At 33.6% G+C, this 72,089-nt stretch overlaps 1 protein-coding gene across 2 annotated transcripts; it reads left to right on the plus strand.

Moving 5' to 3' along the window:
• Window positions 1-21,241: 21,241 nt before the first annotated feature.
• Window positions 21,242-28,800, plus strand: LOC149259527 (uncharacterized). Of its 2 annotated transcripts, none has more exons than XM_089418656.1 (3): window positions 21,242-22,694; window positions 22,832-22,950; window positions 28,050-28,800. In XM_089418656.1, exons 1-3 carry the CDS (start codon window positions 21,811-21,813, stop codon window positions 28,613-28,615), a joined length of 1,569 nt encoding a protein of 522 aa, XP_089274782.1. In that variant the 5' UTR covers window positions 21,242-21,810; the 3' UTR covers window positions 28,616-28,800. The 2 variants fall into 2 exon arrangements, with proteins under 2 accessions (XP_089274782.1, XP_089274775.1); XM_089418649.1 differs by having other exon boundaries at window positions 21,247-22,694; window positions 28,047-28,800.
• Window positions 28,801-72,089: the final 43,289 nt, after the last annotated feature.

Raw genomic sequence — 72,089 nt, forward strand, 5'->3', positions numbered from 1 at the left:
AGCTACAACTCTCAGAATGAGAGAATTTTGGCTTCTAGATCCAGAGGAGTGGAACTGCTCTGATACCACTGATATGGAACCAAATCCAAGTTTGAGTGTTGTTCTAAATTACTACTTCTTTTCCTTTGCAATGTTGTTTCAAACTGGATTCAATTGATCTTTACTTTCTATTATTTTCTCTTGAATTTCCTTTAGTGAGAACAAAGGGATTCTTTTGTTTACTACCTCTGTGAGTAGACAAAGCGTTGGTTTCTATTGCACTTCTCAAGCACATGTTCCTGGGCCATTAAACTCGATGTCATCAATTGTAGCCTGCATGTCTTGCTTTGTCCAGCCTCTGATGGCACTGCTTTTCTTTGTTGAACTTGCACCTTGCATTGTGGTTGATGGTGGGGTAGCATGATCTGCAACAACAGCGTCCATTTCAACTACATTACTGGGTGCATTGTGAGCATTCACATCATCCCCCCTATCCTCATCTGATGAAGTGGACCGCATTTGGTCCCCCCTCGCCCCTCGCCTCCTCCTGTTCCTTGTACAATCTGCAATAGAAACTCTTGGCATGGCTGCAACAACCTGCAAAGTGACCACCAAATTCTGATTTTAAAAAATTGTATTAGAAAACAAGGAAATTCATTGGCCTTTGCAATCAATGAGCAACAACAATCAGTGCTTTATCTATATATTGTAGTTGAATACATCTTGGATCTAAAAATAATTATTGGAAGGGTTTAAAGTTCTTTATTTGATTCTTAGATGATTTTTATGAGTTATCAGGAAGAGCTATTCCTTTTTAATTTTATAACAGGTTTGACATAACACAATTTCTTTAACCCAACTATTTTGTTGTGTCCTCAAATGATTGTTTCTGGGAACTGGCATGTCTTTCAATGAAACTAAGAACAAGTTTAAGAATGTCTATTGTTTAACATGATTCTGTCTTGAGAAAACGGTCAAGTGATATCTTTTAAGGGATTAATTTAGTGGTCTAAAGCTAACATATTTAACTCTAAAGAGTCAGTAAAGAAACACTTAAGTAAGGGAGATGTGAGGAACGAAGTGATCTGGTCCTGCTTATGCTGATAAGAAGTCCTAATAGTGGTATCTACTCTACCAAGCGCTTAATTCAGTAAGTAGCTACTCTAGCTCTGACATTTCATGGTTTTGGAGTTTATTATTGGAGAAAATGCTAGGCTTGGGCCAAAAAGGAGGGAGACACTAACCAAACTATCTTCTCTTGCACCATTTCACGGTCAAAATTCAAGCCTTTATGTTGCTCAATAATTGATGTTGTAAGTGTCTAGTAATAATTGGCTATCCCAAATAAGAAAATACAATGTAATTGAGTGCAACAAAGACAAACTAGTACTAACTCGAAAATGAATCACACAACCAACTACAAAATTGGGTGCAAAGTGATTTCTAATTTGCAAGAAACCAGAGCCCTATTTTCCAATGCAAAAGAAGCTTCTATTAACTGAATGAGAGGCACTATTATGTTGATTTGGCTATCTTTTGACATGACTTGACTTGGTTTGGACCTTTGTATGTGAGCTCCCGAAGTCATGTGTGCATCCATAGCTCAATGATGGTTTTCTTAGCACATTCACACTTTGTGTGGAGAGAGAGCACTACACCTTTGGACCAGTTGATGATGATGTAGCCTTCAAAGGGGTTACATACAAAATTGAAGTTGGCTTGATCATGATCTATCAACACAATTTTAGTGATTCATTTACCACATCTAAAGGTCATTGTTGAGCATTTAAAATATATCCATTGCTCAGGTGTTTTACCTTGTACCATGTTGGGTTCTTGAGTTTTCCAAGTCTCTTTTATGTTTTATTGCTAATAGAAATCGTAATGGAGACCCACACATGAAGGTAAACTTTGTGTGAGACAATAATTGTATTTTTGGCAGTATTTCAGATATTACAGAGAATTACATGCGCGTTAGATTTGAAAGATCATTCCTTCATTCGATGCTTTGTTAACTCGTTGACATTTTACAAAGTGAAAGAAAACACATCTCCTTTTCAAACACCTAGACCTATATTTGAAAAATGGCTTATTCATAGGAAAATTGGACAATTCAATTTTTTTATCAAACCTGGTGCATATATTGTTGTACCATAGATCCGCCAAATTTAATTTAGAATGTCATAATATCATATTCTGAAATGTTATTTCTGTAGAATGTCATAATATCATATTCTGAAATGTTAAGTCTATAGAAATAACAATAGCACAAAATTAGATGGAGGGATGCTAACGACTAGGCACAATAACTCTATTTGCTATTATAGTAGTCTGATATTGAGTTGCAGGGTCAGATTTGAGGTACATTGTAATGGCTTTAGTAAATCAGTAATGAAATTGGTTGTAATGGCTTTAGTACCTGAGGCTATTTGTCTTTGCTCTTTGAAAGGATATTCTTTGCTATTATAGTAGTCTGATATTGAGTTACAGGGTCAGATTTGAGGTTATAGTGGCAATGAAATTGGTTTCTAAATCAATAAATCAGTAATGAAATTGGTTGTAATAGCTTTAAATTACCTTTGTTTCTCAACAGAAATAACATTGTTCATTATTCAACAAAAATGGTAACATTATTCAACAAAAATGGTAACATTTTTCAACAAAAGCATATATGTATGTCTCCAGCAACTGATTAATAGAATGAATGTAACACTGTGCACACACTCAATTTGTATGCTTCCAACAACTTCTGAAACTTCTAAATAGAATGAACGTAACAATGTCTAAACACTTTGATTGCATATCTCCAATAGCTGATGAGTAGAATGAATGTTTGAAATGAAAATGAGTAAGAGTTGATGTTTTATAGTTTTTTCATATAGAATTTAATTGGTAGGGAAGTTTGGCATAGATTGCCATATTCCAAATTCAAATGTGTAGCCTGGATTGATTTGTACATGATCAAATGGTTGATAATCTTTGAAGGCTAATCCATGTGCTTTCATGTTTTTAATTCATGAATTGACAAGTCTAGTGTGTCGGTGACATTTATTGAGAATGTTGAGAATTGAATGTTGTCATTTATTGTCTTTAATCCTGAATGGAATGTTGTCATTTATTGTCTTTAATAGGTTGAATGGTTAAATACACATGTGCATATGGTTGACACACATTTCACCTATTCTTGTACATGTATTACTGAGCAATGTTGCTCCAATGGAAATCTATAGGTGACTATTTGATGGGATAGGTGTACTCCTCAATAGAATTCAATGGAATGTTTTGTAGTGCATTTTGTCTTATTTCGTAATTCAGAGATATTTGGGACATTATGTCTTGTCAATATGTGATGTTAAGGTTTGGTATTTGACAATTGTTGGCCCAATCAATATGTGGGCCCATTTTCGACTAAATTATATAACATATATAACTTAATATAAAGTATTTATGTACAAATTTTTGATGATTTATGAATATTTTTTGATGGATGTGTGGGACCAATAATATAACTAGTATTTGTCCCTGCACAACAATAGAAGGCTTTCCCCTACTACCCATCAAAATTTTTGCAAGTCCTTGCACTTGAGTAGGCCATTATTATCCAATTAATTTCTCCACTTCAGATATCAATTTATGAATCCGCGTTAACGTAAAATTATTTTTCTTTGTTAATTACTATTAGTTTAACATTGACCACTATAAATTTTAATGTTTAACTTTAAAAAATAAATAATTACTTTTCAAAATTAAATATAAAATGTTAATTCTTAAATCGTAATTTCTTGTTGTATGAAATAAATAATAAATTTAAAATTTTCTTTATGTTTAAAATAATTATACATCAAATACAATTAATTAATGTAATTCAAATTATATATATAGATATACATTATAAAAATATTAATTAATAAATTAATAAAAAAAAATTATCTAATTAACCATAAAAATATATTAATAATACTAAATTTTACAAATCTGTAGCTATATTCTATGTTGTTTTGGAGGTCTTATTGTGATATTTTTACTTAAGAGATAATGTTTCTATCTTGAGTTTAGAATTAGTTTGATGAACTTCTGGAGAGTTTCACACAATTTCTGAGTTCAAATAAGTTAGATATAAATCCAATTATATTTATGTTTAGATATAAATCCAATTATATTTATGTATAGATATAAATCCAGTTATATTTATGTATCATATTTGTAAATAAAAAATAAAAAATAAAATAATTTTATTTGTGAAAATTAATTTCCTATTTGATATCAGAGGTTAGCCTCTGAGTATATATCTGAAAGTATAATAGAATTTTTTTTGCAGTGTATGTTTGTCCATCCATAGAATAAATTTTCTACTGTGTGTTTGTCCAACCTTCTAATGAGCATCTAAAGGAGCCCTTATAGATGACAAAGACACTGTCCAATCCAACAAACTATCGCAGTAGCGATTCTGCTGCAATACCCAGAAGTTTGTTCGTCCTCTTCCAGCAATTCTTCTGCGCAGAAATTCTAGTGGAAAGCCGAGGAGATCCTTTCCTCTCGCCAACTTTGTTGCCGACTCCATTCTTTGCCAAAGTTGATACTTGACACGAAATTAATCTTGATCGTGTTTGGCAGACCCTTATACCATCCTTATTGGTCTCGTGACGTGGTTGGACGTGACAGGAAGGTGAACAGATATTGTTGCTCTTATTGTGAAATTCTTCTTGAGAATGGCAGGATGTGACAGGATGGCGACCTCCAACTCATACGATACAGAGGGTTCAGTGATGTAGGACATTATCTCCTGAGAAAGGAGCTGCGGGAGGAGATTGTTTCGAGGAAAAGCAAAGGGATCCGGCGCGGCAGCAACAGTAACAACAACGCCTGGTGCACACAACGATTTTCGACAGCTCTCATTGACATCCAGGATACTCTGAAATCACCTCCAGCAGAGAATATAACCACGAAGAGGGCGTCTCTATTTGGTATCCCCATAACAACTTTCTTCTATGTCTTGTTCGCCTGCTTTAGCTATGCAGCTTTTGGCAACGATTCCAGTGTCACGTATGATGTTAAGCAGTATGGTGAATATCAGTGCAAGGATATGGCTATGGTTAGGCCGTGGACTCCTCCAAACTTGTGAAATTTGATCGGTATGGGGAACACAACATAGTAGATCAACACCGCCTAGGATTTGCTCAACGTCGCAGATTAGATGGGAATGAATTTTAGTTCTTTGGTTTTTCAGTCATTTATTTTTGCGTAAGCTTGTAGTGCATTGTTAGTTGTATGTCATGTCAACTCATGTAATGGTAATTTTGGTTGACATTGAGGTGACACTAGTCTCATCAACTATTGTCACGAGTTTGAGGTTTTGTTGGAACTGGTAATTTCAACCGTAGACAGACTTATTTGCAGGAAGTATTGATTAGCAAAGTATGATGAAGCCGTGAGAGAATTAGAGGATAGTGGTTGGAGTTGCATTATAAATTAAGGATGATGTGCAATTGAGTAGAGTTTGTGAGCATGCTGTATTTATGTCATTATGTAAGTTTATGATGTTTTGTAATAGTTGTTGGTAAAAATTTATTATGAGGAACTTGTTAATGAACAAAGTAATATAATTAAGTTAGTGATTCTCAAAGTGTTAAGAGAACATATCGTTAATTTGATTATGTGAGTTTGTTATATGTTGATGGGTCTTGTTGTTCTTCTGTGTTTCAAGAGCATCAGTTATAAGTTATCTGTGTGTCTATAAGTGTTTGTGTGAAGAAAGGTCAATTGTATAATTGATTGTTGAATACACTCAGCCCAGACAATGTACCTATATAATTGTCAAAATTGTAGTTCGCGACATTTTGATAGATGGAAGTTAGTCCATAGAATGGTTGAGTATCGAGATTGTCCTTTGGGAGGTCGAGATTGTCCTTTGTCCTTTGGGAGGTCGAGATTGTCCTTTGGGAGGTCAGGAAGCGTCAATTTTGCAAGTTTGTCAATGATGATCAGAGGTAGTTATGTTTTAAATGGAGGTCAAGTGGTAGGTTGAATTTGTGTGGTGAAGAAAAAGTTGTGCCTACGAGATTCAAGAGTGAGTCTAAGTGTTGGTGAAGGCCATACTAGACAAATGTGACTTGAATGTGGATTATATGTGTTTCATGTATTGTAACCTAACATGTACACATAAAGGAGGGACTTGGAGATAATGCTTTCATGTTGAGTTTAGAATTGGTTTGAGATTTGTAAGAGAGTGTTGAAGAGATTTTTTCAACTCTTATCTCTAATATTAGAATTAGCTGGATTTCAATACAACTATATATATGTATCATATTTGTGAATAAAAAATGGTAAAAAAAATTGTGTAAATTAATTTCTTATTATTTTCTAGTTTATTTTGCCCATAATTTTATAGAGATTTATAAGAATCACAAGTTTGAATTATTCTCCATTATCCAAATATCTCAAAAAAAAATTATGATGTTACATCTATATATAAAAAATAAAAAACACATTTTAAATAACAAAAATTATGAATTAACCAAATTTATTTATCTTTTTTCAAAAAAAAAAAAATTATGAATTAACCAAAATTTATTTATCTTATACCTTCTCACATTATTATTACAAAATATCTCAATAAAATAAATAAATAAATTATTCCATAACCTAACAACATTATCACATCTCTTATTATTTTTTATTATTTTGTATGGAATAAAATAAAAAAATGTCATTTCATTAAAAAGATGTGTTCCTCGTGACGAAATAGTTGTAATTACCTTAAAATATTATAAAAATATGACCAAACTTACACTCTCTTTTTCTTACTTTATTAGCCCATGCCAAGGACGGAGCATGGAAATGGATCAAAAGTCGGAGTTAGTTTTGAGTTTTCATATATATATTATATAAAAATAATAATAATAATAAAATAAAAATTTTAATTATTATATTTTTGAATGGTTAAAAAATTATGAAATAACTATTATAATTAATATATATATATATATATATTATATAAAAAATGGGTACATATATATATATCACATAGAAAAATTTGGACAAATCAATCTTGAAAGGAATCAAATCTAGTTGACTAGACTATATATATCACATGGGAAAATTTGGGCAGATCAACCCCAAAGGGAATCAAATCCGGTGGACCAGACTATATATATATATATATTTCACATAGGAAAATTTGGGTAGATCAACCCCAAGGGAAAATCAAATCTCGCCTCCCATACTAATATATATATATATTTCACATAGGAAAATCTGGGTAGATCAAACCCGAAAAGAAAATCAAATCCCGCCGGCCTAGAGTATATATATATATATATATATATGTAACATAGGAAAATCTGGGTAGATCAACCTCCTCGAAGGGAAAATCAAAACCCGTCGTCTAGACTATATATATATTTTACATAGGAAAATCTGGGTAAATACTCGGAAGGGAATCAAATCCCTCCTAGACTATAAAGACCTAATCCCAAGGACGTTGAGGAGAATTGATCATATAACTCCTAATTAAAAAAACACTTGACAAAAAAAACTCAACCCCGCTTAGAAAAACACTTGAGAACACAGAGTCGATAGATTAAACTTATCATATATAAATTTCATTTGCACCTAAGATAAATCGTATGAGATATCGCTCATTCATATTTCTCTTAAAGGAATCCTGCAACCATTTAAAATTTAAACTCATTGGCTAGCTTCGATAGATCGTATGAGATTACTCGTTCCTATACCTCTTAAATTAACCCTACAGCCATTTAATATGTTAACTCATTTGCTATTTTGGATGATCATTCCTATACCTCTTAAATCAACCCTGCAACCATAAAATGCCACATGGCTGGCCAAGCCAAACTATCTGTCCATTGCATTAACTATGGTGATTGGTGAACTTCGACCAAACTATAGTCGTTGAATGATGGCAGAGAGATTAGATGATAGAGATTGGCAACCACGCCATCATATCAAAACTATTTAGCAGAAACAAATATTCGCATGTTAAAATTTGGGGGCACCATGAAACCCTCTATTCTTCACCCAAAAAAAAGAAAAAGAAATCTTAATATTGGAGTTATTTCGAGATGGAAATCCTAATAATGGAGCTTGTCTCATTGAAATATTGAAAACAAAAGAGAAATATTCTTGTTGAAATCTTGGCATTAGATGCTTAATGTTGTGAGCTTCACGCGTTGGCCTATTCGGTGAGCCTTGAGATTCCTCCATAAAAGGAATGGTACAAAAGGTCTCCTATGCCAGAAATAATAAACATGGGATTTTCTTAACACGCTGACTTAGGTGCCAAAGTTGTCGGCCATGTTTCAAGGAAGTCCACAAGTAAGTAGATCTTTCATTATTTTATTTTTATTTGTAAAATATTGTTGATTTTGTCTAATTTTATAGAATTTTTTATTATTTTTTTGGGTTATATTTCGGTTAGTTTAGTCAAGCTCCAACAAGAATTGGGATTTTTCTTCGATATGAAGTATATTTAAGACAAGGTTTTTGGGAAGAGTAGGAAGAGGTGGAGAGAGATTTTTTTTTTGGGTTAAAGTGGATGCCAATCAATATTTAATAAAAAGATTGTAAAAATATTTGACAAGTTAAGCCATCATATTTAATTGGATTATTTTTATGTTTTAATATTTGTATTTTATTTTCTTATACGAAAAATTGAAAATTGAATGGTGTTCACTGTATTTTACAAGTATAGATTCTTACTATAAAGAATATTGTTATCAATTTTCTAGGGTTTATGTTAGTTGTTGTATGTCCTTTTTAAGTAACATTTTTCTATTCCTTTAAATCACTAGTTTACATCAAAATTTATTGAAATGTGTCTTTGGCTTCCAATAAAGAGGCTAAATTATGCATAGAATTTTAATTCATCATGATTTAAAGAAATAGTTTACTAAGAGTGTACCAAAAGCCTAGCAAGCTTATTTGAGAAACATGGCCTTTAAGGCTATACATAAATATAAAAATAAAATAACCATAGAACAAGCAGTTAAAAACTAGATGGCATATTTAACTTTGAAGAATTTTCGAAATTTGAGGCTTCAATAGAGATAGGAACCCCATTACATCCTCAAGAGCAACCTAGATTAGGGGACAGGTCAAGGTGAGCTTCAATTTTCCTGATTTTGTTCTCCATGCAGCAAATGTGTATCTACAAATCATCCAATTTGAGGAGAATCTCTTCTCTGGAAGTGTTCATGTTCACTAGCATGTATCCTAACAAATTTTTTAGATGTCAATACAAATCTATTTTATGCATATAAAGATTGTGATGACCCTAGGAACGACTTATGTCCAGGACCCACCCAACGGCTTCTGCAAGCACCTCAAAAGCAGTTATGCAACACTACTCATCCATTGTGTTGTGCTTTGCTTGTGTTATTTTGTTGAGGATGCTTCATGGTGTGAATTCGCTATAATGATTAATCAATCTCTTTGCTTGGTGCTAGGCTCTAGAACCTCTAAGCTCAATGTAATAGGTTTCACCACGACATGGTCAAGCTCGTTGCCTCGACATGATGACCACCAGTGATGGAATCTAAGTGCAACCACAGAGAAAGGGAAATGAAGAAATGGCTTTGCATGAAAAGATGTCATCAAGGGGTGGAGAAGTAAATTGGAAGAAGCAGACATGACCAGAAGGTAAGAGGGTGCACCAAGGGAGGAGAGAAGGTGAGGGATGAGGAAAAGCCAACTAGGAAGGACCCAACAAAAAGTCAAGTGAAGACAAACTAATTGCTAAGGAAAGGCCCTGATAGACCATGGATATTTCCCCAACGTTGCATTACCAACAAGGCAGACCAATGCTTTCACCGAAGAGGATGCATTATGATAGAGAGAACAACTCACATTAGCTAAAAAATTGTGCTTGCCTCATCTAAGTACCTGTAGCCAGGATGGTGATGCTGAGCAAGTTCCAAATGTCGTAAACTAAAGCGTACAATAAATGATTGCACCTAGACTATGATCCAATTTCCTCATGCATACCATAATAATTATCCACCTCTTAGAATCATCAATGTGCATTATAAGAGTTGGCTTACTTACAAAATTGGGCATGCAAGTATGAGGGGAGTCAACAGACTGATATCGTTGCAAATGTTGAGAGGGATCCTTCATTAAAATAGACCAAAGCGACATGATTGGTGGATTAGTGGCAGAGTAAATTTCCATTAAAATGCAAGTGTGATGGGATGTGCCTTGTTAATTCATGATAGGGTGGTGATGCTACTTCTCCCTCCTTTATTCACTAGTGGGATGATGACATCTGTCCCCCTCATTTGTCCCATGTCGATCACCCAATCCAAGAATATGTGTTGTGTGTCTTCATTAGTAAGGTGGATGGGCAATTTTCATAAGTGTAGATGTGATACTAATAAAAAGAATAATGATATGCTAAATAATTTGCTTATTGCTTGTTCATGTTAGGCCCCTTTTCCAATTTAATGCAACTTTTTAAATTGATAAATTTAAACCTTCTAAGTTCTTTTTGCAACTAGTATTATGTATTGTTTCAAGTTTAAGTTTAAGTTCAACTTCATTTTTTCTAGGGAATCAAGTCTACATGGTTCCTTTGAGTTTGAATTACCGTAAAGTCATACTCACAATTTTGAGCCACGAGTATAACTTAGAACCAAAAGTTGAATGCAAGTTAGATTGACTCAGTGAATTGAAATTGTGAGTTTCATAAGCTAGATTCACTTATCTACTTGTGAATGGTATATGAAAGCAAAACTAAACACTCATTTTGCTATTTTTTTTTTAAACCCAATTTCACAATAAACAACAAGTCAAAGTCTCTCAAATCTAAATGGTGAATTTCACAAGCTAGATTTACTTATATTTGTGAATGATATAAGAAAACCAAAAATATATACTAATTTTATTTGTTTTTTATTACCCAATTTCTCAACAAACAATTCCATAAACTTGTCCGCTCAAAAAATTATAATATATAATATTATCTATATATATTTTTTTAAGTACATAACATGTTTATCAAAAATGTTAAATGCAATAACCAAAAGTTGAATGCAAGTTAGATTGACTCAGTGAATTGAAATTGTGAGTTTCATAAGCTAGATTCACTTATCTACTTGTGAATGGTATATGAAACCAAAACTAAACACTCATTTTGCTATTTTTTTTTTAAACCCAATTTCACAATAAACAACAAGTCAAAGTCTCTCAAATCTAAATGGTGAATTTCACAAGCTAGATTTACTTATATTTGTGAATGATATAAGAAAACCAAAAATATATACTAATTTTATTTGTTTTTTATTACCCAATTTCTCAACAAACAATTCCATAAACTTGTCCGCTCAAAAAATTATAATATATAATATTATCTATATATATATTTTTTTAAGTACATAACATGTTTATCAAAAATGTTAAATGCAATAGCAAAGACATTTTTCAATCAGAATATCCTTAATTTAACATCGGGAAATTGCAATTTATAATTTATTAATTTAAAATATACTTGGTTGCTTTGCAGCTACAAATCTTACTTATTTAACCTTTTTTTTAACTTTTAAAAATGTGATAAAAAATATAATAATTTTATTATTGAAATATGAACTTATAAAAGTTATAATTAAATATAAAATATTCATAATAACTTTATTATTGAAATATGAATATATAAAAATATAATTGAACATAAAATATACATATGTGGGGATTTTGTTTTTTTTTTTAAATAAAAGATAAATTTGTATTCATATTATGTTTTTTACCTTTACTTTATTTTTGTAACTTTTAAAAATGTGAACTTTATTTATTTAAATCTTGAACTTTTGAAAAGTGTGAACAAAGAAAAGTAACATGCTTTTACATTATATTATTAAAATATGATTTTAAAATATATGATGATGGTTTTTTCGGGGAATTCGGGAAAAGTATAAGATGGTTATATAGTAGTTTTATATTATTTTTCATTCAATTATATATATAGTTATAATTTTACATTAATATACAAACTTTCAGTTATATATAAATTTGATTTTTTTATTTATATTTTTAATATTTAATATAATTAATTTTAATAACATTTATACAAAAGAAATAAGATAATGATTTTATAATTTATTTATTTTGTATTAAGTTTATTTTTTTAATATGTTTAAATGATTAGGATCATCCATGTTTACCTTCTTTGGTGTCAAGTTATTCAAAGTTTCATTATCATAACTAGTGTTTTTATTGAATTTGGTCTCGGTTCTGATGTTAGGGCTTCGTAGTGACAAATATATGGTATTTTGAGAAGGCTACCAGAGGGGCGAGGCCCTTAGTTCTCCTCCCATTTCTCAATCAAATCTCTCCTTCGCCTAATTCTCTCATCAAACATATGTACGAAGAGGTCGTATACTTTTCCAATGACCCTTATGACGACCTCCAAATCTGGTGCTCTCTGCCCTTACATTCCTCAGGTATGGAAATGTCAAAGAAATCATTTTTGGAGAGGGGTTTTATACCTCTTGGGACAAATTATATGAAATAGGTAGGGGCAACACGACAATATGTATTGTCTTCACCTACTACCACACCTCCTGATATCATGACACGTGAAAGTATCCTCCCTCTAAATCCTTTGGGATTCGTCAACACCACCCTATCCCTCCCTCCCTGTAGTGAACACATCCTTGTGAAGCCCATTTCTCCTTATTCACCACTAGATTCCCTTGTTTTTCAACAATGCTCACTTTGTCCTATGTCCTCAATGGATATATTTCTGAGTCGGTTGTCTCCCTATCTGTCTTACAAATTTCGTAGCAATTTTATATCTCTAGAAATGTTTAGTGGAGGTGGTAAAAACCCTAGGTCTCTAGTTTCCCCACTTCCAATTGTTAAAAAACACCCTAAGTCATAGAAGAAATGCATAAAGTGTAAAGCAGAGGAGTTGTCCCTGGCACTCGATAAGGATATTTAGTTGAGCGAAATTATTGGGATGGAAAGGGAAGCAATTGTTTATTTCTATGCTAGTAAAATGATGTCAATGGTGGTTCCTCGACATTGAATGGAGAAAAATTTTGCGCCCCTTTTGGGATACTCTCCCAAATGTTTAATTTTAGCAAAAGGTTGGATGGGGTGACAAACTAGGGAGGACATGTGTGCACAAAATATCTTGGAAAGATGATGGTTTTGGGGTTCTCTAGCCCTTTATCTGAAACCCTAGACTGTAGAATTTGATTCCATATAAGAAAAACATCCCATTATGCTTATCTAGGTTAGGCTTCTTGAGCTCCCTCTTATCTTCTACTCGATGGATGTCTTTAAAGAAATTGGAAATACCCTTGGATTTTACTATGATGTAGATTTCACTTATTAGATCATTGGTTATATGGCAATGGAAAGGTTTTTTGTAGGCTTGAATCTGACAAAAGGGTTTCTTGCTCCATCTTAATCAGTTCTAGCTCCCTCAAACACCAACAAAGCTTGGATTATGAGGGGGTACCCTACAAATGTGCCCATTGCCATGCACATGGTCACCTCAATAAGGACTGTGAAATTAAGAAAGTTTAAAAAAATTGGGTAAGAAAGGATCGTTTGTTCTTGGTCTCTGCTCCAAGATCATAGGTACAAGAATAAAGCCATCTAATATTTCCATCTACCACAATATTTTTCCAAAGATCCACCTAGTCCTTTTACCCTCAACTATATTATTCATACATATGTTATATTAATTTTTTTCATGTAAATCCTTGCCATAATGACATGCAATTATTATTTTTTATTAAAAGATTTATATCTCAACTATAATTTTCATAATTGCATTATATTAAAATTATATAAATATACTTTCATGTAAAATCGAGGCATTAATAATATGGATGTTAACACATCAATAACACCACTTGCATTATTTACTTTTGCATAAAATTTCACACATTTATAATTATGTTAATAAACATCCCCCTATTGAACATTTGCACACTAATTTATCTTTTAATCAAAATTTTGATTTTATGGTACATAATCAAAGAAGTTGGCATATTCTTATCATCTCCTCTACATCACTAGATCAAGTTTTCAATAATAAGTTCCTTGCATCTCTAAATCCATGATTATGTTTTCACGTTTACATAATATGATTACAAATTTACTATATGACTTGTTGATAGTTAGACATGAGATCATTGAATAGTGGAATGCCAAGTTGTTCTCCCCTCCTTGTTCTTCTTATGGAACATTCATTGTTCATGGTTCTTATGCCATTCAATAACTCATGGTTCACTCAAGTAGCATAGTGATGCTTATTGACATTTGTCGATTACAAATTAGCTAGTTGTGCCAGTACTAAACATTGTAAGAAATTAATAAGTCTATTTGCAATATTGATTTTTGATGTAAATCTCAGCATGGCATGTGGAATCTATTTCCTTATCCAAAATATCCCAATGAATGTTAATCTTGGTTAGTAAGAGTGGTTTCAATGTAAATATTATTATTTATATGTAATTTAACATTTGACATGGTAGGATATTAATAACTACTTGTAATATTATTTTTTAACATAAATCTCGTTGAGGTATGTGGAATCATTTTATCTTAGTGTTTACTTTTTATATAGATCTCATTAATATATGAGGAATCTATTTATGCTATTTTTTGTTTTTGTTTGTCTTTTTAACTTCAAAGGTGGCAAAAGATACTATAACTTAGTAGTCCAAATGCAGTGAGGATAACCATCATTGGATGCTATCAACAATTGTGGTTTGACTCATCATTGTTATTAAAAAAAAAACATGCCACTTGAAAATGACCTATCAGTCATTTTAAAAGGATAGACTTCCACTATTGTGAGATTCCTTTGGGTCTCAGGCCATCAAGATGTCTCCTTATGTGTGAGGAAAATGAGCTCTTAACTAATCATAAGCAATTTTAAGTGTTTTTTTTTGTTATTAGGCTAACACCCATAGGGTATTTGAACCTATGACTTGTCTATTACAAGGAGTGTCTTAGTATTGCACCCATTCATCATCAATCAAAAGCCCCATGTACTAAAAAAATTTAAGCCTTATTCTAGGATCACTACTTACTTAATATCTAATTCATTGTTGTTTGATTTGATTATTAGGTTGGCCAAGAAGTACTATTATATTTTGTTATTTATTTTTTCAATCGACATAGTCATGTGACACATCTACCTCACCTTAGTTGTGAAAAGTGCCTCTCGGTGTAATAAGTTGTAACATACCATAATCATTATATTAATAGAGCCCCATTGACATAATAGTTGATAACTATTCTTGATTACGACAAATAATGAAGATTAAACTAAATATTAATTGGAGTGTCATTTGTATATTTCAACGTGGTCAAATTAAAGTGGCAATATTATTAGGTCCTATTTAGTGATGGAAATGGATAAAGTTGTGGTAAATATAATACTAGGTTAAGTTAAAATGAAATGATGTTCACTTCAACTTACTCTGCATCACAAGTTAATTGGGTTTATCCAGGTTCGTTGGGAGGAATGGATGGGATCCTCCCCACCCAGGTTCAATTCTACTAATGACATGATGCACTTTGATGTAATAGACAAAATATGTACAATCATCATATGGAATATATAGACATGTATCATGAAAAAACTTACTTTGTATCACAAATTTTACAAATTGGCTCAGCCAATGTGTTTTGGTTAGTACATGTTAAAATGAAATGGTGTTTCTTTTCAGCATCCTTTTATCTCAAATTCTACTTAGTGACTCATCCAAGGTGTTTGGATTAGTGCAAGTTAATTGAAAATCATGTTCATTCTTAATTGACTTGAATTCTAGTTGTTTTTCAATTATAGCAGTGGTCAATTTCACTATATACATCATGATCATTAGTCCTAATTTTGACTATTTTATTTTATTCTTTAAGCTCATAATGTTGGAAAAATATTTGTTTACTATCCAAATTAGTTTTTTTGAGCTACTTCCTATTACTAATTTCATGATCATTCCTAATGTTATACTTCAAAGTTCATGGGGATGTAAGATTTAATATTAGGGATTACGTTCAAGGTCTTTGAAGTATTTTGTGGTTTTTGCTCATACTATAAGTATTAACACCAAGATTATATTTTGTTCAACTTGAGCAATTTGTATTTCTAATTCAAATATATAGTCATAAATTTAGGCTCCACCAAAGTGTGTCTTTCTTCAACCAAGAAAATAAGGCAAGAATGTTGCATTTAATTTGAAATTTATAGGTTATGAAGAATTTTTGAATCTAATTAATTTTATTCCAAGTATTGATATATGTTTCATATCCAAACACCACATTCTTAAAGTGTAATCAAGATAGTTAAAATTTTAAAATGAATATTTTCTTCCCTAATTGGAAAGATCTACATTTCAACATTTGTTTCCGAGAAGGTGGTAGGCTTTCCAAACACCGATGGTTCTTCTCTCAAACATTGAGATTCTAGTTTAGAGAACAATGGAAATGTACACCTTAATACTTGTAAGTTTGCATCTCTTTTAGAGTGTTTTCACCCTATCCTATCTTTGTCATAAACATTGATATTTCCTCATTGAATATATGGAAATGACTAGGTGCTTAATATACAAGCATAAGACAACTAACATAAATGATAAGATACATCCTAACATTGCTTCAAATACCTATCAAATTTACATGCTAAGTAAAAAGTGTTGGCATAAAGATGCTAATTCCTAGCTAAACCATTGAGATTAAAGGATAAGGCCACTTCTACGAGAAATGATATAATTAAAAATTAAAGTAACAAATGAATGATTGTATTCTTCAATGTGAGGTTCAATTTTCAAAAATAACTTGATTTTGTTGCAATGGCATAGAGCCTTGTATCTTAAAAAATTATGTTACCCTAAAAAAATGTATAGGATAAAAAATATTTTTTCTTTGAATGTCTTACATATTTCCATATTAAATCTCAAGCTCAATATATTTATGACATTATATAACATTTTAATTTTTTAAATCATCAAAACCAAAGTAAGGAAAATTTATTTCCAATCTTTTAAAACATAAAAATAAAATGTGATATATATATATATATATATATATAACAATATCCTCATCAATATCAAAATAAGTTAATATATCTCTTTTAAATTTAATTATTATCATAATTTATTTATACGTCTTACCCTTACACATAATTGATTAGTTTATATATTTGGCACTTAAATTTCAAATTCAAAACAATATCCTCATCATTATCAAAATAGGTTAATATAACTCTTTTAAATTTAATTATTATCTTAATTTATTTATACATCTTACCCTTACAAGTAATTGATTACTTTATATATTTCATACTTAAATTTCAAATTCAGTATTAAAATTAAAATGAATAGTTTTTTTAAATATATTTTTAAATATTTTGAAAATGTGTTTATTAAGAAAATATTTTTATTGTTTAGTTTTTTATAGGTGGGAAAATCTATCATGTTTTAGTTGTCAAACCAGCAGTGATGACAATCATCTCTAGGGTGCATACTCATCACTACCCTTATTCAAGGAAAACCACATAACCGGTTGGTGGTCCTTAAAGGGGTAGACTTTCATTCCTCCTAGATGCTTCTAGGTCTTGGGGTGTTAACCTATTTCCTTACGTCAGAGGAAGACGAGCTCTTAGCCAAGTTTTAGGGCATACTCCAACCCTACCTTATTGTTCATTAAAACCAATATCTATTTATTAAATTTTTATTATATTACTTTTAAGATTATTTTATATAAATAATATTACAAATATTTGAAAAACATTTTTTTTAAAGTTTATGTAAGTGTTTAGATAATTGTATGAATAACTTGTGGCTTGAGTAGCCAGACCAAAAGGTATCTAAGTTGTCAAAATTATCCAGAGATCACACTTCCCAAAGCCACAATAGCCCTTAACATCACTAGACTTTTACCCACCCAATTTGGAACCAATAACTTTTACACCACCAATTACCTTACCAAAACACCTATTCATTATCTACCCTTATTTATTTAAAACAATAATTACATATCTTAAATTTTAAAAATTATTATATATTTTAATTTTACAAATTTTATTAAGATATCTTGTGTTTTATGTTTTAATTTCTTAATTGAAATTTAATTATATAATTTTTAATATAGTTATATTTTATTATTATTTAAATTGTATTTTTAAATAAATAAATAAATTTAAATTATAAATAATTTTTATAATATTTAAATAATAAAAATTACATATTTTAAATTTTCTATTATAATAATTAATTAATAAAATTAAATAAAAAAATATATAAAAAACTAAACCATTTTAATAATTAATTATTAAAATGATTAATAAAATTAAATAAAATATATATATATAAACTAGACCCTTTTTTAAAATTGATCACAAAGTTAAAAAATAAATAAATATTATAAAATAAAAAACATTATTGACAAATTTCTACACGACTCTCCATGTCATGAACAAGTCCTTTCAAACCACGGGTACTTACTTTCCTATTTCTTAAAGTGATTTGTACTCACTTTCATTTCAATGTACTTATTTTCATTTTTGATGCGCTTGCTTCCTTCCCTTGTTTGTTAATATATTAATATTAAATTTTAATCTTATTTACACTCCCCTCGCTGATTTAGTTTTAGTTGTCTATCACTTAAGCCAAGGTATTTTTAGTTGTTTACATCTCTAAAATCATAGGGCAATTTAATTATTAAATGTTTTTTTGGTTAGAATTTATTTTTAATTGTTTATTTTTTAGAAATGTTTTTGTTTATTAGTTAGAATGATTTAGTTGTTTATTAATTACTAAACTGTTTTCTAGTTGGTTACATTTTTAAAATCATAAGGCAATGTAACTATTAAATGTTTTTGTTTTTTAGTTAGAAATGTAATTATTAAATGTTTTTGCTTTTTTTAGAATTTATTTGTAGTTGTTTATATTTTTAAAAATATTTTTGTTTTTTTGGGTTAGAATTTAATTTTAGTTGTTTACATTTTTAAAAATGTTTTTGTTTTTTTGGTAGGAATGATTTAGTTGTTTATTAATTAGTTAACTAATTTTTAGTTGTTTACATTCTTAAAATCACAGGCAGTTTAATTATTAAATGTTTTTTGTTTTTTTGTTGGAATTTATTTTTAATTGTTTACATTTTTAAAATGTTTTTGATTTTTGGTTGGAAATTATTTTTAGTCGTTTACATGTTTACATTATAAGAAAGTTTAATTATTAAATATTTTTGTTTTTTTGTCAGAATTTGAGGATACAATATTTGGCTTAGATTTTGAAGAATTTTAGTTGTTTAAAACATAGTTAAAACTTCAAATTCCAAAAAATTCCTGCGAAATTTATGGCAAAATTGACTGAAAAAACACTACTGAAAAAAAAATCTAACATATACCCTATAAAATAGGTATAAAAATATCTAACAAGTAGATTGTATAAAAGTAATAAACTTTGTTATATAATTATTCTAAAATTTAAATGTTTGTTTACACCTAAAAACAAATCTAAATAATATGGCATTCATAATACAAAATTACACAGAAATGGGGGAAAATAATGGACTGATATCTAGATATACCCATGAGTTCTTCCGGTCGACAGACAGAACAAAGAGAGGACGGAGCCTATGAAATCACAGTGGACACAGGACAAAAACAAGCGTACTTCGAACATAACATCCCTTTCCACATATATATTAATGACATTACATCCAATACTTTCTTTGTACTTGCCTCGGCCAAATTCTGTGGAAAGCAGGAGGCCTTGGCGTTGGTTTTCAGCCTGATAACGTAAAAGCTAATTTAATAGTGTTTGGACGCTTGTCTTCAGCGTGGGGTGGACTAAAGCGGGGAGAGTTCGATACAGACAATCATGGAAAAGATGATGTCAAATACTATTCATCCCTGGATCCCAATGGCGAACAGGTTGCTACGGTCAAACTTATGATCAATAAAGGAAGATCAGATATAATGTGTTGGACCAATAAAGTGAGATCAGACATAATGTGTGGGGCTTGGCCAGAGGTTTTAAATAAATAAAAAATGAGCTTCAACTGAGGCCTTGTTCAGAGAGGTGACAATTTCGCTTGGATGAGTAATATTAATTGGTTTCGCTGATTAAATTTTTATTGTAATTTTGTGAATTTTTTTTGATTGGGAGAGTGTCTGAATTATTTTTTTGATGGTAAAAATGAATTCAGTACCATCGAAAGCTATTAAGTCTTTTAAAATCCTGAAATTTAATAGGTGTAAATGGGATTTCGAACCCTGAGGCACTCAAAATCTTGAAACTTGATAAGTATAAATAGGATTTCTAACCTCCGAAGCACCCAAACTCTTGAAGCTTGACAACTCTAACCAAAATTTTGAAAAAAATTCTACTAGATTTTGACAAAATTGTACCAAAATCTCCATTATTTTCCTAAAAAATATGTTGCCTTTGTAAACTAATTGGATAGAGTGAGGGCCTGTGACCCAGATTTTGAAAAAAATTTAACTAGATTTTCACAAAATTGTGCCGAAATTTCCATTAGTTTGTTAATGAAAATGTTGCCTCATTAAACTACTACGTGGATAGGTTGAGGGGTGAGTAGAATCCGATGAGGGTGGGCCGGAGGAGATGCCAATCTTGATGATCTGTCCCTGAATCTGAAAGCATACGACCAATATGTTGATGCCCTCCACTGTGTTTCTGAGCATTTGCTGAGCATGAGACCTACCCACATAAAAGTAACAGCATCTGGGATGCTGCCTGCCCTGCCTAACTTGTGGGGCAATGTGCAGCGTGGAGTAAATAATGTGAAGAAGACAATTTAATATACAGAGGACCGAGAAAGGAACAATGTGCAAGAAGTAAGAGGGGATGGTGAAAGAAGAGAATAAAGCCAGGGGAAGCTAGATTGCAAATGTCAGAGGAAGATACGCAAACAAGTGCAAAGCTGATCAGGCTTGGACTCTCTGACCCCAACATGGTGTATAATTTGGGATTAATGTGGGATTGACAGGAGATGAGAAGAGGGTTGTGGGTAATGGTCTGACAGGGAAAGAGGGGGGAAAACGAGAGGCATGTGCACTGTCCAATCTAGGCCTCTAACGTCATGTCAAGGATGATGGGCAACAAAGTGCAGAGGGGCCCAGGGCTGCAAGGCTGTGTTACATCAGGTAAATGGGGCCGGGACCCGGGTCAGGATCCTTCAATATCCGTGTGGAAAAAACACCCCCCTTCCACCTAACTCAAAACTTGGACGCCTTTTCCAAGACCCCGTGTGCAATTGAGTGATGTGGGCAATGGGGGAAAATTCTGTTTGCCAAAGTGTGGGAATAAGAGTGTTCATGTGGGACTGGTTAAAAGGAAGCTGCGGGGATTTCTATATTGAGGCAAACCGATTATGGGAGGGGGGAATAGTAATTGAAGCCGGGAATTCAGGATGAGGTATTAGTGGCCAGGGGCAGAGTTCAGAAGCCCTGGTTTGACGACGTGAAGGCTGAGATCTAGGGGATATAGTCGTGCTACGGTTCATGTTTTGATTTGATGTGTGCATTTACGTTACTAGCAAGATTTCTGCTTTGGGAGATAACTGCATTCATTACGCTCTGCATTCAGGTCGTGTCAAAGCTTGATTGAATATGGATATACCTATAGGCTAGACCTACTCTTGTCTTCTTCTTATTTTCTCAGTTCTGTGCAGACAACAAGGTTAGAATTTGATCATTCTGGATTTGGAAATAGGACTAATCTTGGATCGCTGGATTAGGAAAATTTCATCATGTGAAAAGGCCCGAGTATATCTGTATTTTTTCCGGGTTTGGTTTTTTGGGTCTGCGGAAAAAGTCATTTTAAGAATATGGACTCAAATTCTCATGGCGGTGGTAGCAGCAACAGCAGCAGCCATGATCATTGCTGGCCCTCTAAAATGCAGGACTGGCATTTAAGGAGTCCGTGGGATTGGGAAGGCTGCACAGGGCTTTATAGTGGGGGGGATAATAGGTATGAGAAGTTGCCCATGGCTGAATGGGTTTGTTCAGAGGAGGGTTACAATATTGGCAAAGAGTTGTTTCGAGGGACGAGCATGGTTCATGAGTCCTCGGCTCTGTCTGATCAGCCTCTCATGGCTGCTGCTGGTAATTTTACTGAAGTGATCAATGACAGGAGCTTTTCAAGCAAGGCACAGTTTGGACCTCTAGAGGTCAAGATTCATCCGAGTTCTATGGCAGAGGGTTCTGTGAAAAGTGAAGGCAATGGGGTGTTGAAGGGTTGGCTTGTGGAAGGGGTAACGAATGGTGGTAATTTTCTTGGAGGAGGTGCAGAGTATAGCCATTCTAGTCAGAGAAATATGGTGGTTGTTGGATTGGGTGGGAGGAATGATAATTATCACAGTGCTAACGAGGGTCCCATGAGAGAAAACATTAGTGTCATTAAGGATGTTCAGGTGGATTCCCTGACATGCCTTAAGCTGGGAAAAAGGCAGTATTTTGGAGATGGTGCAAATCCGGCCAAGATACTTCATCCAGTCCCTGGTAATAGTGCTGGCGATTGCGTATATAAGAAGCCCAGGGCTTTGCCGGCTTCGACCGCGCAACCTCCACGTTGTCAAGTTGAAGGTTGCAACTTAGTGTTGGCAAATGCTAAAGAGTATCACAAAAGGCACAAGGTCTGTGAAATGCATTCCAAAGCCCCCAAAGTCATCGTGCTCGGAATCGAACAACGATTCTGTCAGCAGTGCAGCAGGTACCTAGCAGGGAGAGAATTGCACCTTTATTTATTTTTTATTGTTTTTCATGTCTAGTAACTCACCATGGATTCATGGTATAATTTTATAACCCAAATGAATAATTGGGTGTTTATGCTATGTTGTGACTACCTAGATTCCATGCCATATCGGAATTTGACGACGCAAAAAGGAGCTGCAGAAGGAGGTTGGCGGGGCACAATGAACGGCGGCGGAAGAATTCATTAGATTCATTGGCCAACTCTGGAAGCCAAGGTAGTTTTTATATACACAAATTTAAGTTTTATTGGAATTCATGCTTCTGTGATCTATATAATGGAGGTTGGAAAATTTTTAGGTAATAATCACAAAAAAAAAATATTTCGACAAAGTAAAAATATTTTGGTAAAGTTTTTCGAACTATCTAATATGGTTCATCATGGAGACAAAATCAACCGTTAGTCTTAGCCAAAATCAACTGTTAATCTTGAAACATTCATCATCAAAACAAGATAAACAATTCATTATCAAAACAAGATGAACAGTTAATCTTGAAGAGTTCATTATCAAAACAAAATGAACAGTTAATCTTGAACAGTTCATCATCAAAACAAAATAAACTCTTTTCAAACCATCTAATATAATTTATCATTAAAACACGAAAAAACAAATATAAGTTTCTTTAAATTTATTGTAAGATGGAGATGTGGATGCATTCAAGTTCAGGTTCATGAACTGGTAATCTTAAACTGTTTGAAGATTTTAGTTTTAGTCTTAGTCATAAACTTTCACATGATTAGTGTGAGAAAACCTCCATCGTTTGTTTCTCAGGTCTGTATATTGTTATAAATTTCTCCAACAATCAGTTTTGACTATTGGTCCCTATATATTTCGTCCTACAAGATCTGAAAATTTTCGAGTCTTACCATTGTTTGCTTCTTATTTTAATTTCCTTCAACGTGATGCAGAACGGTTTTAACGTACCACGTTATTTCGCCCTCAATCTCAATCCAGTCACAGGAAAATTTTAGAAATCATATCAATTATTCAGTTTATGTTTATGCAGACAACGTCTTGTCATATTATGCTGATATGATATGGTTAGTCTTAACTTTTCAGCTTCTCTCGAGTAATAATACAACCACCAACATTAAAGGATAAACATTGGTCTGGGCTGCCCCCTCATACCTAATTCAGTAGCTTTGAATTGATAAACATTGGTCTGGGCTGCCCCCTCATATCTAATTCAGTAGCATTGAATTGATAAACATTGGTCTGGGCTGCCCCCCTCATCCTTAATTTAGGAATTTAAATAGCTTTGAATCAATTTTCCTTTTTTTTAATGAATGTTTTTGTATTTTTTTAAATTGATATGGGAATGAAAATTATTATAACAATATATTAATAGAAGTTGGATGAGGTATTAGATAGTATTGAATTAGAATGAAATAATAATAATCATATTTTTTAATTATGTATATATTATTATTATTTAATTTTCGTAATTTTAATGGTTAAGTTTATTAAGATATACATATTTTATTTTTCTAGTTTTGAATTTGTTTTAAGAGCAAATACATACTTTTAACTATGATGCCTACTCAAATTGTTATTATTACTACACTTTAAATAATAAATTAAATAAAATTGATTTATAAATTTTTTTAATCAAATAATTTTTTAATTAAAAAAAAATTAATTAAAGCTCAAAAAAAGTTGGTATAAAGACACCAGGGCCTGGTTAAACCATTGGGAGATCTACGAGAATGTTGCATTGCAAAACATTAATAACATTAAAAATATTGTTACTTAGTTCAAAGAAAAAATGTGGTGTTAGAAAGATTTAATAGCGAAAAGAAAATTAAGATATTATAAGGAGTTAATCAACCCCACGCTAGAAAACCAAAAGTATCTCTTGGTTTTAACTAGCTCAAAGAAGAAAATTAATACAGCCAAGATTAGAACGAACTCTCATGAGCTCCATAGTGAAATGGGTAGTTGGGCAGTTCCTAAAACACTGGAAGGGATCTGCCATCTCTGTGAGAATATGAACATTGAGGATGAAAATTACTTCCTCTTAGAGTGTCTTGTGTATAACCACATTAGATCTCATTTTCATAATATTTGTTGCAATAGTGACCTTGCTAGCCTTTTACGATGTCAAAATTATAGTGATCTCGGGAGGGTTCTCTCGAAGCTTTTTGAGCATAGGAATAAAGTCTTAAATCAAATTAAATAATTCGTTTTCTTTAGGTCCTATAGACCAAAGTTTGGTCTAAGTGAAAGTTAAACATCATCATCACTATTTTTTACCCATATTTTTTACAATTAAAATTTATACTATACAAATATAATATTTTATTTTTAATGGTTTTTATTTTTTTTTTTTTTTTTTTTTTTATTAATTCAGAAAATTTCAATCCTATTGTTTGATAATGTTGATTTTTTATTTTTATTTGAAATTTATTCTCTAAACTGAAAAACAAATTATCCTTCCTATATATAAGTAAATAATGAATCCATTTTTATTTGAAAATATTTTTAGTGTAAAAGATTTAATATGTATTTTAATGGTTTTAAATAAATTTAGAATTAAAATAGATTTATTTGGGTTTGATACATTTTTATATGACATTTTAATTTAGTTTAAAGACTTGTATCTAAAACAAATTACATAATGTTAAAATTTATAATTTTATTATGTCACGTGTAAAAAAACTAGAATAAGTTCATGATTTCATTTTATTTTTATATTTATCATGTACTCATAAGGATCAAATTTCTTAAAATACAAACTTCTTTTTTAGTGTAAAACTTAATAAAAAATTTACACACAAAGAAATTTGATCTCTGAACCTTTAATAGATTCCAAATTAAAATATGTTTTATACGGATATATATATATATATATATATATATATATATATAATGTATTAAAATCTTAGTAATACATATTGCTACATATATGGGTATGAAAATTTTCTGTAACATGTTTTATTTGATTATTTTTATAATATGCATAACTTTAATTTTACAAAAAAAAGTTGTGTTTAAAACAAAGGTTTATTGTTAACATTAAATTTTTATATATATATTAAGTGTCTTTAAACATAAAGTTTATATATATATATAATTTTTTTTCATCAAATAATTTTAAATTAAAAAATTTAATTAAAATTAATTACAAAAATTCCATATTATATTATTGTATATTTTTTTCTTAAATTCTTAACTATTGAAGTTCATGTTATATAAATGTATTATTATTATTATTATTATTATTATTATTATTATTATTATTATTATTATTATTATTATTATTTCAGAATTGAAATTCCAATCATAATGGTTGATAATGTTAATTTTTTATATTTTCCTAAAATTGATTTTCCAGATGAAATTCATGTTATATAAATGTATTATTTTATTTTTAATGTTTTATTTTCTAATTAATTATTTTTTCAAAATTGAAATTACATTCATAATGGTTGATAATGTTAATTTTTATATTTTTCTAAAATTTATCCTACAGATGAAAAAAACATTATCCTTGCCCCTCTCTATATATATTCAATTTTAATTTGAAATTAATTTGAAATTTTCAAGTGTAGAAATATTTAATGTGTATTTTAATTATTTTAAATAAATTTAGAATTAAAATGGATTTATTTAGGTTTGATACATTTCTATGTGAAAGTTAACTTATTTTAAGGACTAGTATCTAAAATAAATTAGATTTATGTTAAAGTTTATTATTTTATCATTATAGATTTATCTTATTTTGACATTTATCATGTGCAGAGAGGGATCAAATTTCTCCAAATACAAACCTCTTTTTGAGTGTAAAACTTAATGAAAAGTTCACACAGGAAGAAATTTGATCTCTGAACCTTTTAACAAATTCAAATTAAAATATGTTTTAAGCTGATAATACATCTATATAGTGATACATTTGCATGTGAAAGTTAACTTATTTCAAGGACTGGTATCTAAGATAAATTAGATTATGTTAAAGTTTATCATTTTATCATCATAGATTCATCTTATTTTTACATTTATTATGTACAGAGAGGGACCAAATTTCTCAAAATACAAACCTCTTTTTTAATGTAAAACTTAATGAAAATTTTACACAGAAAGAAATTTGATCTTTGAACCTTTAATAAATTCCAAATTAAAATATGTTTTATGCTGATTTTATATATATATATTCTTTCATTCTTATATGTAATGTATTAAAATCCCAGTAATACATATAACTACATAAAATATGGGTATGGCATTTTTCCTTAACTTTTTCTTCTTCTTGTTTTTTTTAATAATAATAAAATAACTTTAATTTTATATAAAAAGAAAGTGTGTTTAGAACAAAAGCTTGTTGTTAACATTAAGTTTTATATATCTATTAATTAAATTTAAAAATAAAGTTTTGAAATATCATATATATATAATAATGTAAGTGGGCTTAATGGTTAAGAGAATGTGTTTGGTCAAAGGTTCAAAAACCAGAGGGGCTAGAGTATGTATGCCTTTGTAGACTTGGCAGTCAAATTCTGTGCAGAGATAGATCCCTTGTCCCACAAACAAGGGAGTCTTATACACCAACTTGGTGTCTTGCTTGCCAATAGTCTTAAAATTATATAATAATATATATAATTTATTAAAATTTTCATAGTATATATGTTTCTAACATTTTTCTTTCACATAATTAATATATATATTTTTTATTTATAAATTTAATATAGATATTATGATTCTTTTTGAAGAAAATTGTTTATAATTTTCTTAATGAAAATAAAATTGCAATAAAATTGAATAGATAAATTATTATTATTATTGAATTAACATCAATGGGATAATAATATATATAATTTATTAAAATTTTCATAATATATATGTTTTTACCATTTTTATTTAACATATTTAATAGTAAAATAATTAAAAATATTATAAAAAAATACTAGGATGTCTCGTTAAAAAAATTCTTATATGTTTTATGGTTTAACTTAGTAATAGTTTTACAATTAAATTAAATGAAATGATTATTATTATCATCATTATAGCATAGCTAATTAATAAAAATCACATGTATTCATGATAGTTTATAATACAGTTGGTCTGTAAATTTAGAGTTGACATGGATGTATGGTTATTGTGATATGCGATAGTTTACAGCACTGTTGGGTATGTAAGTCTATAATGCAAGAACAATAGGATTTATATTAAAGAGTGACAACAGAAACAAACCACATTATTTACACTGGTTACTCAAAGGTTGCCAATTTTGTATCTAGAAAAATAGAGTAGGTAACCAACCATAATTTATTTTACTCTACTAATGTGAATGTTCATGATTGTTATGTACTCTATAGAAGAGAAACGTCTGATAGGTGTACTGGGGGAGAAATTTCCTATGGGGAGATATGCCTTGCCTTACCTGCCATCACCTGGGCGTGCTCTCTCTCTTCTGTCATCACAACAGCCATGGATGAATTCTGGTGCCTGTTCTCTCTCTGGAGACTTATCTTCTCGATCCAGTGCGGCTCTGAGAGAACTTATTGCTGAGAATCGAGCTCAAAGCGTGTCTAGGTATTCCGAGGGTCAATATGATCAGAGAGATAGTCGCAGTGTTCGAATGCTACAACAACCAATACAAGAGCAACAAACACAGTCACAGGAGGAGATGGGAAACTGCAGGTTCATGCCAGGGTTACGTTCCCTTGAGAATAATGGGAAGGTTGAATATGTTGAAGAGGAGGTCAAGAAACATGGGGGAGTAATAGGTAGCCACGCAGTTGTTGTACGGCCCACACTTGATTTGATGCAGCAATCCAATTCTCTATTTGCATTGCAGTCTGGAAGAAACCGGTCATCATCCTCCTCTTCAGAAGAAGAAGAATGTGAAATTTGGAAGTCTTTTGAAGGAACACACATCACATGATTAATCATCGATCCTTATTTAATAGACCTTGAATCTGCAAAGCCATGGCAAGAGATCTGCTATGCATGTTAGGCTGAAAAACTAGTGTAGAAAATTCTCTGTATATCTATTGTACTCAAGCGGGGAATAGATGAATTTTCTATTTATTTTCATGAATATATTTATCGTTTCTGTAATTATTTTCAGCTGATGTTCTGAGTCTGGCTTCTGGTGCAGAAACTTTATTATTGTCTGGTATTTTTGCTTGTGTTTGCAAAATTTTGGTACATACTAAAATTGGTGTTTGTGTGCTGCTCTTTCTTTTCAAACTAAAATGATCCTAGGCCATATAAAAATGGTGATAATGATTCTTTATACTAAGAAAATCTCAAAAGATTTTTTTAGGTTTAAAATAGAGTTTATTTTAAAAATTAGAGATTATCTTAGAAATTAAGAGTCATAGTTGGCAAGTGCACAGAACTATCCTATATCAAATCGAAATTCTTATGCTTTATGAGAATTACAGATAGCCTTGTGCTATAAGTTTTCAAAAATATCAGGAGATTATGTGTTTTTAATCTCAGTATAATTCTGGGAAGTCTTTGGATTTTTTACAAGAGAAAGTTGAAGTGTTAATTCAAATAATTGTGTACATTAAGAGAATTACAAATAGGAACCTGTTGGGGTAATATAAAGTCTGAACTTTTGAAACGACAAAAATTATATTGTATTGTCTATGCATTATTGTATCTCAGTATAATTTTGTATGAAAATTGAAATTTACAAATATTTCCGATGCCAAAACTGTACACATCAATTCAAAGATACAATTTAAAGATTTTGAGGGTATTTCAATCACAATTTAAAGATTTTGAGGGTATTTCAATCCATTCAAAATGTTAGAAAACTCAATTCCAACAAGAAATCAGTGATTTCTAGTCTGGAAAAAATCGGCGATTTCTAGTCTGCTAATTCCAACTTGATTCTCTAATTACGAGTTAGACAATGTATTAGAGAAACCTCTTCCTACTGGACGATAAAAATTCAAGACAACACCTTAGATGGATCTCTTCCTCTCGATAATAAAAATTTCTGATTTCTCATAGTTTTTATCACCTATTTCATCTCTTCATAGGAATATTTTGTTGAATAATATTAAAAGATCATGTGAATAATATTTTTTTTAAATGAAAAGCTGTTTAATATAAATTTATAATTCTAGGGGTAGTGCATTTGGTTTTTTTTTCTATATTGCCAATTAATATTATTACCATAGTGGAGAGAAACGAGTTTTATCTTACCTTCACTTACATCTACAGATTTGAAAAAAAGTACTGTATTATAAAAAAAATCTCACTATTACATTGGGTTTCTTCCTGTGTTATATATATAATAGGATTGAAATCATCTACAGATTTGAAAATAACTACTGTATTATAAAAAAGATCTCACTATTACATTGGGTTTCTTCCCTGTTATATATATATATATAATTAATATGATCGAAATCGCCAGTGATAATTTTGGATCTGGTTGAAGAGGACAACCAGAGGAACTAATGCTAGGTTGTGTTTTCTACATTATCAAGTTATATAAACCACCACTATATTTGTCATAAAATAAAAACCAGTGCCAATGAGAAACCATATGGAAGAATATCAGCCATGCACTCTTGCATGGGCAAGTCGAAAAAGCTACAACAAATGCATTTCCCTCATCCTTTTGAGAAGATTTCCTTGACTCAAGAATTCATCTTTTCTTTCTTCTTCCTTTCTAAATTGCCTGACTTTGCCTCAGTTCTAACCTTCTTTCTTCCATAAACCATGGGACTTTTATCTCCCATGAAATTTTGATCTACTATTTTCTTTCTTATTTCCTATATCCTTTGATCTTCCACCAATGGTTAAAACATAATTGGTAGATTCAAAAACTTTCCCATGAATTTGGTTAAGAAAGTAGTCAAAGCATTACTGATGGATTTAAAAGCTTTTAGCCTCACCTCCTCTAACAAAAACTCAGTGACCACCTCATTAAGCATTAATGTTTTTATATTGCTTTCAATGACCATTTACTAGATTATTCCACGACTCTGGTTAAAAAAGGTCACACAAAGATGAGCTTAATGTTTTTACATTGCTTTAAATGACCATTACTAGATTATTCCATAAATCTGGTAAAAAAGAAAAAGGGCACACAAAATTCTCCTAGTCTATTTTCAATTTTCTATTGGGTCACAGTAGTATTAAACACATTCAAGTGCTCAGCTAAGTAATCACTGCCCATTCTTGAGGAAAACATTTTTTTTGTAGAAAATGTTTATTAACCAATGTTTTAAGCTAATACAAATCATTCAACTTCTTTTAGAGAGTAGCTATAGTTTCCTCTAGAAACATTCAATAAAATTGAAGTGGCCAAGTAGAGCCTAACGATGCTGCTAGCTTTTCTCTCCAATACCTACCCATTCTCTATTTGTCCAATACCACCCATTCTCTATTTTTCATACCAATCTGTTGGGTTCTTCTTGACTTGTGCAATCCATAGATCTCTATCTACAAGAGGATTCTCCATTTTGAGCTTCCAAGGCTCAAGTTTAGATCCATTAAACTTCTCCATTTATATTCTAGAGCTGCTTGCCATTTCCCTCCAACAAGACTTCCTTCTACACAAAATTTGTAGGAATTTACAGGGTAAGTTCCTTAGACAGAACACCAAAGGACAGCGCTCACAACACAATCGCAGATCAATACATCAGTGTTTTTGACGTGGTTAAAACCCTCAAAGAGGGAAACAGTCCACAGTCTGAGCCAACACGGCCACTTCAGGCAATTTATTAATAAAAGAATGAAAATTTACATATGCTTCTCTCATAGACGGATTACCCTACAAGTGACCCTCCATGCGCTTTAAATAGAAATCATGGACCAATCGGGTGTCAAGCCACGAATCAAGTGTCGGTAATACCGATGAGAGAATGAACCGTCGGATCAATACATATCGTGACCGTCGGATTGTAAGTTACAAAATGTACATAGTAAAGAAACACACTTTACCTAACCCTGTACTAGACCAAGTTGTACTTAACTATTTCTTATGTGTCGGAATATCCTAACATCCCCCCTTAAGAACAACTTGGGATAGGATTGAAGGATTTACAAATATGACACAATAGGAGAAGGAAGGAGGCACTAGAGCCTATCCCCCCTTAGTGACAACTTCCTGAACTCCAACCATAAATCGAAGTTTAGTGAACTTCGCCTCTGTGAGAGCCTTTGTGAAGATGTCTGCAACTTGATCATCTGTTGAACAATATTGCACTTCAAGAACATGGTTGTGAATGAGCTTTCTGATGAAGTGCATGTGCAGTTCAATGTGTTTGCTGCGCTGATGTTGGACTGGATCTTTGCATAGTTGAATGGCACTTTGATTATCACACCAAAGTGTAGTCGGACGCTGCTGCTGAAAGCCAAACTGTGACAGGGTCTGACGAAGCCACAAGGCTTCCTTACTAGCTTCTATAGCACAATGATACTCTGCTTCTGCTAATGAAAGAAAAATGGCACCTTGTTTCTTGCAAGCCCATGTAATAGGTCCTGAGCCAAGAGTGAACACATAACCGGCAGTAGACTTCCGATCATCAGGGTCACCAGCCCAATCAGAATCAGTGAAACCAACCAATAGAGGGGCTGCTTCGGCACTGTAATGAATCCCACACTGAACTGTACCTCGAACATAACGAAGTATTCTTTTAGCTGCTTTCCAACGAATTTCACGTGGTTTTTGCATAAACCGAGCAACAAGGCCAACAACAAAGGAAAGGTCAGGATGAGTATGGGTTAGATACAAAAGTTTTTTTACAAGTGGACGGTATAAGGTAGCATCAACTTCAGGAGAAGTACAAGTGACTGAAAGTTTGACTCCAGACTGAAAGGGAGAAGGGGCTGACTTACAGTCTTCCATGTGAAAATGGCGTAGAATATCACAGGCATACTTGGACTGGGAAAGGGAAATACCCTCCTTGGATTGCAAGACTTGAAGACCGAGAAAATAATGTAAGTGTCCTAAGTCTGTCATTTCAAATTTCTTTTTAACGCTGGACTTCACATGGTTTATAAGGTTGGGATCACTACCGGTAAGGATAAGATCATCAACATAAAGAACAAGAATGATAAGAGACTTGCCCACTTTCTTGGTGTAGACAGTATTGTCAAAATGACACCTAGAAAAGCCAGATTCTAAAAGAAAGCTATCCATTTTGGCATACCAAGCTCGAGGAGCTTATTTGAGACCATAAAGGGATTTCTTAAGCCGACATACAAGGCTGGAGTCTGTTTTTATGAAGCCAATGGGTTGTTCCATGTAGATTTCTTCATGCAAGTCCCCATGCAAGAAGGCAGATTTAACATCCATCTGATGGACTTCCCATTTGAACGAGGCAACAAGGGAAAGAACAAGGCGGATAGAGTTCATTTTGGCAACAGGGGAGAAGGTTTCAGTGTAGTCAATGCCTTCAACCTGTGAAAAACCTTTAGCAACAAGATGAGCTTTATGTTTATCAACTTTCCCATCTGGTCCATACTTGGTTCTGTAAACCCATTTGCATCTAACAAGTTTTCGTCCCTTTGGTAGAGGAACAAGATCCCATGTATCATTTGCCAATAATGAATGATATTCTTCATTCATAGCTGCTTCCCAATTTGGATGGCCTGAAGCTTCTGCAAAGGTGTCAAGATCATAATTTACTGGAGCTTGAGCCAGTAAAGAAGAGGCTCTGTCAAACTGAGAACGTGTGCGTCGCTGATCTGTAGGATTACCGGCAAGATCACCTGCTGCATCTCGAGTAGCATGAACCCATTTTGGACGCTGAGGAGCTGAAGGAGGATCCTGAGATGGTGGGGGAGGATTGTCATCCTCACTTTCATCATCTGAAGAAGAAATATTTTCAAAAGTAGAAGAGATAGGGAGAGGTGGCACATCCGCAGACTAGGCTTGCAGGCCGATATATCTTCATCAAATTTTACATCTCTTCTAATGATAACATTTTTGGACTTAAATGGAATAAGTCTATAGCCTTTGACATCTTCAGAATATCCAACAAAAGTACATTTTTCACTCTTAGGTTCTAAAGCTTTATGCTTTTCATCTGGAATATGGGCCCACGCTTCACTTCCAAAAACACGAAAGTGACTTACATCTGGTTTGATTGAGTTCCATGCTTCTTCTGGAGTGATATTCTTTAAAGCTTTAGTAGGAGTGCGATTTATTATGTAATTTGCACAGTTAATTGCTTCTGCCCAAAAACTAAGACCAAGTCCTTTAGATTGTAGCATACAATTAGCCATTTCCTTTAAGTTGCGATTCTTCCTTTCAGCTACACCATTTTGTTGTGGAGTATATGGAACAGTATGTTGCATTTGAATTCCATTCTCAGTGCAAAAGTTGATGAATGTGTTTTTAACATATTCTCCGCCATTATCAGATCTTAGCTTAAGAATTTGATGTCCAGATTGTTTTTCAACAAAGGCCTTGAAGGCCAAAAATGTGTTAAATACTTCACTCTTGAGTTTTAAGAAGTATACCCAAGTGCATCTGGAGAAATCATCACTGAAAGTTAAGAAATACTTGCAGCCAGAGAATGAAACCACTGGAAGTGGACCACATAAATCACTATGCACAAGCTGTAAAGGGGCTGAGGCGTGCCAAGAGGCACTTTTTTCAAAACTGTCTCGATGATGTTTTCTGAGTACACATCCGGAACAAACACCATCTCTGCAAGATACCATAGGAAGACCTGTCACCATATTTTCTTTACATAGATGTTGAAGGGAGCGATAGTTTAAGTGACCAAATCGCTCATGCCAAAGTTTGCTCACTTCATCGTTATGAGCAACAAATACCGAGGGAAGATTTGATGACCCAAAGTTGTGAAACTTATACAACCTTGTAGAATCATCAGCAATGCCAGTAGCTAAAATTTGTTTAGGATCTCTTAGGTCCTTGATTACAACATCATGAGGTGAAAATTCAACGATTTTACCTTCACCTGAATGAGTTATCTGATATACAGATAGAAGGTTGCAGGATAAGGTTGGAACGCATAATATATCATTAAATTGACCATTGTCTAGATGAACAGTTCCAGTCCCTACAACATTAAGAGATCTATCATCACCAACATATATATTTTTGGTGTTACAATCATTTAAAGAAGAAAACATGGCTTTGTTTTTGGCCATGTGATAAGAAACTCCATAATCAATGAGCCACTCATGAGAATGAGAAGAAGAAGATACATTTAATGCATAACCAGACCGAGATGATTGACAACCACATGCAGAAAGTGCCATTCTTGAAGATGAAGTTGAAGTTGAAGAATGCTCCAAATGGATGTTATGTTTCTTCATCGCTGCTTCCAAGGCTTCCATCTTCTTAAAGCATTTGGATTCTAAGTGGCCATCTCGATTACAAAAGTTGCAATGTCTATCAGTCTTCTTCCCTTTGTTTTTATTTGTCTTATCATTTTGTTGAAATGATTTTTCATTTTGAGGCTGAGATTGCTTAGGACCCTTGTTTGGTTTAGGACTATTCTTTTTAGGATATGACTTCTTAGGATTCTTTGAATTTGGTTGCTGCTGGGCGGCTAACTCTTTCTTGGAAGAGTTTCCAAGATTAAGAAGACCAAGGTGTAAGAGTTTTTCTTGTTCTCTTATTAAAGAATCACAAAAAGAGTCAAAGGAAGGGGACTTGTAGTCTGTTCCTTGAGAAATGAAGGCTTCTCTTGTAGAATGGAAGGTGGAAACAAACACAGAGTAGGCTAGTCCCAACTTAGTAAGAATGGAATAGATAAGGTTACTATCTTCTTTCTTAACCTTAACACCTTCCAAGAAATATCTAAGGGTCTTGAACTTGGACAATAAATCTTCAATGCAAGAAAAATTATTAGGGTCCAATGTAAGCAACTCATTTTCAAGTTGATGGACTCTAAGTTCATTTTTAATCCCAAAAACTTTATTGATTTGTTTCATTGCTTCATCAGGAGTATTAAGTTCTGTAATATGGAATCTAAGATCTGGAGAAATAGACATCCCTATCAATCCACGTGCTTGATCTTACCTATTTTCCCATTTAGCAGCCTTATCTTCATCCTTCGGTTTCTTTTCTTGGCCTGAGGCTATTCTGTGGAGACCTTTACTTCTAAGTAAATCCTCAATGTAGGACAACCATTGGAAGTAGTTGGTGCTGTCAAGGGTAACTTGGTATTGACTTTCCATTTCAACGGAAACTGAAGCTAAAGATGCTGAAACTAAGTGTTCCAATGGATAGATCTCGAAAAATTAGGCTGGTTTAAAAAAACGGCTTCCGGATGAAGAAGTTATGGCTTTTTGAAAAAAAGTTGTTGAAGATGCCGACGAAGTGCGGGAATGTGCGGAAATGAAAAAATCCGCCCCCAAAAAAGGGAGACTTGAACCCAAGACCTCTACTCTCATAAATTAGCTTTGCACCAAGTGAGTTATACAAAAAGTTTGAGAGAGAGAAGGGGGGGGGGGGGGGGGGGGTTGATGCTTTGGGTTGCGTGCTTGCTTTGAGAAGGCTCTTTTTCCCTACAAAACAAAAAACACAAAACCCAACACGGACATACAAAAAAAAATGAACCTTGCGGCTCGAAGTTAGCTTTAGCCGAAAAACTAAATATTTTCAAAAATGAACCTTGCGGCTCAAAGTTAGCTTTAGCCGGAAACTAAATATTTTCCTCAATGTTTCTGATTTTCCGAGATCACACTAAGGTGCAGGGAAAAGAGCATACGCATGAGAAAAATCCTTCATTTCTGTTTCTGATTTGCCCAGATCGCACAGAGTTGCAGAGAAAAGAGCATACGCAGAAATGAAAGGTATAGATCCGATAATAAAAAAGAGATAAATAAACCGAAACCGAAATAAACAGAGAGAAAATAACTGTAAACTGCAAATAAACATTGTATACCTCCAGATCTTAAAAATGACGCAGCTAGGGCTACCGGAAACCTTTTCGCGTGAAACGAAAGGGGTTCCTCACTAGAACAGATGCTCCCAACACAATAGAGCAGTCCTCTTAGCCCGAAAGTAGTCAGAAACAGTAGATCTGGGAAATAACAGTCGGATGCAGTTCTACCGGCTTCAGATTTGGATCACCAACGGACGCGGCCCTCAAATAGCTCTGATACCATGTAGGAATTTACAGGGTAAGTTCCTCAGACAGAACACCAAAGGGCATCGCTCACAACACAATCGCAGATCAATACATCAGTGTTTTTGACGTGGTTAAAACCCTCAAAGAGGGAAACAGTCCACGGCCTGAGCCAACGCGACTACTTCAGGGAATTTATTAATAAAAGAATGCAAATTTACATATGCTTCTCTCATAGACGGATTACCCTACAAGTGACCCTCCATGCGCTTTAAATAGAAATCATGGACCAATTGGGTGTCAAGCCACGGATCAAGTGTCGGTAATACCGAGGAGATAATGAACCGTCGAATCACTACATATCGTGACTGTCGGATTGTAAGTTACAAAATGTACATAGTAAAGAAACACACTTTACCTAACCCTATACTAGACCAAGTTGTACTTAACTATTTCCTATGTGTCGGAGTATGCTAACAAAATCCAACTCAAGCAAAGATTAGGTCAAAAAATCTCTGTCCCTTAAAATTTGGATTCGAGGTGTTCATGTTCTTATACTAAATTAAAGGATGTTGACATAGGGAATACACTTCCTCCACTAATATACCATAAAATAATTTACAAAAATTTCAAGCTAAAACATTTAAAAGATCTAAAATGAATAGCAAACCATAAGCAGCAAGATATTTCAAAGAACACTCCTCTTATAAAAAGATCCCACACTCTAAAGCACATTCTATATTATATATCAACTAATGGTTACAATAAAAAAATTATGTGCTCTCTAAGAGTGTTCAATGGTAACTTAAATCAGATGAAAATTCTTACAATTTTATCTACTCCAACTCTTAATTTATAATGCATAATAAAACTATAAATCATTTATGGTTTTCTATTTTTGTATAAAAGAAACCACCAAAAGATTATTCTTTGTCACTACCCACTAAGTAAATGTATAATGTTGAAATTATTCCCTACATATTGCTAAAATATTCTTTACAGCATTGTAGAAATATTTACTACATAATAGCTAAAAGAATTCTTTGCACATTAGTGAAATATTCCTTACAACAGTGCTGATATATTTACTACACAATTGCTGAAATTATTCTCTACACATTGCTAAAATATTTCATACAACATTATTGAAATATTTAGTGTACAATTGCTGAAATTATTCTTTACACAATTGCTAGAATTATTTTTTGGGTCACTAAATATCTTTAAAACAATATTTTTAAAATCTCGGATCGAGGTGTGGTGCCGCGGTAAATAGATTTGCATGGGAATGATGGTGTCAAGCACAAGAAGCCCCCCCTGCCACCCTCCACATGCACGAAACACAAGCCCCCCCCGGCACCCTCCACATGCACGAAACACATGGAGCGGTGGCTCCTTGCATGATGTGAGTAAAGGAATTATCAATTTTCTTTGTGGTTAGTTCGGTAAGTTTTTGTATTTTGCTCTCCTCTTGCCTTGGCTCCAATCCGCACAACACGGTGATGGGGACACAAACATGCTGGTGCGTTTTCCCTGGAAGTGGGCTTAGTTGTGGTTGATCCTAGCTCCTCTCTGAGTATGTGCATAGTTTCTTCACGTGTCCCTATGATCTGCTATATTTGTTTGTTGGCTTTTGGAATGAGAGGCTCTGGTGCGGTCCAGTTGGAAGGTGGTTTCGTTAATGGAAGTTTCAATAGGGGAAGTAGTGGTTGTGGTCTTTTGTTTTCTTGTGTATGTCGTTTTTGGTATTTATATGTCTCGTATGGGATTACACTGGTTGTGGTGCTATGGCTGCTCTTGGGCTCTTGTTTATTTTCCTCTGTGGCCTCAAGGCCTCCCTTCAACGTCTGTTTATTATTAATTTTGAGTTGAGTGACTCGAGGCTCAGGAAATGATTCAACTTATAATTTCGGCTTTGGGGGTTTCTTCCTTCTCGCTTGTTTTCTTGTGTCAGGCATATGAATTTGGGTCTAGTTCAATTTTTAGTTTCTCATATGTTTCCCCTAGCAAGTCCCTGACTCTGTGGCGGCCCCTGGAAGCTTTGTGTTTCTGGGTCAGAGCTTCCACCTCGGTGGTTTACGGGGTCTTTGTTTGTTAGATATTGCTTTTTAAGGTATCATTGGATGATGGCTCGCTCCGCCTCTAGCAAGGGTAAGGCTACCCAAGGCTTGGGTGGTCATTGTAAGAGTCAAAGGAATTCCCCAGGGGTCAACCAGCTCAACGCCTCTGGGGTCGGACTCACAGCCGGAAATCGATTTCTTCAATTATCAATGAGGAAGCAACGACTTACCATGAAGGACTGACAAACATTAGCGCTGGACTTTGGTCATACCTGGGGTCAGACTACCCAATTTAAGTAAACACTCCACCTGTACTGGTTAATGAAGACCCTGCTGGCTAAAGCTCTTGCACAAATCTCGACTTGGGTGGCGGCGACCACTCATGGGTTCCCTGACTATAGTAAAGAATTTCATAAAATTCAGCTTCAATTGCAGTAGTAGAATGGACGACTCCGTTGAATTGAGCAACACATTCAGTGCATCTCTCAAATTGAGCTCCCTGGATCTAGCGCCAAAGAACCTACTAAAGTTGAGTCAACAGAAGATGATTAGCTTGAGGTTGGTCTTTCAATCTTTCTTTTTTGTTTATGCAGAAGTTTAGTATAGTTCAACATGTTTATAGAGACGCTTTAAGTTATTTAGAGAAGATAGTTTAAAGGCAATCAAACTTATTTGCCATGGATGATCAATATTATTGCATTCAGTTATTGGACAGCATATCATGATGTTAGGTGACCAACCGTTCCCTCTAGACAAGTTGAGGCCACTTAACCTTCTAGATTTAGATGTAATCTGCTTTTTTGGTATTGAAATAAAAAATCTTACCAAATTTAAAAAAAACAATATTTCTAAAATATTTGCTTTATAACAACTAAATTATTATATTCACACCAACAAAAATATTGAGAAATATTTTCTTTATAACAACTAAATTATTATGTTCACAACAACTAAAATATTCTCGATATGACAACTAAAATATTATTAACACAACATAGCTCAAAAGTTAGATTCATAACCACTCATATATTTTCTTCACAACAACTCAAATATTCTCTTACACGAGTGTTGAAATATTTTCGAAATTGTTAAATTTCGTAGCGATGCTATAGAAGTTTTCTATAGCAATGTGATGTCCTCCTTGGTGGTAACGAAATTCTCCGCAACACTAATGATCACTGGAGAATTATATGAATATTGAATATAAAAAATTTAAGTTAAATAAGTTCATATGTAAAGTAAGGCGTGAGCTCAACTCATTGGTCAATGTTAACGAGAATTTGGCTATTTCCATGACAGGTAAAATAAGAGGTTAACTCAGTTCATTGGTCAATGTTAGTGAGAATTTGACTATTTCCATGTTGAAGTGTTGAATTTCATTTTATTTTATTAGGATATGCTAATTTAAATTTATAGTTTTGGTAGAGATGTTATCTGGAGTATTCTTATTGTTAAAAAAAATACAAACTTATATGAATTTTTTTTGAAGAAAGAGTAGGTGATTTTATTAATGAAGACACTTATAAATGTTGAGAACTATATTTAATTTTTTTGATATTCCATTTTAATTTTATTATGGGGTTTTAGCATGATTTAGCATATTCATTCATGAAATATTAAAGGATAACTTTAATTATTTGAGTGGATATTGAATAATTTGTTTTTAAAAGTTATTTGTTAAACTTTATGATACATAATTTTTAATATTTAGATATCTTTTTTCATAGTAATTTTAAATATTTTTTATTTTTACACTTACCTTTTAAACATGTCAAAATTTTAATTTTTATTTAAAATAACCTAAAAATAAACAAATAAGTGCACTCATTTTCCAACATAAAGACATCTCACAATACATGGTCATATATATAAGTGCACTCATTTTCCACATAAAGACATCTCACAATACATGGTCATATATTCAATGAAGAAAAAGTTTATATATATGAATATTTCATGGTCATATATTCAATGAAGAAAAAGTTTATATATATATGAATATTTATTTGTAAACATAGAAAAGTGACCCACCTCGAAATATAACTGTCTTTTAAACCGCTCGTTTCGTAAATCTTAAAAAAAAATCAATCTACTTGTTTTTTTATTTATCAATTTAAAAACATTTTTATAAAAAAAATGCAAAAATATAATCTTAGTGCAAAAGATTATCGCCTAAAAATATAAGTAAAAATGAATAATTTATTCTTCTATTTTATCAATGTATTCTGGTTTTTATACATGAAGATTAAAATTACATGTAATACCAAGAGAAATCTTATTGAGCAAATAAAAACTCTACCTGGTCACCAGGCCTGGAAATTGACGTCTTACAAGACGTAGGTTTCAGCACTTGTTGGTGAAAATTTTTGCACGTCTGTCTAAAATATATTGGGGTCCCGTCATTCTGACGTTTAATTAAAAATTCAAACCGTAAAAATCTATTGTACCAGAATTTACTAATCCCCAAAATTATTTATTATAATTAAGGTTGAGTTTATGACAAGGCTATGACAAGGGTATGGCTAGCTTGCTATATTCTTTCAAGCTCTGGTTGTTGAGAATTAATAGAACATTATGGGCATTAGACAATGGGGACTACAGGGCTATGGCACGGGGCACAGCTGGCTAGACATAATTTAATGACCTATTTACTAGCATTGGATTTCACTCTCCTGCGAAACAACTTTAGAATTTACCAGGGTCCAAATACCACTTTCGCCTTTAGAATTTACCAGGGTCCACTTAGTCCACTTACCACTTTCGCCTTTAGAATTTACCATGGTCTAGTTTAGAATTTACTAGGGTCCAGTTACCACTTTGGCCTTCATGGTCTAGTTTAGAATTTACTAGGGTCCAGTTACCACTTTGGCCTTTAAAATTTGAGGGTCCAGTTTAGAATTTACCAGGGTCTAGTTACCACTTTCGCCTTTAGAATTTACCATGGTCCAGTTACCACTTTCGCCTTTGGCATCTAACCATATGTAGTTTGATGAATTATGTGTTTTATGGTTTTACATTTTCCTCTGTGATTGCTCTTTCTTTCTAATTGGAAAAAACAATAACATCCCTGCAATCTTTTAATTTACCCTACTTCATTGTTGAATTTGTTTTTACCCTATTGCAGTGCCGAGTGTTGAATTTGTTAGCCTGTGAATATGGCATGCTTAAAAATTGGTACACTGGTGGTATACAACCTATGAGGTATGTACTCTTTATTTACTTATGCCATTAGTTTATTGTAAAACCTAAAAATACTTACAAGTTATGTAAAATTTGATATGGTATACAGCCGTGGGGAAATTTTGAAGTAAATTAAAGCATGGTTGCTTTTGGAAATTTTGAAGTAAATTAAGGCGTGGTTGCTTTTGATTTTGTTTTTATCCTACTGTAGTGTTGAATTTGTTAGCCTTTGAAAATGGCATGCTTTCTGGCTCAAAATTGCTAGACTGGTGGTATCAGCCTATGAGGTATGTACTCTTTATTTACTTATGTCATTAATTTATTGTAAAACCTGAAAAATACTTACAAGTTATGTAAAATTTGATATGGTATACAACCCCTCACCAAATTTAGAAGTAAATTAAGGCATGGTTGCTTTTGAATTCGTTTTTACCAGGAGTAAATTAAGGGGTGGTTGCTTTTGAATTTGTTTTTACTCTACTATAGTGTTGAATTTGTTAGCCTTTGAATATGGCATGCTTTCTCGTTCAAAACTGCTACATTGGTGGTATCAACCTATGAGGTATGTACTCTTTATTTATTGCAAAACCTGAAAAATACTTACAAGTTATGTCAAATTTGATATGGTATATAGTCCCTAAGGAAATTTTGAAGTAAACTAAGGCATGGTTGCTTTATTTACTTATGTAGTTAGTTATTGTAAAACCTGAAAAATACTCACAAGTTTGAATTTCAATGAAATACACTATAGTTTGGAAAAATTCCACTAAATGTTTTATTTATACTACATTTGCATGGTTTTCATTGTTTAAATAGTCTCACTATAAATTTGGACTATAAATATGATAGACTACAATTCCACTATTTTTACCCACATACAATGATGCATGGTGTCGTTAAATTTCTTTATTTTGTTTGTTGACTTCTATAATGTTAGATTTGTTTGAGTATGGTAGTGAGGTGCACAACAATGAGTTCTCCTAAAATCCGCATGATTGATTGAAAACTAATTGTTGTGTTGTATTTTTATTTTTATTTAATTAAGTTAAAAAAATGAAAACCAAATATTTGTTTTCTATTTTTAGTGAGACATCTTATTTTTTTGGATGGAAATTATAATAAAACTAGTTTGAAAACTAACTAGTGTCAGCTGTATTTTTATTTTTATTTACTTAAGTTAAAAAAATGAAAAACAAATATTTCTTTTTAATTTTAGTCAAACTGATCCTATTTTTTTGGATCTAGAAATTGTAATAAAACTAGAATTCGAGTCTGTTAGTGAAGGGAGATCGAAAATTTTCATATATAATATATTTATAGACCAGAGTATGTTAAAAATAATGTTTCCTGGTTGACATGTCTATACTTATAGACCAGAATATGTTAAAAATAATGTTTCCAGTTGACAAATGTTTGAACATTTTGTCCTCTATACTGGATCTCGAAATTGTAATAAAACTAGATAAAACTAGAATTCGAGTCTGTTAGTGAGGGGAGATTGAAAATTTTCATATATAATATATTTATAGACCAAAATATGTTAAAAATAATGTTTCCTGGTTGACATGTATATACTTATAGACCAGAATATGTTAAAAATAATGTTTCTGGATTGACAAATGTTTGAACATTTTGTCCTCTGTACATTGTTGTAGATGTGTTGTTAATGGTAAAACTACATAAAATATTACAGAAGAATTAAAAATGTGCCTGATTACATAAAATATTACAGAAGAATGAAAAATGTGTGTGATTTGAATGAATTTTCTGAGCCTTTTTAGAAGAATGAAAAAGGTCCGTGATTAGAATTTTCTGAGCCTTTTTAGAAAAATGAAAAAGGTTAGTGATTATAATTTTTCCTTCCTTGTTTCAGAGTTTATGAGGAAAATCGCTTCAATCTGGTTTGTACACGCATGAGAAGAATTTATGAATTGAATCGTTTATGAATTGAACTCTAGTAGATAAATTTATGAGAACAATTTGTAATTGTTCAATCCTCTTGCTTTAATGGTGAAAATTTATAGTTGAATGGTTAACTAAATTCCAAATTGTCCATATTTGCTTTCAAGTTTTCTGCTACTTGAAGATTGTCCAGATTGGGGATCACCTGTTGATATAATTGTCCAGATTGGGGATTACTTTTGTTAGATATGGATATATCTAGGTGAAGTATGAAAGTTTGTAATTATAAGCACAACTTTGGTAATTTGGTTTAAAGAATGTTGTGTTAAGCATGAATAAACGCTAGTAGTTGTTACTTTTAGTAAATTACCATAATTTCACTATATTTTCAACATCATACAATGTAAGATGATTAGTATTATACTCACATTGGAGGCTTGGATGACCATGCTCACACTAGTGATGTACACTGCTCACTAGAATCTACGTGAAAACTATATGATTCTACTTTGAAGCTTTATGAACAAACATAGAATTATTTCTTGATTATTACATAAAAGAGTTCAATGCGGGAAGATCCAATGCTATTAGTTTAGTTTATTAGTATGAAAGGTGGTTTATTGGCGTAAAGGTGGTTTATTGGCGTAAAACATAGAGCGAAGGGCATGTAAAATGTAAAAACGTCATGGAATTTTCATTTGACGGGCAGAGAGAATTTGAAATTCCAGACCTGCTGGTCACTAAGCTCATAAACCTCCGTATATAATGTTAAATGGAATGTCTACCTATCCTTATGAGACGGTGTGAAGAGATTATGTAAATTACAATTATTTTTATTCTCTAAATGATTTATTTTCTATTTTATCTAAAATAATTAATTTATATTTATTTAAAATAAAATAAAATATATAAATATTTCTTTAAAATATACTATGTCCCGATTGTTTAACAAAAACATTTTGAAAATTTAGGTTTTGTTTTATTTTTTTAATAAAAATAATTAGTTTTGAAATATATTTTTTTAAATAAAATAATTTTATCGAAAATAAAGATATTTGATTTTGATTTTTTATAAATATTAAAAAATTTAAACTTTCACAAAAATTTTGATATTTATTTATATTCATTAAAATGTTTCATATATTCAATCATGAAATATATTTTATAATTTCTTTAACTTTCAATCGTGAAATATATTTTTAAAAACAAAAATATTTTAATTTCATTTATTATTTATTAAAAGTAATTTTTTTTTTTATTATTTTAAAAGATTTATGAAAAATATTATATATTAAAATAAAATAGATTTATACCTTTTAATTGGGAAGTTAGTTTCATTATTTTTTTATGATAGGCTAATCTACATTAAATTATTTAAAAATTTGTTGTTATATTGAAACTAGAAAATTTCAATTTTGGTAATATCATCTTGAGTGGGTGGATAGTCCTATATTTTTATGGTGAACATGGTGGTTAGTCCACTCTACAGAATCTAAATTTGGAAATATCTCTTGAGTAAGTTTATAGTCCTATATTTCTATGGTGAACATGGTGGTTAGTCCAGTCCACAAGATTGATCTGCAAAAGTCACACTTTTTAGTCCAACACAATTTTCTTTTTCTTTTTTTACACAAAGATGAGTAAGTATTTCATTAGAATATGTGTCTGGACGAAGCAAATACACTGGAAATCAGATACATTGATTCTTCTGGCAAAAGATTCTCATAAGAAGGATTGACCCAAGTTACAAAAAGACTACATTTGACACTAACTGCTACAAGTGACCAACATACATATACTTTGCAAAATTGTCCTAGAAGTAAAACAAATTTATAGTACTAGTGCATCAGAAAGGAGAATGACAATAATCTAGAGCATCTTCCAGAGGTTTATTAAGGTAAAGCAGCAGGCTGCCATTGGGCTGATAAGAAGCATTGTTGTCTACATTCTGATTTTCATAAATCATGAGTTATCACTTCAACTCATCTCATTGCCGGTGAAGAGCATCAATTTTGTCCACTTGGCGGGTTAAGCTTGCTTTAAGTGTTTGAATCTCATCTACAAGGGAAATAGAGGTTGACACTTGCTAGTAAAGTTTCCACTTGATGTCCATGTTGTCCAACTGCAGAACTTCTAAGTATTGGGTGCACTGTCTAAAAATGTTATTACCCCCTACAACGGTATATTTAACTTTCTCGGCTGACATAATTTGATAACAGGGGAAGAGGATCTAGGCATTTGCAAGGATAGGTAACAAGTGGTTTAGAGGGTTAGTGGGACGGCTAAAGTGGGAAGCAATAGGGACATTTAATGACTGCAGACTAACAAAATTCAACTAGAGAGAAAATATACAAAGCAGGCCAACACAATGCTTCACGATGCTATGGAAGCCCCAACCAGAGAGAGAAAGGAACAAATAAGGCTTTCTATTACATAAGAGGAGCAATAGAGAATGACTAGAAGTTGAAGGGACAAAAATAACGTGTTAAGGGAAGAGGAATACCTGAGATTAGGAGCAACCAACAGAGGAAAACAAGCTTGCACATAAGAGCACCAATAAACAAGAACAAATGGGCTAGCGGAATTGACATAGGTTGAGCTAATACAAATTAAGCCCTTGCAAAATAAGTGTGAGGCAGGTTGAACCAAAGTGAGGAAAACCCTAAATTCACACTTGTAGACACTGTGCAAGGACATCATGAGACCAAAAATGCAACAAACAAAGCCAAGAAGAAAATTCTCGTAGAAACTCTTAGAGAATTCCATTTGTTTCTTGCGAACCAATAATGGGTGCCATTGAATATAGTTATATGAAGGCTCATAGTGCTCATAAAAAGGAGAATTCTAGAGGAAGGAGCAAACAAAGGTCATTAAATCGACTCGAGACCCAAAAATCCCCTATGCAAAGGCTATCATATCACCACTACACTTCATAGTAGGAACCATCCTGGATACCATCAATAATCCTGGTGCGAGGTCAAGTCGAGATCGAGCATGCCATCTCGTCTCAAGTCTTAATGTGTGCATTGTTCTTGAGGGAATTTCCATTGCATGGGTTGCCTCCTCATTGCAAGTGAAGAGACTTTTGCATTAATCACTACATTTTTTTTATCATTGGCACTAGAATTTAGACCATAATATGGATTGGGGAAGCTTTGAGAGGGGCTCCCAATCATATATATTATAACCACAGTGGGGGGGCGAATCATGAGACATTTCTCCATCCAGAGGAATCATTTATTTCACTTTGGCCTGCTTTTAGAAGGCAATCAATATTATCCTATCTATATGCTTCCAAGTTTTAGCAATCAAGGACATGAAAGAAGGACTTGAGGTATCTCATATCCATAGGGAACACAACGTTGATGCACACAAAAAATTAAAGGAAGCATTACTCCAGCTTGTAGGACATTTAGTGATTATATAAAAAGTCACTTATGTCCTTAAGGTGAATTTAGTGATTACAAAAAAATTCGATGATGCCCTTAGGGTGAATGCCAACAACATTTTATGAACTATTGATAGTATAATTGTAGGGACATTGCAAACTTTCTATGTTTGATTGTTCTATGTTTTGAATTGGTAGAATTCCATAACTCTCGATAGGCATGTCCCAGAGGCTATAATTGAATAGTAATTTGTATATTTAATTTCAATGAAATAAAAAATATGCATTAGGGGAATTTTGTGGTATAAAATGAGCTTCTTAAGGAAAATAATAAAATAAGAGTGATGATTTTTAAAAGAAAAAGAAAGGAAACTATTTTCTTTAATTATATTTTGGCTTATCTTCTTATATGTTTAATCAAATCTCAAGTGTACACACTTATTGGATGTAGAATTAAATTCCACATCCAACACGTAGTCACTCTACGTAACTCTGAGTACACCCACATCAAATAAAATTGAAAATGCATGAAAAAAGTGTGTTGAACATGTCTTTTTCATGTATTTTCAATTTTCTTTGATGTGGGTCTACTCAAAAGTATGCAAAGTGAGTACTTTTTTAATGTGGAATTTAATTCTACATCCAACGAGTGTCTAAACTTGACATTTAAGTAAACCTATAAAGAGATAAGCCAAAAATACAATTTAAAAAATTAGTTTTTTCTTTTCCCTTCAAAATATTTTCCCGTATGGATGACATCATCATATTGAATCCTTTTGGTTCTTTTAAAGTTTATTTTGTTAGTACATATTTGTTATGAGACCCATTTTTACCTCAAAATTGCCCTAATGCGATTTTATTTTGTGGAAAAAAAATGTATATTAAGATTTTTTCGTGAAGAAATAATTTGTAAATAAAACAAAATTACAATATAACATATTCAATTCATTCCACTTATTATCTCTCTTATTGCTTTTATTACTTTTTTTTTTCTATTTCTTTTTAAATTAAGCTGACATTATATTTTATTATTATTAATTTTTAATCCAACTTTTCATTATAACAACGCATCTCACATGTCACTACAACATCTTTGATCTGATAATCACCCTATGAGAGACCTCAGTTGAAGATTTATTAAACAAAAAGGTATTACAGACCCATGCGCTGGTGTGTGTGTTCTGTGTTATTGAAACAACGGATCGATCAGATTGCCAATACACAGAAAATAAATGGAAAAACAACAGAGAAATACAGTAAACAACACAAAGACACAAACAATTTTTAATAAGGAGTTCACCCTATTCTCCAGGGCTACGTCTCCGGTCCAGCTTCAGTGGTGGCCTTGTTTTATTGTGTCTTTTAGTAGAGAAATTACAATACAGGGACTCGATGTGAGTTCTCCTGAAGCAGATTTTGCTTGGTAGGGTGGTTCTTGGATTCCCCAAGCCACTCGGAGTTCACAGACTCTTTTCCTTCCTACCAGCTCTGTGACCCTCGGTCTATAGTGGAAAGAGCCAGTTGTGATGCTCAATCCGGATAGATTCCTCTATGGGAAGGCTTGAATCTTCAAGCTCTCTGGTGCTCGATGCTACCGGTGGTCAGCTCGGCCCTCTGTCTCCTCTGCTTTGCTTTACTGCTCTCTGTGTTCAGTCCTCCTCTCAGGGTTTATTGTTCACTGTCTCTCTTGGTCGCTTGGACTCTTCTCTCTCAATTCAACTGTCTCTGTTCATGGCTTTAGCCATTCGATCTCCATGCATGTTCGGTTCCTCTCCGGCCTACGTCAATTCGCCTACCGTCTGCGTGCTTGGAGTTCGTTGTTCGGCATCAACATGAATGCTCGGGAAGTAGCCATGTGTCTCCATCAAAACAACGCTAGACTGCTCGTCGATTTGATTCTTTCTCCATCGTGGCGGTCAACGGATTCCAAATCCCCTTAAATCATGGCTTAATTCCCTGTCGATTCTGCTTCTGTCTATCGGGCGCAATCTCAGCCGTCCGATCTAGGCTCCTCCAGATCCAACGTCATACGCACATCGAGCGTGGTTGACTTTCTCGACCGATAATGCGCGATCACGGCGGTTTTTCTCTCACCTCCGCTGCCACGCGTCGATCACTGAGTGGGATCGCTCCGCTCTCCTCCAAAACCTCTTACCGCTCAAGGGCGCCCCAATCAATACCGCCGATTTCCAGGTCGTGGGTCCCACCTTCGTACGTTGGCGCTTTTCGTTTCTCCGCCCGCGGTTCTCCGGCTCCCAACGTGACCAAGGGCTTAAGGCCCCTCCATTTCGGCCCTGTTTTCCCAGCGATGCGCGATTAGCGCTAATCACGCATCGAAAATTAGCTCCTTTTCCCGTTCCGGGGCTCCCAGGGGCTACATCGACCTCCTGTGCAGTCTCCATGGGCCTTGGTCAACGCGCTTTGACTGAGGTCCTCGTCGTTCCGTGCCGGCTGCCATGGCCACTAGTTTAGGGTGCTTTCGATTGTTGTTTTGGATTTCATTTGAGATTTGTTCGACCTGATTTAGTCACGATTCTTTGATAGTCATTTATGGATCCGATTTGGATCAATCTTCTTCATATTGGACTATAGAGCGCTTCTCAATGGAATAGTTTATATTCAATTTTACCCTGAGTGGGGTGATTAGGGAGTCAAGGAGGGTGAGGCTAGCATAACTGCCATCACCTCAAGCCTTAGATAAGGGAGATGTACTTGCTACCCTTTGTGATGATTGTAATGTGTATACAACTAGGCATACAACAAAGTAACATGTTAATGACATGTAGTGTAAGATTTGCAGGGTTGGCTTCCGAATACAGAAGTTTCCAGATGCACTCATGCTATGTTTCACGATTGTTGTTATACTTCAGTTTAGTAATTTCTATCTGGTCATGTTGGGTCTCGTGTATTATCCAATTTTATTTTCTATTGTTTTTCTTGTCAAGATCTTCATTTTTGGATGGGTCTTCTAGTTGTGGGGTGATTTACTTGGGGGTGTTTTGGGTGATGGACCAATCCCTCCTAGCCTATGTCCATATGCCTAGTGTTGGTTTTAATGTGGGTTCTTGCCATTTCTTCCCCTAGTTTAGAGGTCTATTTCAGAGCATGCCTTGGTTGACAATTTAAATTCTATTCTCTTGGAACAATATTGATTAGGGGTTGGTTGTTTTGTGTGGAGATATTGTGGGTCTTTGGGAATAGTTTTAAAGCACATGGTGGCCAACGATGTAAATTCAAGCGTCTTGGCATAGTTCGATCGTTGGCTGTATTGTGTGACGGTATTGTGGGACTTTTGAAATAGTTTCAGAGCACACGGTTGTTGATGTTCTAATTTATGGTGTCTTAGAATAGTTTTAAATGATGATTGGTTGTAGTGTGTGGAGGTATTATGGGTATACTAGTTTGGGTTTACACTTATGTTCATAGTTTGAGTCTGTGTTGGTCCCAATCTTTAGCAATTGGTCAATTTCCATGCCTTGTCAATGAGCTAGGTCACAAAAGGCTATTTGACGGTATGGATCTCATGGAAGCTTGCATGCAAGAGCTCGAGCTTAGTCCTCTACTTAGCTCTTTCGCATGCAATCTGCCTCGAATTCATAAATGATTACATGAAACTAAGGAAGAAATTATTGCAGTGCGTGATTGTCACCTCGACTCTAAATTTATTGCAACAATGGCTAATTGGGTGTTGAATATAGGCCATTCAAGGGGTCATCAAAATCAATAGATGAATACAGTGGATCTTTACTGGTAGCAAAAGACACGCTTGGGTAGAGTTCTTCTTGATAGAAATTATGCAAAATATGAAATACTCTTGAGGATGGAGGAGCTTCACTTGGAGTTTAAAGATATAGACAAACATTTCTCTAGGATTGAGGTGATCATCATAAGTGGCAAGGGAATAGCACCTCCAAATAATCCAAATGATCTAGTGCCTATTGAGATGAATGTTTCCACCTCCTCTTAATTGTTGCATAATGGTGTCTCTTTTTTATTTGTATTACTTCATTATGTTTAAATTGATTATGTAGTTGTTATTGTTTTTTTATTATTAATATTTATATTTGCTTAATTTTTTATAACTGCCATAATTTTGTAATAAATTTTTTTGAAATTTATAATATTTATGAAATATATATTTTTAACAAAATCCCTCTGTTCTGCTGATCATCTAATTTATTTAATAACACATTTTTTTCGATAACAAACCAAAAACAAAGCCCAACGACAAGTAACCATTCCACTCAATAAAAACACACACATGAATTTTTTTTTAAATATATTTTAAATTATGTTTCCTTTGTTGAAGAAACTCACTTTACTAAAATCGTTATCATACTTCATAAACATTTAAACGAATACATATTATGTACTGTATTGTGAATGTTAAAAAAATCCATAGAATTTAAGTATAATTGTTTTTAGGTATTTAATTATATTTAGATTATATATGTGTCGCAGAGATGATCATTAACGTATATTTAAAATTTATATGGTTTATTGGAATTTGGAAAGTAATATATTAATCATTTTTCCTAGTTAAAAAATGAAAAAGTGAAATAAGCATTTTCACATCTAATTTAAAAAGTTAAAGAAATTGGTAGTGTGACAAATATTATGAAAATTAAATCCAATGCAAATATAAGATGGATAATATAAGATAAAGTGTTTTTCATTTTTAATCTTATTAAGATGACACAAACGGTAAACTCTTTTATTCCATGGCATTTTGGAAATTGACCAACACTTAATTTCATAGTGAAACTCATAAAAATTACTTTTAATCTTTAACAATGTTTAATTTTTTTTTAACACCGATCAAAACACAAAAATAATTCTGATTTACAAATGTAAAATATATATATATAATATATAATTTATTTTAATTTTATAAATTTAATTTATTAATTATTTTAATTTTTTTCAATTTTGTATATATATATATAAATAATTTTATTTTTTCTAAGGCTAATTCTATTAAAAAAGAAACAAAAGTAAAATTACAATGAGGCCCCAGCCTCAGCCGTTATAAACATTGTTCATCAGGAGTATCTAAACTGCCCCATTTTGGGGAAACCAGTTTGCCATAGCAAAAGAAACCATACATCAGACCTTGACACAACACATAATAACACAGAAGAAGTTTTGACAGAACAGCCCTTCGTCCAGACAAAAAGACTAACATAACAATTGACTTAACTAAACCAGTCAGCAGCTGAGACCTTAGCTGGCGTATGGGTGGCAGCGGATGCCACGTGAATTCATTTGAGCTCATTCGGGGTTGGAGTCTCCTCTACACGGCATGCATACTGATACCAGTCTTCTCCCTCTTCCAACACGCCACCTTGTGGCCCCCGCGTAGGAGGAATGCCACTCGTGCGTCCAGCCATAGCCATCAAACCAGACGCTTCAACCGAGTTGCCACCTGGTGGCTGAGCGTCTTCAGAATGTCCACTCTCTGCATGCAGACCGCCACTCTGAATTCCCTTTCGCTCTTCCACTGGGAGCTTCCCTGAGTCTCGGCCATTTCCTTGTCTGCTCTCCTCTTGATGCTGCGCTTCAGAGCTTCTCAATGGAGTGTCTTGCAACTTGATTTCTTCAGAGAAGACAATGGTTATGTTGGCAGTGATGATTAGTCTGTTTAGGTTGCTACGAAACCTGAACTGGGTCAAATGGGGGACCGGAAGAGGGGGTAGAGGGGAGGTAGCAGTATGAAGCCTGAAATCGCTGTGTCCAGCACCAGAAGCCTACGCACGGCCCCGACCACTACGAGTGTTAGGATGTCAGTTGTGAACCGAGCTATGAGGGGGAGGATTTTCATGGGGAGGAAAAGGAGAGGCAGGTTCGGGGCTCTGCGCTACCTGTGGGCGAGTGCTTCCACCACGAGTGCCACCCCTGCGACTCCTCATGCGATGGCGAACCATGGCAGAATGGCGGGTCGAGAAATCAGAGGGAGAGAAGGCAGAGGAAAAAAGCAAAGGATGAACAGAGGACGTCTGGGCTGGATTCAGAGGGCAAAGCCTGGAATGGGAGTAGTGATGCCCATTGCCAAGGTCGACACAACATAGTAGCCAGCAGCGGCTCCCGATAACAGTTCGATTACAGGGATCTCCAGCTTGGGGCGGGCAGATACAGTGGGACGGAGGGATAACTGAGTGGTTGGGAGGCTCCATTTCTAGGCAGATGATGTCCAGGTCTCGGCCCAAGCAGCCATTAAATGTTGCTTGCAGGCGAGCCTGAATTCGTCTCAGGTGGGCATGGGATGGTGCGCTGGCCACCATTTGGCCCGTCCGAACGTCGCCTAACAGTCGAGTCCACATTTATTACCTCGGTGGTCACCCGCATCCGGGTGCGCTTCTTCTTCCTGGGCCATTTCATTCTTCACTAGTTCATTGTATTCCGTTAACTAGTTTTCAGTGGCTAGAGTAGAAAGCGAGCCAGTATAGAGATCCCTTCTGCTATCCACCCCTATATTAGCTAAGAGATCAGCCACTCTATTGCCATCCCGACGAATGTGCTTGAGGTTGACCGCTCTATGGGAAGAGAGCCATATTTCAATGAGTTCCAATCGACTCGCCAATCTCCAACTGTTGCTCACTTTGCTTGATGGTGTCCCCTGCAAAATCTTATTGACTATGTTTATAAGGATTTGCGAATCACCTTCTATTACAAGTGGGAAAAAACCGTGAGTTTGAGCTAGGAGGAGCCCCTGCCATAATCCTTCTAATTCTGCCGAGTTATTTGTGTCCCATCCATTAGAGCCTAAGTAGGATAGAAGGGGAGCTCCCTTATGATCCCTGAATATTCCCCCAAATCCTGTTTTGCCTGGATTTCCCTTCGAGGCTCCATCAAAGTTTAGCTGGATCATGTGATAGGGAGGTGGGAGCCACTTATCTGGTGTCTTACTCTTAGCTGAAGTTTTTCCTTTGATTATCATCTCTTGATTCCACTGTAGATTCCAGTTGGCCCATATGTTTTGTTCCTGAGGAAGGGAGGGAAAGTCCTCCGCATGCCATGTTTGAAGAAGTAAAGTTTCCCTGATATTTTGACAGACAGTATTCCATAGAATTTCCAAGGGCGAGGATTGATCCTTGAAGATGCGCCGGTTTCTCTCTTTCCATATTGTCCACATGAGAAAGCCTGGGATGAGCTTCCATAAGGAGTTTAATATCTTACTCTTATATGGATTCCGAGCCCAATTGCGAACAGTGGTGGTTATGTCTCCTTGGATTCGTCCGTCCTTTTGGCATCGAAAACTGACTTTTTCCCAGAGCATGTGTGCTAAAGGACATGAATTCATGAGATGCTTAGTGGATTCCTCTTCTTGCTTGCAGTTGGGACAAATGGAGGGGCCGTGGAAGTTTCTCTTCCAAAGATTGTCCCAAGTGAGGATTTTGTTTTGACATAGTAGCCACAGAAAGGTTGAAACTTTCGGCCAAAGACTAGGGTCCCAGATTTTGTTCCAGAGAGGATCTTTAATGGCATGTTCCTTTATGATTATGTTGTAGGCCTCCTGAGTGGTGAAAGTCCCTCTTGCTTCATATCCCCATCTGAGAACATCCTTTTTATCTGAATATTGTATTTTCCTCTTAGTTAGTTCTGTGCCAAGTATCTGTTGAACTGATTCTGTACCATATCTTATGATGTGGTCCGTGCGTAGCCATCGCCTGTACCCCTGTATTATGGAAGGGCTCCAGAATTGCTTGACCTTATCTAGCATCTGCACTTCCAAATCCGGAATTTGGTGAGGTCTGATCAAATCCTTTAGCTTGGGTTGCTGCTGCCAAGAGTCTTCCCAGAACCTTGCCGTAGTGCCATCCTTAACTTCCCAAAAGCTGTGCTGCTGAATTAAGTTCTTGTGTTGCTTGGCTGCATTCCAGATTAGAGATCTCGGGCCGACTTCTGTGAGTCGAATTAGTTCTTCTATAGGTCGATTACTGGCATATTTTGCTGTCCAGAGGGTGGCCCAGGGAGTGAACGGCATCGTGAGCCATTTCCACCAAATGCGTGCACCCATGACCACGTTACTGTGATAGGGATCACGAAGCCCAGTTCCACCTGCAATCTTCGGAAGACAAACTGTGTCCCATTTAACCAGAGCCCATTTGCGATTTTGTCCCGAGTTGCCCCACAGAAAGGATCGCTGGAGATGTTTGATTTCTTTGAGGACCCATTTTGGTGCAGCCAGGACTGAAAAGAGATATAGCGGCATAGATTGAAGAACCACCTTGATTAAGACTAAACGACTGGCCATATTGAGGGATCTGTGAGTCCATGAGGAGAGGCGTGCCTCCAGTTTTTCTAAGAGCAACTTCCAAGATGAATGTTTCAGAGCTGAATCAGTCATGGGAGCCCCAAGATATTTGGATGGGAGAGCAGCAATCGAGAAGCCAAGAATACGGGCAATAGAAGCTTGGGTGACAGCAGGGGTATGAAAAAAGAATATTTGGGATTTAGCCTCATTTATTCTTGCTCCAGAGGCATCCGAAAAGTCAGTCAACAGAGATTTGAATTGACGTGCTTCCTGGACTGAAGGATGGCCAAATAGCATGTTGTCATCCACGAATTGCTGGTGGGTAAAAGCTGGGGTGTTAGGAAAGGAAAGGCCTCTTAATTGCTAGGATTGCAGAGCATTTTTGATGCTTCGGCCTAGACCTTCCGCCATAATGAAAAATAGAAAAGGGGATAGGGGATCTCCCTATCTGATTCCTCTAGAAGGATGGAAAGGAGAGGAAGGGATGCCATTGACCAGAATAGAGAAGAAGGAGGAGGATATGAGACTCATTACCCATCTTACCCAAGGGAGAGAGAAACCAAAGGCAATCAGAGTCTTTTGAATATACTTCCAGCTTAAACTATCAAAGGCTTTTGAGAGATCTATTTTAAGGAGCATACCTGCTTTTTTGGAGTGCTTCAAGGAGTGAATGATTTCATGAGTAAGGATGATGCCATCCGTGATCTGCCTGCCCTCCACATACCCTGATTGCTCTGGTGAAATGAGTAGTGGTAGCAACGATTTGAGTCTTAAGGCAATGACTTTGGAGACGATTTTGTAAATTACGTTGCACAGGGCAATAGGCCTGTATTTGTCAGGGGTACTGGAGTGAGCTTCCTTGGGAATGAGGGCGATGAAGGTAGCATTCATGGAGGGAAGCATCCACTGAATGGTCCTTGATTCCTCTACGACCTGCCAGACCTCCATTTTAATCAGATCCCAGAAATTGTGGAAGAAATTAGATGTAAATCCGTCGGGGCCAGGCGCCTTCCCTTCTTTTAATTGACGCATCGCACTTTCCACTTCCTGTAAGGAAATCGGCCTGAGTAGGAGCTGATTGTGCTCCTCTGTTATAACTTTTGGAATGTTCTTTGTTATTTTCTCTATGGCCAGTGTTCTATCTACCTGTGGTTCTTGGTGAGCCCGCTTGAAGTAGTTGAGAAGTTCTTGTTCAATATCTTCATGATTTTCAACTCTTTCCCCTTGCTCATTTTGGATGTGAGTGATGTTATTATTCATTCTTCTTTGAATAGTAGTGCGATGAAAAAAATTTGTGTTTCTTTCACCTTCCTTGAGCCATCTAATTCTTGATTTTTGCTTCCAAAGCATTTCTTCTTGTTTTGCTCTCTCTGATATCTGAGATTGAAGAGACTTTTCCTATTCTGAGAGTCCCTCTGATATGCCTTCTGTGATGATCCTTTGTTGTAGTAGTTTCATATCTTGATCAAGAGCGATTTGGGCCTGGAAGATTGTCTAGTCAATTTAACGTCTTAAATTTCTCTACATAAATTATCAATCCGGGTATCGTAAACTGATGAAGTGTGGTGCACCATATGTGCTTAGTTAACCTTTCTCTTAATTCGTTGTTTTATAGTTTATGTTGTTTGTGGGGTTTTGTTCTTGTTGCTTTTCTAAAGTGTTTAATGCAACTAATTCAATCGAAATAAAATGCAATAATCAAATAATGAAAGAATGACTATGAGACCCAATATCCTTGCTGCTTCAGCAAAAGGACAAGATGATTCTATCACGTCATTAGTTCATTAAAAGGCTATGTGCATCACTAATCTACAATCAACTTGAAAGCAATTTATGTACAATAATATACATGTTAAAAAGAAAATAAAATGCAGTAATTCAAACTGTACATTAATATACATGAAAATCAGAAAAAGAAATACAAGAAATTGAAGTGACAACTATACAAGGCAGGGGCCCCCTACCACTTATGAAATCAAATGCTTAAAGGAAAATAAAGACATCAAACAAAGGACTAATGACATCGGCCCAGTATCTCTGTTGCTGATTTAAAATGAAAATGAAATGTGAAATCTAAGTGACACTACATAAAGGAGACAAATCACACTACTTTAACCTTTTCTTAACCTTTTTGCCTTTCAGCTAGTTATGAACAAGTCAGCAATGTGAGTCTTAAAGCAAACTAAACCAAGCTGTACTAAGTGATATTTTGGCTCCAATAAAGTTATTTGATTACGGAAAAAGAACCATCAATAAATGAACAACTTGATATCTAAGAGCAAAAAGTGAAGTGCAAGTTAAAGAAATGATACTAATGAATATCAAACTACAGAAAAATAAAGGTCAGCAACATAGACAAGATGATCACACATGCCACTAGTCATGAAATCAAAGTAAAATTAAACATACTTGCATGAATGAAAAATCTAATCTACCTTACATTCTACAAAGCAATATTTACAAAATGAAATCTACTCTACTTACATCCTAATATGCTCCATGACATCTACTTCACATCTCCTTCCATGTTGAGAACATCAAAGCTTTATTCAATTTCTTCAAAAGTACAAAGTACAAAAGCTTTCAAAAGCCATCAAGGAAGAACTACAAACTTGAGAACCAGAAACTAAAAGACTAAAAAGGACTAACTAATGAAGGAGAGAGATCTCTTATTTATACAAAAAGATGAGAGCCATCTCATTAATGAGAGTCCATGAATCTCTCCCTCTACCTCTAGAGTCCTAATCAAAATAGGAACTGATAAGACACATGTCTTCTTAGAGTTACAATACAATTAGGAGATGTGACACATATCCTCATGATCCCATGATTCTTTCCAACCAAATTCGAATTTGGCCTTAGAGTGCCACATAAGGGTCTTCTAGAAGTCTCCTTTCAACCTACACATGTCAAAAACCTCAACCCATTTGTTAGGTATAAGCATATGCACATTATTTTCTAATGTTTAACCACAAATTCACTTAAAAGGCTTAGAAATAATAAAGATTGGAAAAACATAAAGGTGGCCCAATGATAATGAAAGTGGGATGAATGTGGTGACATAGTAGTGAAATGGAGGTGAAATGGAGGTGATATAATGGACATAATAGTGAAAGTGTAATGGAAATGAATGGCATTTTCAAGGCTCAACAAAGATGTTACCAAAAGTAGAGTGGTTCCATTGTTTTATCTTGATCTTGAGATTTTTAAGTTTTTGTTGAAATTGATACATTTTGGAGCCTTCCGAAGGTTTGAAGTTATTCCATGCCGAATTTATTAGGTTGATGAAATCCGGATGTGTCAACCAAAAAGCTTCAAAGTGAAAAGGCCGACGAGTAGCATTTCCTGGTCTTGACCATTGGAGCGAAATTGGCCAGTGATCTGAACCTGAGAGTGGCAGTATTGAAGCTAAGAGATCTCCTCCTAGATGGATTGCATTGTCTGAGAGCACGAATCTGTCCAAACGAGAAGCTATCTGATGCGAACCTGCCCTTTTATTGTTCCATGTGTAAAGTCCATTATTGAATGGCATGTCAATGAGCCAGTTGTTTTGAATGAAATTTTTTAGATGATTGCTTTCCTTGTCCAGTTTGTTCCTTCCACCTCTTTTTTCTTCCAGCTTGGTTATCATATTGAAGTTGCCTCCAGTGATCCAGAGCGGGTGAGTTCTGTCAGCATTGATCAAAGATAGAGTATTCAGAATGTCTATCTTGTGCATAGCCTCCTGGGGGAAGTAGACATTGGTTAAGTGACCGTGTATACTGGTCCCTGTTATGTGGAAGGTGGCTTGAATGAAGTGCTTACTCGCATGAATGTTAATGAGCGTGATGGCTCGTTCATCCCAGATGATTGCCAGGCCCCCTGAAGCTCCTGAGGCATCCACCACGACTGCATTACTACCTGGCCAGACTTTTGCAGAGGTACGGACCAGAGTTGTAGAGTTGCATTTGGTTTCCTGCAAGAAGAGGATTTGAGGCTTCTCTTGCTGAATCATATTTTTAATCAATCTACATTTCCTGGGGCTATTAAGCCCTCTGATATTCCATGAGATTAGCTTCATGTTGGAATATTGGGGAGAGAGTTGTAATACTTTGTAAGCTTGGAATATCTCCCTGATTCCACCAGCATTTCCCCGATGCGGATGGTTCGTTGGAGATCCGTTTTCCTTCCTCTCTTTTTGTTGTCTTTGGTGACGTTTTTCCCATCCCAGAGACTTCCAGGCTGAATGCCTAGGGATTTTTGTTGTTGTGCCCTGGAAAGAATCACTTCCAGATTCTCCAACTGTCTCTCTGGGATCTTATCATAATTTTTTGTTTTGCACGCTTGCTCTAATCCAAGAATATCCAGATCCCCAATATCTATGCTCTCAGGTTCCTCGTCCATGTGCTGGGTATCACTTTTTCCTTCTGTTGTTTCTGTTGCAGCTGTAAAAGTGGGCTGCATGTTATCCACCTCCATGCCCTGAGAGTTCCAAGCTGGCACCATACTAGGAGAGGAGGAGGAGAGATCTGTGGTTTGTTTATCTTTTTGGGATTTCTTGGAACCGATATGGGCAGATTGCGTTTCCAACTTGGGCCTCTCCTCTGAGGGGGCGGGGATTTCAAAGTTAGATAAATCCGGCTGGGCCAAAGTTTCAAAACTATTGCTTGTGGAAGGCTTGGATGAATTGGCCTGAGGCATCTTAGGGTTTGAAGCAGGTTTTTTGTGGTTTTTCCTGTGATTGGTGACTCTAGTGAAGCCATCCGAATCAGGCTTATCAGAGGATGTGGGGGCTGAGGGTTTCTGATTTAAAGGGAAGTCACGAAACAGATGGCCAAGGGCATGGCATTTCCTACATCGAAACGTGACATGTTCATAATCTATTAACTGGACCCATTCAACATCATCATGATAGAGACTTACCGCATCCGGAAGAGCCTTGCTGAGATGCATATAGACGCAGATTCGGGCATAGGAAGTATATCTTCGAAGTTTTGTCTCCTCCGCGATTTTGATAAATTCTCCTAGACCATTGCCAATGTCTTGTAAAGAATCTTCGTCCCAGTACTCCAGAGGGAGGGAATAGAGACAGATCCAAACAGGTGCCCAGCTAAGATCTTCTTTATCCGAATTGAATCTCTCAACCCAATCCCTCAGGTACAACCCTGCTGCATTGAAGAAATAAGGCCCTCCATCCAGGACTCTGTTTCGGTCTTCTAAGCAGTTAAAAATTGCCGTGAAGAAGCCCTTAGGCCCCAACTGCAGGGTAATGTGTCCTTTCGGCTTCCACTTGGCTGCAATCCAACCATGCAGTGCTTTCTCTGTAGGCCATAAGCCTATGAATTTGCCAATCAGGGCATGATCTCTCATGTACTGGATCTGAGCATTGATTCGGTGACTTGGGAGCTCAATCTTAGGTCTTTCAGCTGCAACCGGCTTACAGGTGGCCGATGTTACTTTGGGATGCACCTTGTCATCTGTCTTGGCAGTTTGTGAATCTGTTCCCGCTCTAGTGTCGTCCTGTTCAGTCTGTCTGATCCCTTCCTCATGCATTTGAGGAGTTTCATTTTCGTTGGGGGGAGGCGCAGCATCCTCCCCCTGGGGGGGTTCATGATTCGCACGACTCTCCTTGTCGTTTATGGTTTGTCGTTTACTGGAAGTATTGGTAGTAGTGCAGTAATCTGTACAGGTCTGCCGTCGTAGGTCCTTCCACAGCCCTAAATCGCCTTTTTCGCCAGGTCCTGCAGGTTTTCAATATTTTGTCTACACAGGTTGATAATTCATAATTCTAAATAATTTTATTCAATTTTATAAGGATTTTGTTTTAATAAATTATATTATAAAATACTTTTTTCAAAATAATAATACATTAAAATGATGTATTATAAGACAAATATATGATAAAATATTTGACTTTCCTATGAAAGAATTTAGTTATCTTCTTAATAATACATTTGTATTAAAGCGACGTATTATAAGATAAATATATGATAAACTATTTGACTTTCCTATGAAATGATTTAGTTATCTTCTTAATAATGCATTAAAATGATGTATTATAGGATAAATATATTATAAAATATTTGACTTTCCTATAAAATAATTTAGTTATTTTTTAATATAAAATTAGTTTATATATATATATATAAAATTTATTGTATAATTAAAATTAAATAAATATTTATTTTTCAATTTTATAATAATAATAATAATATTATTATAAAGTTAGGGGTAAGTTAGATATAAATTTGGTCTAAGATTTCTTTGTTTATGAAATTTTTTTTATTTATGGGAGAAAGGGGTCCAATATAAAAATTTTTTGTTTATGGAATTTTTTATTTATTTATGAGAGAAAAGGATCTATTTCCAATAATGATGTAGAGGATAATAATATTTTTCTCTCTTTTTATCAAAATCTTTGTACTCTTTAACAATGAGTAAAGCATCCACCGGAAATATTGAACAAATTTTGATGACATTTTTCTAAACCACCCAAATTAAATCAAATTAACATATACACATTATAATTTTCAAATATATTTATTTTATAATTTTTCAATTTTCAATTATTTAGATTTATCATAAAAAAAAAAAAAAAAAACAATAAATTTTAAATTATTTAAATTTAATATGAAATCCCAAATATAAATAATTTTTATTTTTATTTTAGTAATTTATATATTTATAAATCTAAACTTCTTCTTAAAACATCAATAATTAAGATGCTTCTACTTGGCTAAGATCTCATATTCTTAGGACCTAAGGAAATAGGTTAATGACCCAAGACCTAGGAGTGAAAGCCTGCCCCTTACGGATCAACAATAGGTTATTCGAGGTGGCGTGATTTTCCTTGAATTATGGTAATGAGTGAGCCTGCATTTGTGGATAGCAGTCCTCACTGTTGGTTTGGCAACTGAGTTATGATAGATTTTCCCACATGTGAAAAAAAATAACATCAATAATCATTATCCTCCAGACCAACAACGTGTTATTCCAGGTGGTGGCGTGGTTTTCCTTGAATAAGAGAGATGAGTGAGCCTGCATTTGCGGATAGCAGCTAGAGATGGTTGTCCTCACTGTTGGTTTGACAACTGAGTTATGATAGATTTTCCTACATGTGGAAAAAATAACATCAATAATTATTATCCTGCATCCCGCAATATACTCAATAGCTATTGCAGCTTGTCCTCACTATTGATGGTTGTCCTCACTGTTGGTTTGACAACTGAGTTATGATAGATTTTCCCACATGTGGAAAAAAATAACATCAATAATTATTATCCTGCAGATAGCTATTGCAGCTTGTCCTCACTATTGGTTTGACAGCTGAGTTATGATAGGTTTTCCACATATGGAAAAAAATAACATCAATAATTATTATCGTGCACCCCTCAATATACACAATAGGTATTGCTTTATTGCGCTCATCCCGAATCAAACCTATAAAATTGGTATTGATTTAATAAAGTTAAACTATATAGAAAAAATGTATTTTCTAAAAAAAATTATTAGTATTTATATTTGTTATTATTGGCTAATAATTTCAACAACTTATTGCACAATACATTGTAAACTGTAATTTTACAATGCAATTTACATTCATGTCATATCAATGTTTTTATAAACTAATAATTATATTAAAGAAAAATAATTGAATATTTTAATTCTATATATATATAGCTAAAATTTAAATTCAAATTTTAATAATAAAAAACATAGGCGTTTTTATGAACTAAATGATAAATCAATATTATTATTATTATTTTCAAATATAAATTCAAATTTAAAAAATAAAATATATGTGTTTTTATAAACTAATAATTATATTAAAAAAAGTTTTTATTAAATATTTTAGTTTAAATTTTGAATGTTTTAGTTCAAATTTTAAGAAATAAAATATATAATTATTGACTTGGAGAGACAACCTTGATTTGGACGACTAATTTAATTCAAATGTTAATGCAAGTATATCATATTATAGTTTTTTAAAGCTATGTTTGCATAGGCGTTGAAATTAGGGCCTTGCTCTTTAATTCCACGGATCAAGACTTTATCAATCAATAAAACTCAAATTGATGGAATTCTAAACCTAAACTATATTTAAACTAAGTTATAAGACTAGCTACTATGTAGCCCTTGTTTGTTATTATGACATAAATACTCATAATCTTAAAATTTAAATTAATTTTAAACATTAAGTAAATGTATTAATATATTTATATTTTAAATTATTATAATTTTTTAAACATTATATATATGCTTTTAGTTATAAAAAGTACAAACTACTCAAGCCTTTTGTAAATTTAAAAATTCCATTTTTTAATTTGTTTAGTTTTTATTTTATTTTATTTACCTAGATAAATTTTATATAGTTTTAAGTATAGTGTTTTTATTTGAAAGTTAGAGATATTGAAGGCTATCAAGTTGAAATTTTCAAAATGGGAAGGTCTATCCTCGTCCTTCATATCCACAATCTTTCCAATTTTCTCGTAAACATGGCTTCTCTAAGCCTTTGACACAAAGCCTTGTTGTTTCTATCTTTAAAAGTAGAGAGAAGAATGATCCCTCTAACTATAGGAACATTATGATCAACCACATTTTAGCCGAAATGTATGGGCTCAGTTTGGAAAATAACATCTGCCTATGGCTTGAAGGCCATTGTAAAAGAGTTAAAGGGAAAAATGGTGTTAAGAGGCATCACTCAACTATTGACATGTTATCACTCTTAGGATCATTGCCGAAGAATGTCATAATAGGAGAATTGATCTCTTATGTTGTTTTATTGACTTTAGAAAATATTTTGACATAGTCCCTCACGACAAGCTATGGCAAAGACTCAAAGAGATAATGGTTCCTCTCGAGTTGAGGGTTGTTGTGATTCGGTTATACACGAGTGTTGTTTCCAAGTATAAGATCACCGAGGGTCAGTCTAAAGAAATTAAAAGCAATATCAACGTTAAGCAAGGATTTCCCTTATCCCTTACCCTTTTTGACATTTACAATGATAAACTTGAAGAGTGTTTGGAAGCTGCGAGATGTTTTAGCCCCAAGCCCACTAGTATGGTCATTACCCTTCTCCTCTATGCTGATTATATCATTCTTTTATAATCCATGAAGATCTCGATAAGAAACTCAAAATACTCCATGATTACTGCTCCATGATGGGTATGAGTGTTAATACCGACATGAATAAAGTTATGATAATTAAATCCAAAAATATCAACCATGATAATTTCATATACGATAAAAATCACTTGGAGAAGTTTTCTTCATACAAATATTTAGGTATTGGCATTCATAATCAGCCCAATTGGAACTACAACATCGAGAAAATGATTATTGGAGGCTCGAAAGCTTACTATGAGCTTGAAAACAATTGTAAGTTGACATATCTTTGGGTTTGGAGTAAAAAAAATCTCTCTTTGAGACTCTAGTCACCCCTGTTATTTTATATCGCTGTGAAGTTTGGGGGTGCGGTATAACAAGATAATCGTGGAGGAATATTGAGTTGATCCAAAAGCAATTTATAACCTACAATGTCAAGATTAAAGGAAATACTCTCTATCTTATCCCTTTGATTGAAACTAACCTCTCTCCCATTGAAAGCATGGTTATGTTTAGGTATATGATGTATAAGAAGAAGCTTTACAACATGGATGGTGAGAATTTTCCCAAAATTGCTTCTACCTCTAGCAAGAACCCCCACCTTCGGCTCAAGCGAGGATGACACAATGATGCACAGTCTTGGCTCAACCATTGGGGGATAAAGGAGGATATCATTTTGGAGAATAAGGATAATATTAAAAATACTATTACTTCCAAATTTAAGGATATGTTGTGGGATGAGAAGTAGCTAGAGGGGAAAAGGAAGCTAAAGTATTATAAGGAGGTGATCAAACCTGCTCTTGCTAACCAGAATTATCTTTATACCTTGACTAGTGTTAAGAATAAAATGAATATTGCGAAGATAAGAACTAACTCTCATGTGCTCTGAAGTGAAACAAAGAGTTGGTTTATTCCCAAAACACCTTGGGATGAAACAATTTGTCACCTTTATGATACTAAGAGGGTTGAGGATGAAAAACACTTTCTCTTGGATTGCTCGGCTCTTACTCACATCCGTTCACATTTCCAAAACAATTACCACACCACCAGCCTCCTTGACTTGCTGAGTTAACATAACTATAATGACCTAGGAACGCTCATCTTCCTTCTTTTTTTAATCATAGAAATAAAATATTAATGACTCGCAATTAATCTCTTACTTTCTTAAGATCTGATAAACCACATTGATCTCAATGGATGTTAATCATCATCATCATTTTATTTTATTAATATGTTCAATTAATTAAAATTGCATAAATACACTTTTTTTATATAATACTCTATATTTATAGATTTTGTTTGGTATGTGTATGTGTTACATGAGATTAGTTTATGGTTTAGAAAACTAGTTATGTATGCTGTTAATTATAATATTATATTATTATGTTGATAAGTGTTTTGGAATAGGGCTTCCAGAATTTTAATTTAATTATTATTAATTATTAAGTGAATGACATCGATTTAATCTTCATACAATATTCTAGAATACTTTTAATAAGTATACACAAAACAAAGGTTGAGATTACTACAAAACAGTTATACCATTTTTTTTTTAATTAAAATGATTAAATAAAAAAATGTCATATGAAATTAGTTATGATATTTTAGGCATGTGGTATTGATAAGCCATGGTACCATAACAAAGTCTATAGATTAAGAATCTCCATGATAAAGTGAGGATAAATCTCCATGGATAAGAATCTTGTTCCATGTTTTTTCAAATGTATAAATATTTAACTTATATAATAATAATAATAATAATAAAGTTATAATTTAATTAGTTTTATGAATTTTTAAACAACCTCAATGTCTCATGAAGTAAATGTTTTGATGTTTATTACGAATTAATGTCTATCGACATTTACTAATCATTTTATTTATATGGGTGAACTAATATATTTGTATATAGATATAGTTTGGTAGTGTATATATAATTTGGGATTAGTTTGTGATAAGTTAATTGTATTTTATATTGGTCACAGTAGCGCCATTATATTTTCGTTATCATTTCTAATTCTGAAGAGGTTACATTTTTGTTATCACCTTTAGATGAGTTTGAATTTTGAATATTGAGTACAAAAGGAACCGTGTGAATCCAAGAATCCTAACAAGATTTAGCTTTTAGATTGAAGAATATAAAAAATGAGGCATAAGTCATGAAACCATTTAATATAATCTTTTTTAGATATAACCACAATTTAGACCACTACTTCAACATATCTGTATACCTTAAAACTAAATCCTCACAAAAATCAAACCTTATTCAAAGGTAAAAAACATATCATATTTAAAATATAAAAATAAAATAAATAAGATATTTTATAATATTTTATTCTAAAAAATTATAAATAGTTTTTTATTTTATAAAATAATTAATTTTTATATAATTGAAAGAGGCAACGAATCACCCTCGAGGAGAATGGTTGATCAGAGAACACATACAGGCACAGGTTTATTAATACTACCACAGACCGTATATAGACCAAATTTTGCAAAGGGCAGATGAGCCCTAGTCACAACACTTTTTGTTAATATTGCACAGACATATGAGAATGTAAATATTTATAAATTGAACTACTAGCAGCACACCTGAGCAGGTGCTCTTTTTTGTAAATTTTGGAAGAGATTCTGCAACTTTTCTCTGTTGATCTTGGTCAACTTACTGCATATGCCAAGGACATTTACAACATGTAATTTTCTGATTTAATGGAAATTAAGATTTTTCTTTCCAGAAAAAAAAAATACCCATAAATAATTATTATCTATATTTTATTTTGCTAATAATTTTATTTATTTTTTATATTATAATTTTGTATTTATTTAAATTTTATATCTATTATGTATTAAAGGGAAACAACTATTATATTTAATTTTATTTCAATTATGAAAATAATATATAATTCGTTTATTTTTAAATAAACAATAATATTATAATTATTAATTTTAATTAAGAATGTCTTAGCATCTTTTAATATCTTATTTTCGTAATTAGATTATATAATATAGCTATAGCAATTTAACATAATGCTTCCAAAATTTTATGGCAAAAAATTACTAAAATTCACACAACCCTAATAACTGACGTGAAGTAATTAAACAACGTATCATTTCCACGGTTGAACAACAACTAACGTGAAGGAATTAAACGACGTATAACTTAGATGGATCTATAGGGTTGTAGAGCAATTAAACAACATAGCAAGAAATTATATGAGGGGAAAATGGGATCAAAGCTTTGTATTAAGCTAAGCATTGCTAAAAAGTAACCAGCCAGCAAGCAATAACTTATAAGTAATTTCTGATTTGAATTATTGCTCTACTCTAATTGTCAAGACGTGGAGCTCAGCAATTAGTGTAGAAATTGTTGGAGTTTATTATTCATTTTTATTTAACTTCTCAAAGACTTTCGTTTCGGTAATTATTTTTAACTTTGCTTCGACTTCGGCTCCGAGGTAGCAGCTGTGTTTCGTCTGGTATTGATTTTTTCTTTTTTCAAAATTTGGATAACTATTGCTCTTTCTTGTAATTTAAAATTTTTTGTTTTCCAATGATGTACACAAGGTAAATTTGAAAATTTTCTAGGTTTTTTTAAGAATAAAATCAAAAGGAAGAAGACAATGTCACAATGGATTACTTGCATAAATATAGAGTTTGACTTTTAAAGTATCTAGAAAATTGAATCTGTGACTTCTTTATAGCAAAAATGATCTTTTAATAGCAAAAATACTCACACCAATTGAGCTAATCATCCAATAAATAGCAAAAGTGTTTTGATCATAAAAATTTTAGTAGCAATAGTATCACATAACCTATGACTTACTACAAATATACTTTTTTGATTATTTAAAAATAATTTTGAAATCTAGTTAAAATAAATTTATGTTAATATATGTTGACATATTAATCTAGGTGTCATTACATTTAATTCTGGTCTACAGTTTACCTTCAGTTCAATTTTACTTTAGTTCAGTCGAGTTCTATTTCACTCATTTATTGTTGATGTTTTCAATGTAAACTATTTAGCTTTTTGAGTATAAACAAGAACAACCAGAGCACCAGGTCGCATAAGACTCCAAAACAACGCTTCAATTTTTTTTTTGAGCTTTCAAAGAAGCAGCAAAGGTCATTAGAGACCGAAGAGAAAAATGCAATTGCGAACCTGTAAAAAGGGCTCAGTGCGTCAGCTCAGCGCAAAAAAAATTACGCAAATTGCCTCATACTTACCAAATTGTTGAAAAGTTAAAATATACGCAGCTCGTGCGTTGAAGAACTGCGCAAAATTGCGCATCAAACGCCTTTAGAACTGAAATGTTGGAAGATCGGTTTTTTTCAAAAGGTGTCGTGTGTCGTAAGTGGTTTGAAGTGTCCATATATGAAGAAATGTTAAACTTTTGAGCGACTATATGGGTTGGCGAACCGAATTTAGGGTCGACAGGGTATCATGTTGTCATTCGTTATAGGATTCAGGCAGTCAAACCAGCGGAACAACTACCAGTGAAAATGTAGCGAACATAATTCAGATAAAACAAATTTAGGAAACATAAGAACTTACACCATCACTATTTGGCATGGATATTGGAGTTGGCATACGAGGAAAAGCAGTTGTCTATAATGCGACTTTTTGGAAGCTTTTCCGGTGGGTTTTTCCGGTCAAAATCCGGCAGCAATCTATTGGAATGGCAAGTTTGATAGCTAGTTTCTGCACAATCAAAGCGTCCTAGGGGTTTTTCAGGGTGCTGAATCCAAATATGCAGTTAAAAAACCATTTTAACTGCAACAAATCAAGATTTAACCTCAATTTCTTCCGCCGGATTCCGTCACCGGAATCTCCAAAAAGTCGCATTATAGACAACTCTCGAGGAAAATGGATCAGACACGGATCCCAAGAAGATGAACGTGAGCACCGAGAGAATGAGTTCAGGTATGGCAAAATCGAATGAATTTTTTAAGGTTCATTTCTTAAAAGTCAAACAAAAGGAAATGAAGAACTTCCAGGTAATCATGATCAAACAAAACAACAAATTGGAGGAGATGTCTCAGCTTCTGTCCAGAATGGTTGGCATGCACCCAAGCTAGTAGGAACAAATGAATATCCCCATGGACATGGACCCCAATATTGGAACCAGATAAGAATAATCTTCGTGAGACTTTGCTGTGATTTTTTGATACTCTCCTTATAGTTTTTATGCAAATCAGTAGCTTAATAGGTAGTTTCGGTTGTATAGTGCATATAGCGAGTATGGAAAGACTTGTCAAATTTTGTTTTTGGAATGCTTATAGTAAACTTAGGTGGCCAACAGACCTGGTTTTCCTTCGGGGCAGGGTGAGGCCACCAAAATGTTGTATCTAGTCTCCTTGTTTATCATAAATAGAAAAGAATGGTACTACTTCCACTTACAAAAAAAAAAAAAAAGTTCATCTCTTTGTGTTTGTTTTAAAAGAGATCTATAATTTTTTTTTATCAACAACAAGGAATCATCATGCAAAAGACAATAAGATATACTTCACAATAGAATGGAGTAACAGAATGGAAAAATTAGTCGATCATGAACATGGCCAGATGCATGCTTAGTGTGAAGAAGTTGTCAAATAACTATTGGGTTGAAGAAGTTTCGACTACAATGTATGTTCTCAACAGATCTCCAACAACTAGTGTGAAGTAATGTATGTTCTCAACAGATCTCCAACAACCAGTGTGAAGTTTGTTTTAAGCAGAGACATCAATTTTCTTGAAAATAAATCTTAGTTTGACCATGTGTATGAAGCTTCAAATCAATCTTCTTATCCACATCCACCAAGATTTCAGGTTCAAGAATAACCATATCATTATGAAAATGTACATCTTCAAGCAGTGAATCCACCGGTGATTCAACATCTTCAGAAGACAATCACAAAATAAGAACCATAAGAGAAATATATGAGCAGGAACATGAGTTTGACTAGCAAAATATGTTTACATTTATTTCATCTCAACCAACCCATTTTGAAGAAGCATTGGGTTGATGCAATGAACCAAAAAATTTATTCCATAGAGAAGAACCAAACTTGGGAATTTGTTGATCTCCCAAGAGACAACGAGAATTGCTGTAAAATTGGTATATAAGACCAAGCTGAATGAAAAAGGAGAGCTTGAGAAACATAAGGCAATGTTGGTTGCCAAAGGATTCTCACAACAGTTTGGTGTCGACTATGGTGAAACCTTTTCTCCAGTAGCAAGGTTAGACACTATGATAACCATTTGTTCACAAATGGAAAGTCTATCAACTTGATGTAAAATTTGTCTTCCTAAATGGTATATTGCAGGAAAAAGTTTATGTAGAGTAGCCTCCTGGTTTTGAAGTTCTAGGATAAGAGCATAAAGTATGTAGATTGAAGAAAGATTTGTATGGTTTGAAACAAGCTCCAAGAGCTTGGTACAGTCGCATTGACACCTATCTCATCAAAAGTGGTTTTTGCAGAAGCAGTAATGAGCCAACTTTGTATACCAAAACTCATGAAGGTAAAATTCTTATTGTATGCCTTTATGTAGATGATCTTATTTATACAAGAAATATGATGTTAGAAGATTTCAAAGCAACAATGAAAATAGAGTTTGATATGACAGATCTAGGGGTCATGAAATACTTCTTAGGCATTGAAATTCACCAATCTGCTAATGGCATTTTTGTTGGTCAACAAAAATATGCCACTGACATCATCCAAAAGTTCAGAATGACAAATTGCAAACTTGTTGATACACCAATTGCTCAAGGCACCAAACTGAGCAAAGAAGATGTAGCACCACCAGTTGATCTCACATTATATAAAAGTCTAGTTGGTAGTTTGTTATATCTCACTTCAACTAGACATGATATTATGTTTGCAACATGTTTTGTCTCAGGTTTTTGCATTCACCTAAGATTTCTCATTGGAAGGTTGCAAAAAGGATCTTAAGGTATATTGCAAGGACAATAGACTATGGTTTGTTCTATACACATTCTGAAAATTGTTCACTTTCAAGTTATACAGACAACAATTATGCAAGGAGTTTAAATGATCACAAAAGCACCTCAGGGTATGCTTTTCATCTTGGAGCCAATCTGGTTTCATGGGCATCCAATAAACACTCAATCATTTCAATATCTTATGCAGAGTCATAATATGTAGCATCAAATTCAACAGCTTGTCAAGCAATGTGGTTGAGAAGATTATTGAAAGATATTTCAAATGTTCAAAATGAGATAACTCCAATTTACTGTGATAACAGTTCAACGATTTCTTTATCAAAAAATCATGTTTTCCACAAAAAAAGCAAGCACTCTAACACACATTTTCATTTCATCCGTGAGCTTGTCAATGATGGGGATATAATACTTGTTTTTTGTGGTTCCAAAGATCAACTTGTAGATATTTCACAAATCCATTGGGCAAGAATGTATTTGAATTCCAAAGAGAGAAATTAGACATTGTAAGTGTCTCTACATGTA

Source organism: Pinus tabuliformis, chromosome 6 (assembly GCF_031772625.1).
Source record: "Pinus tabuliformis cultivar Carrire ecotype Pingquan chromosome 6, CPIR1, whole genome shotgun sequence".
Classification (NCBI taxonomy): Eukaryota; Viridiplantae; Streptophyta; class Pinopsida; order Pinales; family Pinaceae; genus Pinus; species Pinus tabuliformis.

What these genes read in the sequence shown, in the direction of transcription:
- LOC149259527 (XM_089418649.1), top strand. Translation starts at nt 21,811, where the DNA reads ATGGACTCAAATTCTCATGGCGGTGGTAGCAGCAACAGCAGCAGCCAT. An exon ending in TTCTGTCAGCAGTGCAGCAG is followed by an intron (nt 22,695 to 22,831) that starts GTACCTAGCAGG and finishes GTGACTACCTAG; the next exon opens with ATTCCATGCCATATCGGAAT. An exon ending in GGCCAACTCTGGAAGCCAAG is followed by an intron (nt 22,951 to 28,046) that starts GTAGTTTTTATA and finishes TGTACTCTATAG; the next exon opens with AAGAGAAACGTCTGATAGGT.